Consider the following 72,089-nt stretch of genomic DNA (forward strand, 5'->3'; position numbering starts at 1 on the left):
CCACTTGCATATGCATGATCCCCATATCTCCCCATCATACCTTCAACAGTTTTTTTTTCACTGTCTTTACTGGCCTCACCCACCTTGGCCGCCTACAGGAAGACTGGAAGATTTTGCGGCTAGGGGATTGTCTCTCTGCAGCTAGTAGGAGCTAACAGCAAGTTGCTAACATGGCGGAAAAAATTGTTCCTGTGTTATTTGTGCCAATAACACATCAATGTTGCATGTCTTGCCTTAGAAACAAGAGTTGAGGAAGAAATGGTTCGGATTTATCGTTGGAACACCACCACCGAAGTAGTGCAACATTAGTTCTGTGTTCCAATCATTTCGACCACGCTCACTGCCTAGAGTTAGAAAGTGGTTTTGCATCGATGTTCTGAAAACCTGGTTCTGTACCGTCATGACGATCGACCACCAGCTCACAGGCTGTAAGTACAAACAAACTTTTCCACCTAACGTCTGTTACAAAATAGCATGTTCATATATAAAATCAAGCACCTTGATTATGAATGCAGACTGCATGGTGCTTGATTAATGCACCTGTGTAAATGGACCTGATGAAACCCATGAATTGCATAACAGATAGAATTGATATTACCGAATGTCTTCTTGTGGGTGTGCTACTTAGTACATCATACGCCTTACCACAGTCACTAAAATATTTTTGTTTCCATTGTGCCAGTACAGTTTTGTGTGAGATAGTGAATGTCCTGTGTACTATTAGTATCTTGTCACTTGACAGTAATACACATTTATTTACTTTAGGTACCCAAACAAAATACTTCATGAAAAGTATGAGTATTGATACAAGCACTTTGGATACACCATGGGCATGGGGGCCTGCTACCTCTACTGCCATCAAGCCTGTTCATCCAAGGCCAGCTAGAAGACCTTGGGTTGATCAAGAGGAGGAGGATGAAAGCGACATCTCCACAATAACACCTGATGGCTCCACCTATGGCCCAGCGCAATCAAAGAGCAATGTAATAGAATCATCACAGCCAACGAATGTGTTTTGTGTGTTGTCCCTTCGGATCCCCAGGACAATACAAGCCGAAACAACAACTCTTTGTCCCTAAATAATCCCAGCACCATCTTACAAAGGATCTGTAGGCCAGATGTCTGCATCGTCTGGCAAAAAGAGGACATTGTTAATTCTGTGCATAGTTTGGATGTTCTTGTTTTGTGTTTGCATTATTTTAATAGACTGCAATATTACTATTTGTCAGTGTTTCACAGACCACCTAGCAAAAAAAAAAACAGTAGACCTACTTCAACAGTATATTACACAATAGGCCTTCTGACTGAACCATCTTGCTTATGGTGTCAGAGGATTCATATGATTTAAACTGGCATAGGTTACATCAGTGTTGAAGAACTGTTTGGATTTACATACAAGTTGGTTCAATATTGCAAACAACTCATCTATTATATTTTACCACATCTGCTTGTGGAACACTTGAGATAGCTTGCGGACCACACTTTGAGTACCACTGCTATATGTAAATATAATAAAGTTATTTATTGAAAATTGACCTGTTTTGTATATTTGTTTTAGGGGTTTCATCAGTTTTTGTCCCTTTTAAGCTAAAGGTTTATCTTACCTTTCATATCTTCTGTCTCACAGAGGGCCATAGTCGTCATAGTCGAATGTTTAGTGCATTTTGAAGGGAGTACATTATGCTAAGGCAGACTGGTTCTAATCCAGTCTTGGGGCAGCCGTGGCCCACTGGTTAGCACTCTGGACTTGTAACCGGAGGGTTGCCGGTTTGAGCCCCGACCAGTGGGCTGCAGCTGAAGTGCCCTTGAGCAAGGCACCTAACCCCTCACTGCTCCCCGAGCACCGCCGTTGTAGCAGGCAGCTCACTGCGCTGGGATTAGTGTGTGCTTCACCTCACTGTGTGTTGTTTGTGTTTCACTAATTCACCGATTGGGTTAAATGCAGAGACCAAATTTCTCTCACGGGATCAAAAAAGTATATATACTTATACTTAATCCTGGGTACAGGGTCATACAGACAACAGTGTTGCCCATTTTTCTAACCACATGAGCAATTCCCTTTACAAAAAAGTAGTATAGGAATCTTATAGTATTTGCGAAAAATTTTATAGTAATCTTATAGGAATAATTATTATAGGAATAATTGGGACATACTGTAGAAGTACTACTAATAACTATAATATCCTGTAACCGCTATAGTTTTTCTATAGTAGTCTTATAGTACCTATAGTATGTCCCAAATACTATAGTATTCCACTATTCCTATAAGATTACTTTAATATTTAGTCCCAAAATACTATAAGATTCCTAGTAGGCTACTTTTTCTGTCATACGTGACAGAAAACAACTTGAGTAGGCTAACCTCTGCCAATGTCAGGCTATCAAAGCCTGCTTCTGTAGGCATTCTGGTACAATTCCAGCAAAATATAGCTAGGTAAGTGTGTTTGCATTTAGATCTATATATATATTGGGCTATGACCAAGTGGTCTTTCAATGATAGTATCATGGAATTCAAACCATAACTATCTATTCCGATAGCATTAGCAGGCTAGGTCAGTGGCTGAACTGCATTTAGGGTGCTTACCTGTGTTGTGAAGTAAAATATCTACTAGGAAGATTGCAAAGACTTTTGACTGTGTAAAGAAATAGGTCTTTATTTTAAAACGTTTCCAACTGTTTATTACTTGAAAGCAAGATGACGATTGTCACAAACGTTTACCTCTTTTAAGAGAAATATTAAGCTGACAGCCAATTGTTACCATTCTATTAAACCAACGTTCACCGACAAACGATCAGGAAGCGGTTCTTCTTCCTACTCGGATACTAGGATCAAACACATGAAGTTGCATCTCCGAAGACATTTTGTACAACAGTTTTGACTCGAGTTTTAGCCAGGTTTTAGCACTGTAAAGTTGAATATGGACAGGCAGAATCGGATGAGGACGCACTGGAGGGAGCGTCACAGTACTGTTAGCCAATCAGAGGTGAATTCATTAGCATGTCATTAATATTCATGACTAGAGGCGAAATCCAGTCGTTCTTCCCCGCCCACCTTCCCCACCAAACTAGAACAGCATGAAATAGACGCAGGACAGCATTTTTTTCACCAAAACTGGCTCACAGGGCATTCATCAATACTACAGACCACTGCAAAATTAATGAAAAAACGATGAGATGAGACCTTTAAGCTGTGTCGACAGAATATAATAGCTGAATTATAAAATCAACCCTCTGAATGCTAGTCAGAGACAGTCTTCAAAAACAAATGCACTTTCATCAACAAACTTGACTCAGACAATCTGCAAAAGAAACCACCAAATGAAAAGGTGTCTGTCACACACCACATTTATTCTATCCTGTATATTATAGTTATATGGCATCTGGCGCTTTTATCTAAAGCTTGCAGTACAGAATAGATACACTTCCATTTGTATGAATGTTCCCTGGACATGTGCCTAGCAGACTAACGGCCGGCCGGGCAACAAGTACACAGTTGTGAAGGCACAGCTGAGGCGGAACAATGGCGGAGCACACGCTGCAAGAATGCACTTCCACTATAATCAGTGGAACTGGCTACACCAAATGTGTCGTGGACATTTGAACAGAAAAAATAGGCCAGTCCACAGGCTCTGCTTCACTTGTGCTTTCGGTGGAGCCTGGCAGGGGCGCCTGCAGGAATTAATGCTATGGTACGCACATGCAGCTAATGGGATACTGTCCATAGTTGGGAAGGTATGGTGGGCCAAAATACACACACACACAGGAAATTTTCTCTTGTTGAGTAGCCTGATGGTACGCACAGTGCGTACGGACGTACACCTGCAGGCGCGCCTGGAGCCTGGACCTAACTGTGTCATTTCGACATCACGCTTGTCTTCTCTATCCTGCCTCTCTTCTCCTCTTAATCCCTTGACACAACTTCGCTTGAACTGTCATTCTATGTTATGCAAATAGTACTTATTGCTGCACGGACATGTCTTTGTCGCACTATACCTTGATCGCTCCCTGTCGCTTTGTATAAAAGTGTCAGTAAAATGATTAATTGTAACATAATGTAATAATGCTAAAAATAAAAATCCAGTGTGTGTCTCTCACCAGTCTGTGTGGGGGTCGTCGACGACCAGCAGCACCTTGGGCTTGCGGACGACAGGTTTGGGCAGTGGCGCGGTGGCGGCCGCGTTGTCCGCCGCTTGTGCCGCCTGGGCCTCCGCCTTGGCCTTCACGGCGCTGGCGATCTGCGCCGTCTTCACCACGCTGGAGAAGGAGCTGAGGAAGCCTCCGGCGGCAGCGGCGGACGGCGGGGGGGCGCTGGGGGCGGACGTGGCGGTGGACGAGGAGGAGGAGGAGGAGGAGGCCGGGCCGGAGGCCTGGGGCTGGGGTGAGACGGCGGGCGGCTGGCGCCTCTCTGTGGCCGGGGACGCCGGGGAGCTGGTGGAGCTCTTGGGGCGCGCGGGCGGAGACGGGGTCGGGGAGGGGGTCGGGCGCTGGAGGTCCATCATGTAGCCGTTGGGCAGGTTGGCCACAAAGCTGCTGTCCGAGAGACGCCGGCGCAGGTAGTTCATGGTGACGTGTGGACGGGGCAAGGTGGGCAGAACAGGTAGAATGCTGTAAAAGTCAGAAAGAAAGAGTGGAAGAGTGAGTGACACAGAGGTCAGCTGGCTTCACTCGCAGGGATAGCACTGGGATAGAAGGCTTCACTCAGACTCTGTAGTTTGTAGAGTACAGGACCAAACTTATAACTAGTTAAAAAAGGAGAAAAGACTGAACATGAACATGAGTTACTTCTCAGCGTAGCGCCTTCTTCAATGTGCTTTTAACAGAGGGGTCTGACACCGTCAAAGACAAAGAAAGGGGGGCAATGAAATAAGGAGAGATGATAGATGAAGGGTGAGCAGGAAAGTACGAAAGAAATAAAGAAAGAAAGAAAGAAAGAAAGAACAGATTGTCATGTAATTCAATGTTAAATTCTAGATATATTTCATTTTGTGATGTACCAGTATAGGTAAGAAAAATATTAATTGTCATTAAAGTTTTTCTCAGTCTCTTTGGTGCATTTATGATGTGCACAACTAAAGACATGATTGGAGGCTGAACTAATAGTTGTGAAAGATTCAGATCTAAGAAATGCACAAAAAAGCAACTGAGGAAAGATGTCATTAACACAAGAGAACCAAAATCCACAAATAAACACCAAACTTGAGTCAGAGTCTGCTCAGCTTCAAAGCTCTGAAAAGTAGAGACACATTGAGGTCAGAGATATTCCATGTGTGGGAGAAGGGTACAGAATGTAAAAAATATAGCTTTTGTAGCACTTCAAACAAGTTTTTTTTCCAACCAAGTAACAACTCTGTCCTATTTCTGAATCATCGGAGTAGAAATTGAGGTAGTGCTCCAAGCGGTTTTTGAATGCCTGGGCCAGATGTTGCCACACTGGGCTGTCATAACACAAACATTACACAAACACACACACACACACACACACACACACACACACACACACACACACCACTGTCATTACACATACACACACACACACACACACACTGACACTGCGCTGCCATAACACACACATTACACACGTCACACACACACACACTGGCACTGCACTGTCATAACACACACATTACACACACACACACACACACACACACACACACACACACACACACACATTCAGACACGGTCAGTCATAACACATTACCCACCCATTACACACTCACTGTTTTGTCATAATGATCAAGAGTGAGCATATTCAGTCTTAACGATATGAATATACACATCTGATTTAAATTGAAATGAAATGTTTCAACATAGTGAAGTAAAGAACAGAAGGAGAACATTGTGTTGTGTTTCCTTAAAGATGACATAGAATGGATGAACTGAGCATATCATCTTATTCTCTGATGAAGGTATGCAACTTTGGTCTCCCTATTCCATTAAGGCAAGGTAACAGCTCTGCTCCATTCTATGTCATCTTTAAATTGAAGCCTTCTACTGAGAAAAGCACAAGATTATAACTGCCATCATGATTGCCATTCAGGAACAGCCAGCGAGCCCTAGGACTTCCAGTTCACCAGCTTCTATAGTAATCGCTGTAAACTGTCATGACCCCAGATGGACAACACTCATATCTCAGCTGAGGCCAGGACCATTTGACACAATGTGATTAGGTCTGTAGGAGTGAGGCCAAAGATTATGGAGAGAGAGAGAGAGAGAGAGAGAGAGAGAGAGAGAGAGAGAGAGAGAGAGAGAGAGAGAGAGAGAGAGAGAGAGAGAGAGAGAGAGAGAGAGAGAGAGAGAGAGAGAGAGAGAGAGAGAGAGAGAGAGAGAGAGAGAGAGAGAGAGAGAGAGAGAGAGAGAGAGAGAGAGAGAGAGAGAGAGAGAGAGAGAGAGAGAGAGAGAGAGAGAGAGAGAGAGAGAGAGAGAGAGAGAGAGAGAGAGAGAGAGAGAGAGAGAGAGAGAGAGAGAGAGAGAGAGAGAGAGAGAGAGAGAGAGAGAGAGAGAGAGAGAGAGAGAGAGAGAGAGAGAGAGAGAGAGAGAGAGAGAGAGAGAGAGAGAGAGAGAGAGAGAGAGAGAGAGAGAGAGAGAGAGAGAGAGAGAGAGAGAGAGAGAGAGAGAGAGAGAGAGAGAGAGAGAGAGAGAGAGAGAGAGAGAGAGAGAGAGAGAGAGAGGGGGGGGGGGGGAGGGGGGGGGGGGGGAGAGAGAGAGAGAGAGAGAGAGAGAGAGAGAGAGAGAGAGAGAGAGAGAGAGAGAGAGAGAAAGGAGATAGGGGAGAGTTGGAAAGACATACAGAAAAACAGAGAGGGAATGAGAGAGAGAGGGAGAAAGGGGGGGGTGGGGGGGTAGAGACTTTATATAACACTTCAAAGGGAGAAGGAAGTCCGGGTGTGCAAAGCACAGATTTATGAGGTGGTGCGCGATTCACAAGCTGGTTACGAGTCCCTTCCTATCTCATTACATGAAAGCCTCCAGCCCCCTGAATGGCTTTTCATTTGCAGCATTGAGAAGCCAGCCTTTGATGGCTTAAAGAAATACAGACCGATAAAGAGAGCTTTGAGAAGAGGCCTTTGGTTAGACCACCGTCAGCAAGTATTGTGTATGAGTGAGTGAATGAATGAATGAATTACTAACTGAATGAATACATATATACGTACACATGAATGAATGAATTTGAATGAATGAGTGCAGTATGATGCCTGGGAGAAGGCGATAAGGCACATGCCAGTGAGAGGAGCCTGATGGGAGGACAGGACAGCTGATAAATCACTGGGCCGGTGGGGGATGGGCAGGGAAGGCCCTGACTGTCATACGGAGTTGCTGAGGTAGCTCCACACGCACGCAAGCACACTGCACTGCATCATGGGGGATTTTCTGGGTGGTCTGAAGCATGGAGGGGATTCCATCAGAGACATATGTGTGAGATGCAAGATGCAAAGACTGGGATCCTACAAACACACACACACACACACACACACACACACACACACACACACACACACACACACACACACACACACACACACACACACATCTGAGCAGGTAGATAAAGATGGAATGCATGTTTAAAAGAAAGAACAAAGGCCAGGATATACACATACACACAAACATACACATACAAAGACACACACACACACACACACACACATACAGAGAGAGAGAGAGAGAAATAGAGAGAGAGAAAGTGAACTGAAACAGCTGCAGAGGAATCTGTTCCAGGCAGGCAGAGTTAGCTGACTTGTGTGTGTAAGTATGTGTGTGTGCATATGTGTCTGACTCTCACTACGCTGCAGGAGAAGTGCAGAAGGAAGGATTTCTCTCTGAAGGCAATACAAGAAGAAACAAGAAGATTTCAAACACCAACAATCTACCTTCTCTGCTTGTGAAGGTCCAGAGAAGAACAACACAGAAAAGGAAAAGCTAACTATGTACTATACAACATACTCTATATACTATCTAACAATAACTATATAGAATATAGATGTTATTTTTCATGTTGTAACATAAAGACAAATGTTAGTGCAATGTCAAGAAACCTGGAGAAGAAATATTCAAAACCACCCGCAAAACACGAACCTCACGACATTTGCGTGTTGGTGAATAAAAAACTGCATACACACACACAGATACACGTGGATCACGACACATGGATCACGAGGTTTATGTCAAGTTTTTCCGCATTTTCTTTCCTCAGAGCACAATGGGATTCTCAGCGGCTGCATGGAGTCACGCTTTTTGGATGCAAGAGCCTGATGAGTCAGAGGAAGTGTGTGTGTGAGCATGTGTGTGTGTGTGAGAGAGAGAGAGAGAGAGAGAGTGAGAGAGCACACATCAGCGTCCCCACACCAGGGGGTGGCAGCTGTGAGAGGACACATTAGCGCGGTTTGTTGCCTGATGGGTACCTTTGCTAATTAGCACGCCGAAGAGGAAGCACTCTGTGATGATCTGATCTAATTTAGCAGCTCTGTGCACACCCCTCCGTAGCACCATCAAGCCTCCCAGTGACTTATTTTAAACAAGCAAAGTAGCACTTGGAGTTCAACAAACTGCGCACAAGTAATCTGCTGAGTTTTACATACTTTACAAAAGTAGTGTTCTTCTTAGTTTAACATACTGTAGAAAAGCAGTATGCTGAGTTTAAATGAACATACTGACATGCCAAAACTACAAGCCAGACTGGCTGAAGTAGCACACTGGACTGTTATCGGATCCATGATGTAACTATAAACTTACTAAACTGAAGGTCAGGGCCAAAGTAAGCTCCATTGCCCCCCATAAGAGGCAGATCTGTGGGCTAATAATGTCTCCCTGTGACATAATCTTATGTAACCTCCCATATGGAGCTGTCCACTCTATGTGGTGCTGAACTGCCCAAGGGTACTTTTATAGACCTAGTATATAGTCTATAAAAGAAGCATGGATCTTTTTCTTTCTCTTTCTCTCTCTCTCTTATTTTCTCTCTCTCCTCTTTCTCCCTCAAACCCTTACCCTCCAATTCCTTCTCTCTATCCCTCTTTCTTTTTCTTTCTTCATTTGTCTCTTTTTTTATCTTTTCTTTTCATCAGAACATAAATCCGCACAGACTAACCTTTATCTCCCAATGCAGAGCCCTTTGACAGCTACAATGGGTTCCCCACCTAGGCTGACAAAATGCATGTGTGCGCAAGTGTGTGTGTGTGTGTCGCGTGTGCACGTGTGTGTGTGTGTGTGTGTGTGTGTGTGTGTGTGTGTGTGTGTGTGTGTGTGTGTGTGTATGTGTGTGCGCTCATGAATGTAGTGTGTGCATGTGTGTGTGTGTGTGTGTGGGGGGTCTGAGGGTGTCAATGCAAGAGACCCCTCAGTAATTAGTCTGCCAGAGTGACACAGGGGGTTCAGTCACTGACAGCACTAGAGCAGCTATTAAGCAGTGAGAGCTATTGTTCCATGGCCTGGCCCAACACTGCCAACATGACACATAACCACTCCTTCTGCCTGCTGGCTTTCATGGTCCCCTTCCTTCTCATGTCACATGCATACACTCACACACACACAGACACACCAGACACACACACACACACAAACACACACACACCAACATTGAACACACACACACACACACCAAACATTGAACATACTGTACCCACTCCCTCTGCCTGCTTGGATTTAAGCATACCACCTCCACCCCATGTCACACACACACGCACACGCACACGGACACACACACACATACACACACATCACAGTCTTAAGCCTTAAAACACATCCTTGACTTCCAGTTCAAAGGTCGCTACACCTCATGCACATTCACAGCTGCATGCTCAGTCCTGACTGCATCAGTACCCACGACTAAGATAATATTATGGAAATAGAGCCTCGGCTCCACACAGAACTCAGGTCAGCTTGCATACACTTCTGTTGATGTGGCTGAGGTTATGTGACCTTTGTGTGTGTGTGTGTGTGTGTGTGTGTGTGTCTGGCAGGACACACAATTTATGCACACCTGCAAGAAGACAGATTTCCTCCTTTGACCTGTGTGAAGTGAATATATATTTAAAGATTTGAGAGAGCATCATAATATCACTACAATATGCAACCACTGTATCGTCCTTGGAGAAGGTCTTTCTCCCATTTCAATTCAGATATATACAGGACAGGTGTTAAATTCCTAGTGTTATAGGTTATATATCAACAACTAAGCCTACTTATCATCAAAAACAAAATCACCAACAAGGCAACCATTGTGGGGGAGGGGGGGGGGATCATCAACAGGGCAGCCTTTTAGAGCGTTTCACTGAGGCTCAAAGCAGGATGACATGAACAAGAACATGGTTTCAATTGCAGACTGCAGGTTTAGTTAGATGTGCATCTACGTAGGTGCTGAGAAGCAGTAAGCAGCATGAGTCCTGCTTTACAATGATGAGAAGTGGGTTAGTATGTGAGGGAATATGGCTACACGCACAAACCAGACAGCCAATAAACACGCACAAACCAGACAGCCAATAATGGAATATACATGGAGTTTTCTGCGGTAGGCTAGTCTCATGAGTTTCGAGCCAGGAAGTATTTCCACTTTCTCCCATGGCTGAGCTCTCCAGAAATCAATGATTCATAAAGACATGTTTGGGCGAAGGGTGAGGGGTCAAATCAACACCATCGACTGAGTTATACCCACTGCTGTTTAAGTGGAATACAGAGCTATACGAGACAGCTTAAGGTACGCTGGTTATCTGAAACTGTGCAGTCAGATCTTCTTCTCATACCCACACCATACTGCTTTTGATTCTTTATAACTCAGGCTGAAAGATCTCTGTGACTGTGACAAAAGAAAGAAAGTCGAGACTGCCTAACAGCCAAACACTAGAGCTACAGTAAATGGAGCAAAACATGTTAGTGGCCAAAGCTGTCTATTTATAGCATACTCTGGTGATAAAGACAGACACACAACGCGTGAAAACAGAGTGTGCTTTTCACTCGTTTCTCAGAGTTGCTAGGCAACATTTTGACAGCCATAACTTCCATACAATAATGATATATCATATAATTATATAAAATAATATAACGGTGCATAACAATAATGCTATAGTGCTATAATGACCCTTACATCCAATTTTTTGATAATCGCACACAGTAACCTCGAGTTATTACAGATATATGGCTCTTCAGAATCCTGCAACAAATTCCATTAACAAGAACGTCTGGAGGTCTTATAAAAATGACCACTGTAAAAAAATTATGACCACTGTTAAAAAAATAATGAGCACTGTCTCTGCTTCAAATCAGGGTCTCATTTGCCCTGTCGGAACTTATTTTCCGACAATGACTGGCAGGCAATACATTATCTCTTACAAGGCAGAAATGCTACATTCTGACTCAATATGTTATGAGCACAGCAGTGCATATTAAAGTGATCAAGGAGGCTTTTTACTCACTTCATTGCACCATATTGCAAAGTTTTGTTTTAAAAATGGGGAGTATTTGGGGCATCTGAGAAGTGCTTAAATGCCAAGGTAGTGGGAATTAAAGGAGCAGGGCCCTAATTGGAATGATTAAAGAGCAAGATCAACTCACTCAATTGGCAAAGTGTCTCATGCATTAACTAAAGCTATCGTGTGTATTGAGCTGACCCACCAATGTTTGAGTTTAGGATCTTGCTCATTGTATTTAATTAGCAAATAGATCTGGCCTCATTATTAAATTAGCTTTAGTCAGACCTTTGACTTTTGGCACTGGACACATGCTGACATGCTGTTTAGTTCTAAAACCACACATTGGGTCAGTTATCATACTGCCTGACAAAGAATAAAGCCTTTGGACATACATCATGATAACAGACGTTAAAGATCTGCGTGATCCATGACGATTGAGACCAAAGAACAGCAGTAGCATTAGGATACAAGGATACAAACTGCCATGTCATAATTTCTCTTCTTGCTCCACAGTAATTTCTATGAAGTCCCACAAAGCAACACAGGCATCTCACACATCATCCTTCTGAGTATTTTCTATCCCAGCATTGATGGTTAGATCTGACACACAGCATCAGCACCGATAACAGTGTATCCTCAACACTGTAAGTCCCTGCGGACGGTTGATCTAACATCCACAATCCATCTGCTAAATGTCAACATGGATAGAAATCAAGTGGCTCTGAAACAGCGCTGAAGTTCAGCCGAAGTTCAGTGAAGTATGTGTGTGCTCCTCCTCACCACCTTAGGCTTGCTGTTGACACAGCCCTGGCCCACGTGTGGGTGACCCACTGTGCTCCCTACACACTGTCTGCCATGCCACTGCAGGCATCCTCTATATAGGGCCTCTGCATCATTCCTGCATGGTCAGTGCCAAGTGTGTGTGTGTGTGTTTGTGTGTGTGTGTGTGTGTGTGTGTGTGTGTGTGTGTGTGTGTGTGTGTGTGTGTGTGTGTATGTGTGTGTTTGCGCAGAATAGGCCAGGTGCTCTGACTGGCCCATTGTTCATCACCCCACACCGCATCAGTGCACCTGAGACCTGAGAGATTCTGCCCTGTATCCAAAATGACGACCTCAGGTCACCTCGGTCAGCAGATGGTTTGTGCAGTGTAGAGCCAGGTGGTGCCATCATCATTTTCAAAGAGACAAATGATGTTATATGCACATGCAATAGCCTGGGGAATACGATTGGGGTGCCATGCCAGTGGCATGTAATTCATGCTTAAGAGAGAGAGGGAGAAAAAGAGAGAGAGACATGGAAAGTGACAGAAAAAGAGGGGTACAGTATGTGCACATGGATACAACAAGACAGAGAGAGAGAGAGAGAGGGAGAAAAGAGAAAGAATATTAGGACACAGAGAGACCAAGACAGACAGAAAGACAGGAATGCAAAAGAGAGAAACTGAAAGAGAAAAGAGAGCAATAGTTGAGAGAGAAAACAGAGGAGAGAGAAGTGAAGAGACAGAGCAGCAAGATAAAAGTGAGAGGTATTTATGCTATGTTTACACGTGGCCGGCTATTTTCATAAACGGACATTTCACCCTCTCCGTTTTCAAAAATAACATCGTGCACACCTGTCATTTTTCAGAAAAGTTTTCTTTTACACTCACCCGGGTATATGCCTTCAAGAGCATGCCAAACCTGTACGTGGCAGTGTAACGAAAAGCTCAAGCCCATGTTAGCCAATCAGAATCCCGAAAATATCAACATCAACGAATCACTTCCTCATTCTCTTTTGAACTGACTAAAAATCTCCGCCTCGTCACATAAATCTCAGTTTGTACCTGTTTAGACGCAAATGAACAAACAGAGTTTTCCCAAAAAAAAACAATCAACCTGGAGTTTTTAAAAACTCTGTTTGCGGGGGGATAAAACCTCCGTTTGCGTCTAAATGACAGAGTCAAATGCAGAAAAACATCACCAGTTGCATTGTTTTCGTTGTCACAACCTTAGACATGGAGAGATGAAGATGGAGAGAAAGAGAAGATGTAAAACAGAGATGGAGGGGCAAGAGAGGAGGAAAGAAAAACAGATGGATGATTGTGAAAGATATACAAAATACAGGCAGAGAAAGAGTTTGAAAGAAAGAAAAAAAGAAAGAAAGAAAGAAAGAAAGAAAGAAAGAAAGAAAGAGATACCATCAAGCAAGTCGTAAGATGAATGTTATCTCATTCCACAGATGACTGCAGTATTCAATACTGTAATGAATTTAGCAGATAAGAAAAAAAAACACATTGAAAAATGACTCCAGGAGTTTTAGCGGAGCCAATAACCGCGACACAGACTGCAAATGAAAGAAGTGCAAATGAGGCAACTACAGACGGAAGACAAGGAAATGCCACTGTTCCCCAATGCGCTCAAGCCCCAAGCCTCATTGGCTCAGAAAGTCACCAACACGAACACCTTCAGCGATGGAGTTTCATGTGCATCTCAGCGGGCCTCATCTACGTCTTGTCACCACACTGACACTTTATCCAACAGATCACCTGTGACTCAGTTGTCTGTCAGAGAGTGAGACTGATATGATAATCACTAAGTTACCATTTTACTCTACTGTGTGACTGACTTGTGGAAACAAGAAGTTTAAAAGAATATTTTGAGTGGCACGCAAATATTAATATAAAGGGTTTAAACACAATATGAATATAGAACTAAAGTGAGCAAGACATTTAAAATGTAAAATTAAATACTTTCTATACAAATGGAAGAATGCCACAGTTTTGGGACTACTTTCAGACATTCAGTATACCTTATGTTTGGTATGAGTTTAAATAAATGGAGTAGTTAAACAGTACATCACTTTCAGATACCGTTCCAAGAAAGTGTCACATGGTATTTCTACAACCATTTATTTTATTCCAATAAAATGCTGACGCTAAAAAACACACACACTATCCATTACTGGAATTCAATGGCAAGAGTGAAACATCTGAGCTTCACTTTCATGAACTGACAGCACAGTTTCATACATAACTAGAGGTATGAAAAACAACCTGCCACCCAAAACTTCTAAACAACAAAGTGTGCATCCTTCACATTATAGAAGTCAGCAAAGTGTGCATCCTTCACATTATATAAGTCAGCAAAGTGTGCATCCTCTCCTCCTTAAGTCTGCACAGGATGCACTCATCATAGTTCGCCCCATAGTTAGCCCTAGTTCACACATGAGCAGATCTTTTTTAAAACAGTGATTTCTCTCTTTTGTTCCCGTCCATATGAGAATGCCAAAACAGCACTGTTCAGAGCATGCCAAACAAGCAGGCACCAAACATAATGGTATTGTAAAGCCATGCTGGCCAATCAGAAGCATGAAAGAAGTTTAAACAAAGGAGATTACAGTGCACACTCAAGACAGATCATTTTCCCACTCCACACGTCATCAACACTTGTCTTCTGAAAAAGATTTCTGGAAATCTTCACAAGGCATTTTGCAAAGGTGCATTTTGCAAAGGTGCATTTTCAGTGACCTGAAGTGGAGTTTGTGTGGAGACAAAATGCCAGAAATGTTTTTTCAAACCCGGATTTGTATGGACAAGGCATAAATCCTGTTAACGGGATAAGGTGAGGGTTTATAATGAATAGAGGATACACTTAAGCAATCAGCAGGTCAGAGGTACAGTATCTGGGCTTGTGTTGCTCACTCAAAGTGCACTGTCATTGTCAGTTTCAGCAGAAGATGGTCTTAGGATATGTTGGGAAAACAGTAATATAGCCTACAGTACATTGCAGGAAGTCGAAAACTGGTGGATTATGAAGGAGAATAAGATCCTTCACTTGAGTGCTGACTTCAATGAGTGTGATTAAAAATTGTAAACATGTTTTTTTACGCTGTATAGCCACTGTTCAACAATGAGTTTTGGATGCAACCAATAACAAATCAAATATAAATGGCATATGCAATTTCATTCATGATTTCCTCCTGTAAGCACAGTGTCCTGTAAACTGAGACGTTGAGTGAATGCATGACCTTTCAAGATTATTGAATTAAACGTTCATTCATGGGTTTGGCCTACTGTTTATTTTCAATAACAGCCTTTGATTTGATAAGCTATCAAAACAATGTAATAATCCCCTCCAAGACCTCTGTTGCTAGGTAAATGCACACATCATCCACTCTGTAAAACAAATACAACATGTCAGAGTGTTTCCCAGAGAACTGAATTCCATTTGTGGTGGTTGGTTTGCAGAATTAACTTGAATGCAGTACAAATTTAGTACAACCTGGAAAATCATTGTGTGGTGGTCAGTGTTGATATTGTGGTGGGCCGCCACAAATAAGTCAATGTATGGGAAACACTGTGTCGAATACAAAATCAACAACAAAACATAAATTTGTCCTCTCTATTCATACCTCTATCTAAACTAAATTCCGTATAGTGTCATCCAAAGGGGTTTGAACAAACCAAGACCCAATTAAATACAACTGGTATGAATGGTATATCCCATATACTGGTATGAATGGTATATCCCATATACTGGGATAACACCACTTGACTATAAACACTGCATTAGCTACCTGCAACAGGCACCAAACTCATCAAAAAGTACTTTTAGTGACGAAAAGACACTAACGGTGTATAAGGGTGCACAATTAATTGATTTTTAATCAAAATCGCAATTTGAACCAATGCAAGTACCCCTCACTGCAAAGGCTGCAATGAAACATGCAGCTTGCAACTCTGTCCCAGTGGTTAATCTCATCCCATCTCTGGTGTTTCTATTCATGTCATCCTCCTTGTGTGACGGACAGTGAAGCTCGTCTAACAGGAGTGCTGTGCTTCTCATGCACGCCCACTAATCAGTGGCCCAACTTAAAGAGAAATATTGGAATACTGAACTGAAGCTTGGCTTTCAAAAATGATATCGCAAATCAAATCACAATTACAAAACCTGTCCAAAAAAAATCGCAATCAGATATTTCCTCCATATCGTGCCGCCCTATTGGCACCTCACCTCACCTCACACACACAGTGCACAGCGCAAGTGTTGCAAGGCTGCAGAAGCCACTCAGCCCTCACTCCAGCTCTCCAGACCAGGCAGTCACACGAACTCAATGGTTTGTAAAGACACAAAAGAAACACCTGAAATTGATTCACAACACTAGCCTCATCACCACCAGCTTGTTTTGTTTCTCTTAAAGGATCACAGGACGCATCTCGATCTGAGGAGTTTTTTCGAGACTTTTGTGTTCAACTTAATCCTTTAACCGCCACCACCACAGTGTTGATTACAAGCTCTATCAGTGATACTGAATCCAATTCACTTCACAGAGAGAGAGAAAGACCAAGGCTGAAAATACTGCCATAATCAACACAGCAGGCCCAAAGTCAGGGTCTAAAAATACAGGCAAGCTGTCTAATATCCAAAATGCTTAGGGGATTAGGTGACTCAGGCTTCTGCCTAAGCCCCTTCTCCGCCCGCTAATTCACTGATACTGCACCACTACCCGCAAAAATGGAGCCATCAATGAGAAACCCCCAGGGGTATTCTCAACTGTAGTGCCCAGAATGGGGGAGTTTAGAGTTTAGCAATAAAATATACACTCCTGGAAGAGTCAGTCATGATCAGGGTCTGCCTTGATACGTGCTATTAAAGACTCTGAAAGATCATCTTGGAATCAAACATGATCTTGTGATCTAGACTGCAATGAAACGATAGCAGCATGTTTTGATGTTGTGGTGGATAATGGGTAATGAATAGCTCATGATCCTAAATGATCTGTCTCACACTATGCAAAAGCTTCTTTAACTGCGTCCCGATAATGCGTCCCAAGTCATTTGAGAGCTCCACCGATCACTGTCACTCACAGACTCACCATTTCATTCATGATCTGCTAGTGCTCCGTTTCATTCATAAATATATGAACTGACACACACACACACACACACACACACACACACACTAAAACATGCATATCCATACATCCATTACATGCATGTTATATCTTTCAGTGTTCATTTTGGAAGAGAATGAATTACCCACTTCTAAACATAAAATTCAAATGTCATCAGTCTTTGTTCATGAACTACCTACAGACCTAAGATTACCTATTGATATGAATATTGATATTGATACTTATAACTTCATTATCTGTTGTTTGTAAAAAAAAGAGGCCTTTTCTTATTCAATTACAGATCTAGAATATGCAACTGGACTTAATACAGTCAATACAATTTAATGATGAAGGCATCTTCATTTTTATATTCAATCTTCCTTAATCCCATGCAATGAGTAGGTAATCTGCAGGGCATGGTAGGCCCTATTAGCTGCTCAAATATAACAGCTCAAAAAAGCAAAAATGTCAACAAGTCGACTCCTCCGAGCTTACTGCTTGCACTTCACAATATAAACACTAGCAAAAAAAAAAAAAATATGCAGAGCGATGTCTTGGCGCAACAGCCGAGAAGGGCTGCAAGTAGGCTACCAATCGATTGATTCAATATTAAGAAAACTGAATCGAGGTGCGCAAAGGCAGCTCAGGTTCACAGCTGACTGCAAATGAGGGAGGGAATTCCACGACGGATATCCCCTGCCTCTACCGGTTTCAGATCACGTACAGTAAACTATATTCGGTGCCCCTGCAGCAAAACGACTCTCATGCGGTAACGACAAGCAAACTTATCAAACGACATACATCATCTTAGAAATTCGGTACCCACGGTCAACCATTAACCTGATAAACCATGCGATAACACCATGGATACAGTGATGCATGTTAAACTACATTTATGAGGGAGCGGTTAGGCTGACAGCAGTAGCTACCCGATACATCACTGTATTAAATATGACATTATTTTTTGTATTCAAAATGTCAATATACCGTCAGCAGGGTTTACACTCATACAATTACAAAACTGGCGAGAAAATATTCCACGTTTCAGTAGTATTTGTTTGTTACCTCAGAATGAGTCGGTGCTGATGAGGGGATGCCCTGCGCTCGTGCCACAAAGCCTACTCTCAGCTCGAGCCTCAGTTCTTCGATCTGTCCCCGTGTTTCTCAAAGCATGCCGGGAACATGAGCGGGGGAGCGCCGTCCTGCTGAATCTTGTCAAACCTCGGCTGGGTAGGGAAATGTGAAAAGCGCCTCCCATCGGCTGATGATGCGCGTTTTTTCATTAATATTTCATTTCAATTCTAACCTAATGATGTCATTTATAGGGCTATTAGGAATAGCGTCGCCTTGTCCTCTGCTATGCTTTAATAACGCTGTTTTTGAGAAACGTACACTGCAAAAAATGAATTCTAACCAAGTGTTATTGATCTTATAATAAGATTAAAAAATCTATTTGGTATTGTTTTTAGTATGAAAAGACCTAGCGCCCTCTCAAAATATCATTTTGACTTAATTTAAGAAGACTTTAACTTATTTTAAGGAGTCTTATCAAGACAAATTTGCTCAACGCACTGGCAGACACATTTGCTTGTTTTCAAGATGAGATGTCTTAAAATAAGTCAATTTTTTTTTTTTAATTAAGTCAAATGATTTCACAAGAAAGCGCTAGGTAAGTTTCTTTATACTGAAAACAATACTAGTTTTTTTTTATCTTGATATAAGATTAATAACACTTCCTTAGATTTTGTTAGATAAGCAGTTTTTGCAGTGTAGTGCGGGCCTACTTTCTGAATCTTCTTCATAAAGACATTATAGGCTACTTTGCTCTGGGTTCTTTCCCAATTCTGTAGGCCTGTGTATTTGTTGCCATGGCAAGAGAGAGCTGTATGGCTGAGGTAATTCAATATGATTTAATGTCAATGCAATAGGTCTACAATTAATTTATTTCAACCATATAGGCTAGCCTATACCTATAATAGGCTACACAGTTTTACAGGATTTTAACCTGCAATGATGTGAGAAATTAACAATCTGACCTTAGCTTAACACACATATTTTTCAACAACAAAACTCAGATAAAAAATACAGGTTATTTTGGGGTGAGCAACCTGACTTAAAATTATTCCAAAAAAGCCGCTTCTAAGCCATACTTGTTTCAAGTATGAACCTTCAAAGGCTCCTCAACCCCATGCCTAATGCTGCTGTCTCCTGATGAAGACTAGGGCCTTTGTAAGCGCATAATCACCTAGCTTTGCCGTTATGGAACCATTAATCAACAGGAGCAAACAGAGTGACAGTGAGAGCCTGCCCTAATGAATTTAAAGCAGCTCCGCTGTGTTTAGGTGTCAATCCCAGGATTTGTTTGAATAGGGATTCAGTTCTGAGGAGCTGGTTGTCATCATCTCATTCCCCAAGATGTGACAGGCTGACAAAGATAGTTTGCATTACACATTCTATGATGGGTAAATGACTGTGTGTATATAGCGCTTTACAATTTTACTGTATGTCTCAAATTCACACATGCATGTACACACTTATACACTGACGGCGGAGGTTACTATGCAAGGTGCCAAGCTTCACATCAGAAGTTTGGGGTTCAGTGTCTTGCTCAAAGACTCTGATTTCCCAAAGACTCCTTTACCTTCTGAGCCACTGCTGCTCCCTTGATGAGTGTGTGTGTGTGTGTGCGTGTGTGTGTGTGTGAACTCACTCTGTTAGATTATAGGATGGGTAGTATAGGTAGTAGTTAGTAAAAGGACTTCCGCTGTTGTTTTCAGTAATCAGTTCTGGAATGAAGCTTTACAATTGTGAATAGATTGGCTCAACTAATTAATGATTTTGATATGATAATAATAGCATAAAAGATCTTTGATGACATAATATTATTTTATATAAAATGGTAAGTAGCCTATGCAAACACATACGGTATGAACACATACGAGTCAAAAGTACACATTGTGGTGACTGCTTTCCATAAACTGATATGCATAGCTAATATTTTCTTAATTTTCTGGAACTCATGTGTTAGATATCTGAAGCAGGCACCATTGATATTATCTCTCTGTATTCAGCTTGATATGATTAGTAATTCAGTCTGCTCATATGATTAATTAAAGACCTTTGGAAAGTATTCTTTATCAAACATAAAATGGCCTTGAGTCACTGCTAAAGGCAACCTCACAATCTCAAGTGTTTTGAGATGAGGTGGGGAGATTGACAGGGTCACAAGAGACAAGAACAACGTGCTGATATGCTTTGAATTTCAATGCGACATCCATTTTACATTCAACCAGGCTTGTGCAAAATTCCAAAATTGAATTGAAACTGGCTCTTAAATTCCAATTCAATTCTTGAATTTCACTTGCATTTCAATTGAGGTAGCAAACAGGAAGCAGAATTGCAATTCGAATTGTGCACAATCCTGCATTCAACCCACAGGGCTTCTTACTCTCTACCTTGTTCAAACACACATACACACACAAACACCACACACACACACCACACAAACACACACACAATATAGCATAGCACATAATATGCATATACTTTATTCCATACAAACTGTGGCAAAACTAGTACAGTAGATCAATTCTCTACCGTAAGATGTCCTTTTATATATTGTAACTTACCTTTAATGTATCTTTCTAGCAGCTTTTTTATCTGAACTTTGTACCCTTTGACAATGACATATTGTGCATATATTTTTTCCAGCAACAGTTATTCTGAAAGTCCACTACTCATACTCACAACTTCAATTAACATTACCTGGAACAAACATCACACTAACCAATGTGTGTTCTGGTTTTAAACGCTGTGGTTTGGTGACAGTAATAATGCTAAACCCATTATTGAAACTAGTGGAGGGCTGAGGAGAGAGAAAGAGAGGGAGAGAGAGAGAGTGTGTGTTTGAATGTGTCTGTGTGTGTGTGTGTGTGTGTGTGTGTGTGCATGCGTGTGAGCGTGCGTGCGTCTATGAGTCAGATGTGGCAGTATGAATATTTCAGCAGCATTCTCCACACTGGTCCATCCCCCTCAGGATGCTGGGAGGCTGATGCGGGATGCTGCATTACATTACCGTGGCGATAAGGCTAATTTGAGAATCTTGGCAGCATGGCAGTGATAACAAATTAATAAGCAACACAACCAAGAGCCAGAAGAGACAAATGCAGAGTGTGGGCTTGCTGAGGTATAGTTGAAAATCATATCAGTTAATCCTGAACGAGAACAACCATAGTGGTACACAGTCATGTCACTTACATAATTTAGGACTTTTGGGTCTTGTCTTAACTGAAACAACAGCAATAAAGTGAGCTGTAAAGAGGTTTGTAAACAGTGTGAAGCTGAACCTTTGAGGTAGACACATACACAGCCTGGTATTTGACATTGGCAACAGATATTTCAAATCCATCCTCAACAATTTACATGAATATTTTACAACCAAAGCATACTTCCCATTCCATAACTGACAGCCACTCTGAGCCTTTTTCTGTGACGCACAATGCAGAGAAACAGACAGCCAGGGAAGACATTGCTGGAAATCAGTGGAAAGACATGAGGAATGAATCAAACAGCAAGAATGTATGGAACAGATATAGCCTTCATTTGGCAGATCTACTGCTCATTTGGCACAGGTACACCACAGCAGATCTCAGTGAAGAATTTGGCAAATCCCGAAAAAGATTGTAACTCACAGCGAGTTGTAGGCTGGCGCCAGTCAACAACTGCTTTGACCTTTTGTTGATCCGTCCGGATGGTCCCAGCTGAGACAACATAACCCAAGAATGAAGCTGGAATATGGTCAAACTCACACTTTTCAGCCTTGATTTGAGTTGATTCTCAAAAAGCCACTGAAGGACTTGGCGGACATGGTGGATGTGATCAGTCAGAGACGGATAAAAAATCTAAATATCATCCAAATTAACAAAAACAAATGTATTCATCATATCTCTCAGGACGTCATTGACTAAGGCTTGGAAGACAGCAGAGGCATTGTCCAACTGGCATAACACGGTACTCATAATGACCTGTTGGGGTATTACCGTAAAAGCACTTCCACTCATTCTCCTCTCCGATCCGAAACAGGTTGTAAGCATTGCAGAGGTCTAGTTTGGAAAAGATGGAAGAGCCATGAAGTAACATAAGAGGAAGCGGGAGGAACAGCCCTTGACTGTCATGTCATTGAGGCTGCGATAAGCAGGAGAGCAGGAGAGGAGGACAGACAAATTATGTCTGCAGCTAGTGAATCTTGAATGTACTTTTCCATTGCTTCAGTTTCAGGATGGGAAAGAGAATACAGGTGCCCCCTAGGCGGTGCCTTGCAGGAGAGCAATGCCACAGTCATAAGGACAATGTGGGGGTAGAGCAATATCCCAGGATTTACTGAAAACAGTTTTGAGGTCCATGTACTCTGGAGGGATGGCAGTCAGGTCTGGGAATTCCTCTGGGTGGTCCCCTACTGGTGGCAGAGGCATGTGAGCTTGGCAAATCTTGTTGTTGACCCAGTCAGTTAGCTCTCCACCTGTGGCACTGCTGCAGCCGGGCATCAATTCAGATAGCCTAGTCCACGTGGGCATCTAAGCCCTTGTGTGATTAATTCATCCATAATGCTCTCTGAGAGATCATTGAAGAACACATCAAACAGGGCTTCCGCATTCCATCAACTGGAGGCAGCAAGAGTCCGGAACTCAATGGCGTAGTCAGACACAGAGTGATTTCCGTGATGAACATGTAGCATCTCCTGCGCTGCCTCTCTGCCATGTTTGGAGCGTATAAAAACCTTCTCGTCCGCAAAAGTGGTGAAGAGTTTGCAGAAAGGCTCTCGGGCCTCCCAGATGGCTGTACCCCACTCTCTGACTCCTCCAGACAGCTGGGTAATGATCTGTAGGAAAAGTAGATGGCTGCAACTGAAAGATCAGATCATGTTAAGACAGGAAAGAGCGACAGGTTCCAGGCTCCCCTGAGTAGTGTTCGGGAGGGAGCAGATGGGGTTCTGAGGCTGAAAGAGTAGGCTGTGGTATGACGGGTGCCGGTGGAGGTGATGCAGCTGGGGTCTGGGCCAGTTGGAATGGTTGTACCTGGGCTGTGAGATCTGTGTAACCGGTTGACATGGCTTCCACAGACTTCCCTGGACAGACGTCCAGCTGCTTCTGTAGTCTCCCCGGCATGACTGTCTTCCACTGGCTAGGGTGTGCTGGATCCAAACTAGCCAGATTGTACTATTATGCTTTCTGTTGTAAAGGATCCACTTGCAGACAACACAGCTTAATTCTCTGAGGGTTCTTTTTAATCAGGAATAACTGGCAACAAATCCATAACAGTAGACAGTCTCATAAATCCAACGGGCAGGCAACAGGTCAGAATTCAAGAAGCAAAAACAATCCACAGCAGAGTAATCAAAATCCGAATCCAACAAGGCAGGTCAAGGTAGGGATGTGACACTCAAAACTGACGTCTTGAAACAGTGTAAAGCTTTTGAAGTGCAAGTGTTTCCTAACACTGTTTTGAAACGGCCATGTTGTGTAACCATGGTGAATTTCCTTGACTTACCGTAAGTGAATCTTTAGTGCATTTCACCGGTGACAGCAGCATGTGTCGGTGCGTTTAACTGGTTTAATTGACAGTGTAGACTATATCCCAGCTACAGTATAGACATGATGGTGTAGTGGTTACTATGGGTAAACGCCATAGGCCTATATTTGTGTGACATGATCGGATTTCTGATATTTTAGCCTTTTAGGTTATAAAGGATTTGTGGTATATTTGGCCGATGATGCAAATGATGCAAATATTTGCCATGGTAGATCTTGACTCTGGAGGACCATGACATTAAGGCAAAAGTGACCTACTGTAAATCTAAACAGACATTTTGTGCAAAGCAAGCGTCAATTTCAGAACAGGTGTGTCTATTTCAATAGTTAATCATGATTAATCACATATTTTATCTCATGATTAAAATTCGATTATTTTTCATTTCAGAACTTTCCAAAAGTCCATATTAACAATGCAAAGCAATTATTAGCAGTGTATCTTGATTGGGAAACAAATTAATGCAAAGAAAGTTACTTTATGAATTAACTTTAAGACATATTTGATTATTTCAAATCAAATTTCAAAAGATGTGCAGCGGGCCTGAGACAACACAATGTGTTCTTCAGAAATATAGCTGAATAAACTGAAATAAATGCTACAGCAGAAGTGCACAACATGTAGGACGCATGGTAAAGGGCCTAACAAACTAAAAATACTCTGTATGTTCATTACATGAATACATGACCACAGTACAGGACGAGTTTTGTGAATCATTGTTACTTTATTCTTTTTTTAATCACAAGTAAAATATAAGTAAAATATAACAACATAGTTGTATACTTGGGGTAGGCCTACATAAAAGTAACCCATTCATGTGAAAAATAATTAAAAAAAAACAATGTCAAACATACCGAATGTTCAATTTTGGGCTTAACAATAGCATTGTACACAAACAAAACAAGCTAGGAGCAGGAGATCAACTGCACGTAGAGTACAACATCTATAGTGAAGAGGAGTACTATTTGGCAGGATCTCTGAGATGAGAGGAGACCCTTAAAGGCTATGTGCTCTGAGAAAAGACAAAATAATTTCTGTTTGGAGAATTCTCTGTCCTTAAGATTCAGGTGTTTTTTTCCAGGTTTTTCACCAGAGTAGGGTCGGCCTCCTTTAGAACATTGTAGAACTCAATTTGGGCTGTGGATCCTTTCTTCTGTATCATGGTGAGCAGAACACTGTTCCGTTCCACGCTGATGGATTTGCTCTCCACCAGCTCCCGCTCCAGTTGATTAAGAACCTGCCTCTCCTGGAGCGGAATCAGGATGGAGGCGAGGACAGAGGGAAGACGAGTCTCCAGAGCTGCCTTGTGCTTGGAGAAAAACTCTGCCCTGGAATGGGATGCGTTGATGGTGCAGACACTGAAGGAAGAAACAAAAGTAATCAGAATGTGTGTGATTGTGGCTCTCCAGATGGGCTGTGTGTGCTGAGAGCTGATGACCTCCATATCAAAGCCTCTAACCCACACACAATAAGTACAATAAGCCTGGATTAAATTATACACTGTAGCGGCGTAACTACCGACGGTCACCTGGTGCGGTGCACTGGGGCCCAGGAGCGGAGTGGGGCCCGCTACCACACCCCCGACATCGGTCCCCTATCTGCTCCAAACAGAGGCACAAAGGCACAATATTGAAGCGCTGGGAGAGGGCTATGCACAGAGTAGGCTAGCAGGATCCAGTGCGTTCTGGTGTTCTTTCTCATATTTGTTTAAGCACCCACCCGTGGTCTGATTGGTAAATAGGCTATTTGTAGATCGATATTATAAAATAAAATATTTTAAAAGATCGGACTGCCAGAATAATTTGGCTGAGCCAAATAATTTCGGTGGCGGACCAGCTTTGGTCGCCTGTTGTCGACTCATGTCGTAGATTATAGCTTCAACTTGAGGTGTTTTGGTGATATTTTAATTCTATTTAGACTGAACCGACAGGGAGGTTTAAAAAAAAAAAAGAAGTAAAACACACATTCAGCAGACTGGGAGTTTAGAACTGCGTTGGTGTTTATTATCTTCATAACTACTGGAGAAAGGCAGAAGCCTACTAGGAAGTGTCTTTGGCAGTTTGAGGACAACGCTAGCGGCATGCGATTAAAAAAAACACGTTATGCTTGGTCGGTCTTTAATTGCATCGCGATTAATGCGTTAACGTTGACAGCCCTAATGCTAAGTCAATATACAATATTTGCATACCAGATGTCAAACTGCCATATATGCCTGTAATTACGTGACATGCCATCTTCTGGTCAAGATATGTGCATGTCAAATACAGGTTCAATTGTTTGTTGTAATATTAATTTCTAAACATGCCACAATATTGATTTATTTCTAAAATACTCACATCAAGCCATGCCCGTAAAAATGGAATTTATACAGTAGCCTACATTGTGCTGTACAAAAGAATGCCACATGTTATTGATATTTGTTGTCAAAATAAAGGTGATGCCATACAATGTACTGTGGCAATGACATAAAGAGGGCACTATGCCAAAGCCCAAACTCTCTGTCACAACTGTTTGGACTTTAGCTGGTCTCGGGCTATCAAACTCCCAAATATTTTGTTATTTCCACAAATTCTGTCATGCACTGTAGGCCTATTGTTCTAAACTTCAGAGGTAATATGATAAAAATGTAGGCTACTCATGCAGTCATATAGGGTTGCACTTCAAGAATTTTAAGTAGGCTAAAGTGAATCTCAATTCATTGTATCAATTGTATTGTATTGGCTTCGATTAAATACCCCTGCCCCTAACACTCATGGGCTGTCTGCAGAAGTGTCGGAATGGACATTTATTATGACCGAAGCAAAATTTCGTTTTAGTCCCGGGGCCACTCCCCCGTGCTGGGCCCCCCGAACCGCAAAAAAAAACAGTTTTTCCTAAATAACTACCTGAACCGTGGCACTGAGGATGAAGAATCTTTTTATGGTATGTTGGTCTCAAGGGCCCACATCAACCTGGCCCATAATCACTCATTTGTGATTTGCACCCCCCCGGTAAAAAATGAAAATGCAATATCATTCTGCTTTAATCGCCCCTATCTTCAGTTAAGATGTTCTGCACCAAATTTTATGTGTATGATTGACCTGGCATTCTCTGGGGGTATGCCAAGTTTCGTAAAATTTCATCCATGGGGGGGTCTAAAAAAATTTAGGTTATGTGTACATTTAGTGACTGTACACTCATTGGCCTGTAGATGGCGGTGCACACATATACACATGCACATACACACAGGTACGCACATACTATCGGTATTAGAACGGCCGATACATAATTACAAATTCAGTAGGATTAAAAGAAAGCCAAATATTCATAATCATCATCATGGCTGCATTTCCAGTATTGGCGATAAGTAGTCGTTTGTCCACTAGATGACTAGAATTTTGTTGGAAGTTTAAAGTGGGTTGGAAAAACAATGGACGCTTCCTACAAGGACTGTAGTTTACAGCAGAGAACGTATAATAAGGATAGGACGATGTTCACATGAAATGTAATTCCCATTTCTTCTTGAAGCCGAAATAAATCTGAGAATGTTTATCGGACATGCTTGGTTTTTACTGCAGGTACGTTAATCTTATAATATCAATAAGGACCTAGGTACAATAATGTTACCGTTAGCGTTGGTTGAGTGATGGAGGCCAATTTGATTGCATTTGTAGAAAACTATAAATGCGGTTATACCAAGCAAATTGATAGCAGCACTGTAATTGTATCTTTCGACTGTCATTTGTTGCACGTGCTACAAAAATCATTCTGTGCAATGGAAGATTTACAAACGTTACACTGGTCTGATACAGTTTTGCCTATACATGCGTGAGACTGAGACGCCTGTTTATTTGTTTGAAGTGCGTGCAGGTGTGAGAGGGGAATCGATGTGCTTTTATTCCAGCTTGGTAGTTGTAGTCTGTGAGATTAAAAAGCACGTGTGTGTGAAGTATCCAAACAATGACACCTTCATTTCATTATGGCTGCTTTAGCAACACACCTTAAGCTACTGTGTAGTGGGTCCCATTTAGAAGTGGCTACTTCATTCGCGCTTTCCTTAACTCATGGAGCTGCGTGAATTTTATTACAACTTTTCATCAAGTTTAAGTCCGCTTGATACTGATACTGTAAGGCGTAAGCCATTGGTTTCCAAAGGAGATTTTATTTGTGTCGCCAGCATAGCGTATTGACAATTTTTGTTGTAAATAGGCCTACCTGTAGCTTAGGGAAGCTAACAGCTTTCTATTAGGATCTAGTTTGTTAGTTACAGTTTTGTCATAACTCCCTAATGCATTTTTGCATTTAGAATAGCCAGAGCGTGGATATCTCAATCGGAAAATTAAACAATATCGGGCGCCTATGGACTAGGCATGGGTGAACCCAGCCTGATCTGCCCGCTATTTATTTTTTGATTTCTTAAAAGATTGAGCTTGGTCTGGTGAAAGCCAGACAAGCCATGGACCTCAGTTACACAATGCAAGGGAACGTGAATCAGCCTATATTTGCACGAACAATAACGGACAACAGCTCTTCAACTTTGGCCTGTTAAAATGTGTATGAACAGTCTAGCGACGCATTTCATCAAGGCCCATTTGGACATGTCAGTTATTTGCACCACTGGTTAGATGTAAAACAGCATTTCGTTTCAGACTACTGTTACTTAATTTGTGCATTGACAATAAAGTATCACATGAACTAAAGATGACTAAAATCTTATGCAGAAGAAGAAACATTCACAAAAAATCCATCAATCCAAAAATGACCTTGTTTTTGATAGCTGTTGAAAACGACATGGAACTGACAGAGATGTTTTTGTTTATTTAATTTATTAATAAATAAATAAATACATATATAAATAAATAAAAATATAACATTATGCTGATACCTTTTGCTTTTCCCAAATACAATGTAGCCTACAGGTGTAAGTGACCTTTCATCAATCCAGTTGCAATGGATGAACTGTGATGAACTGCCCTACTTGTGATTGTTTTGAGATTTTAAAGGTTTTATAACAATGCTACAACTTCTTTGGCTATTCTACAATCTATTCACCTTTTCAGCGTCAGTAGGCTACTTTCTGTGCAGCCGCACACACACAGGCATGCCAAACAAGCATACACAAAAGTTTCAAGAGTGGGGGATGGAGTAAAAGATGTGTGTTTTATTTTCGCGGAAAGGATGTACAGGACTGAGCGGCGGTCATATTTTGTACCGCTATGTGGTACATCTAGTTGTAAAGTGTATAAGACAACAGAACTAGAACATGAAAAAAACAATCTCCGGCTAAAGAGAACCAGATTTCAAAGTGAATATGAGCTTGGAAACATAACCAAAACCTCTTTCAATCAGTACCCCTATCTATGAGAATGAGTCAAGCCAAGTGTAAAGCTTGTAGGGAGAGACAGTGCAATGCTGCACAAGTTATAATTCTTTAATGTCAAGGCGGAAAATATAGAACTGTAGATGGTGGTCTTTGGTGCTATTTGACTTCATTAATGTACCAGGTTGTAACACAAATGATATTTGACATATCACTATAGTTATTAATTCCATCCTCATATAACTGCTCTCTCACTTCTTTAGTGTTAGGGGTTAGTAACTAGTTAGTAGTAATAACTATATAATAGTCGTATGGCAAAGGTATGTTTTTCCCCATCCAAGCAGTGACACTCGGGTCACTCTAGTTGTAGAGTGTAAACCAACTGTACTGCTGTCTACACTGCACTATACAGTATATCTTGTCTTGTCTATGCACCACTTGTCTATACTTTGTACATCACATTCACATTTTCTGCTTTTTACACTTCTGGATAGACACAAACTGCATTTCGTTGTCTTTGTACTTGCACTCTACGTAATGACAATAAAGTTGAATCTAATTTAATCTAATCTTAAGGACCTAATTCACCTTTGAAGACCCTTACTACCAAAACTTGGTAGCATAAACTTTCACTAAAAAACATTGTTTCAAGGATGTAAAGCAAGTTACCGTCAAGAGCCTCCAAACAAGTTCAACCAGTCTCACCACCACATTCAGGAATAATACCAAATTCACAGCATGCCACAGGTAGTAGGTGAGCAAGCAGGCAGAAATATTTGAGACAGAGCATGAATGCTCATGTACTGTAAGGTGTTGGAGCATTCAAAGCTTACACCAATAAAAAGATGGCAAAGACAGACATACTCAGGGCGATATGCGGTAAAGGAGGCATGATTTTGTATGAAGATCTTGAGAACATGGGGCTGGAACCCCTGCAGGAGCTCAAAAGGATCATCTCAGAGAACCCTGACACATTTAAAGAGGTCTGTCTTGGCGGGCGAATGTTTGTGACGGCCAGAAGCAACATTTCTCTCTGCGAAACGCCAGACTGCTTGGGTTGTAAACGCTTGCACATGTGTAAAGGCTACATGTTAGGATCCTGTAATGATACTGGGTAAGAATAGATTTCATTTATCTGAGATTTTAAGCAATAGCATTCAACATTGCCAATGCGTTCATGACCCTTTCAGTTGTTTTTTTTATGAATTGGGTACCGTCTTAGTGCTAGTGCTTAGTGCACAGATATCAATTTTTCCATGGTGTTGCTTTTACTCAACTTTAAACAAGAAACTACTGAACGTGGCCAGGAGCTGACTGACTGCCATGTTGGATTAATGCCAGATCAGATATGAGAGAAAGGAAGTCATGCCACTGTCATCTGACTGTGTACACTGTATGTTTATGTTTTATGTTTTATTTATTTCTCACTCTCACTGACACCCATTTTAAAGTTTCAGACTGTAATGTTGCCTTGTATGATGTCTATACTCTGTTAAGATGGTAATTCCAATTTCTTTTTACTACTACCACATTTCTGGAGTAGTTATAGGAGTCATACTCAGGAAGTCTATGGTATTCTCATCCTCATAGTTTCATTATTGCTTTTTAAATTTACAAAATCAAATGAGTCTGTGATGGTGGTCTTTCAGACAGACATTCAGTGTGGCTTTAGTTAGAGCCTGCATTAACAGGGCATACACACTTGCTAAAGAAGCCTACTTGTTGCTCACGAAAGGATGCTTTGTTGTTGATGTTTGCTTCTTTGGTTGGCATGATTCTTTAGTTGGCCATTAAGGCTGCTGTCAGCACGTGTTGCACAGTGAAAGGGGATTTTACAGATCCTGGGTACAACATGTGCCGTATTTGCATCTGCCGTCAGCCAATCATGAATTGCTGTCTAAAAATCTCAAAACATTCCCGGGCTGGTTCCCCACATGGATTAGGCCTAGTCCAAGAATAAAAGAAAACTTCAATGAAAAGCTTTTAGTCTTCAGCTATACAGGCTTAATCAAAATACGACAATGGCTGATAATTACATTTATAATTTATTCACAGATGCCCTTTTTCTCATGATTTACACTCACCACATAATATGTGGGTCCTGAAACAGTTTGGCTTAAAAGGATTGAAGGAAAACGAGATATCTGTACTGCTATTCCAAGATGAGCCACCACCTCAACCACCTCTTAATTTATCACCTAAACCACATCCTCACCAGGACCCTCCTCAACCAGCTCCTCGTCTGGTAAGGCCAGAGAGGCACATACTCTTTTTTAATTGTTTTAAACTTTCTTGCTATTTTTGTACACAGACTTTTCGCCAAACCTCTTGGCATCCCTCGCCCAACATCACTGTCGGAATTAATCCACCTTCTCTCACACACCATTTGTACCAACCTACTATATTGAGTGGTAGATGGTTAAAGAAAGTATAAACCTGCCTGATAAGACCAGGCATAGGGTCACCTTAGCTTTAGTCAGTTAGCATTTGCTATTATGGCATGGTTTGTTTCAGTGATGCAAGAGTGTGTGACCAATCAGTGTACAGTTTTGTCCACTACTATGGTCATCAGTCAGTTACTTCTTATGCAATGATGTGGTTTTGCTTCTGCTACATCTATAATTTTATTTATATAAACTATATGTAGATCCTCAGTGTATATTTGAGCTACTGACCTATGCCATTTGTATTATTATCTTAAATAGCAGATGCCCACACTCAGCAATTCAGCAGCCAATGCTTCTGTTTTTCAGGCGAACCAAAACAGTTCAGGTAAGGGTGTCCAATTAAAATACACTATTAAAAAGATGTGTATTCTCCAAATGCTCTACAAAGAAACATATGCACACTAACTTTTTATGCACATTGTGCTTGTAAAATGTAATACATAGTATTTACAATTCTAGATACCTTTTTGCAATAAGGTTCAGAAATAACAATCTTATCTTCACTTTCGCAATCTTCAGGGAGTGATGGCATTTGTCAAATGCATCTTATTCATCGCTGCAGTGTGGAAGGTATGCTGCTTCTTTGGCGCTACAACTAGGTCACTTTGGCAACCTGTCAGCCTTCTTTACAGTAACTCTGTAAAATATTATGTTATCTTATTCACTTTGCAATATGCCCTCATGTTCTGTACATTACTTAAGCAATATAGCACGAGTGAGAGTGGGGTTGGTCATGGATATTCCCACGGCTGTTGTTGCCTGCGCCACTCGGCCTCCGGCCTCGTGGCTACGGCCTAACAACACCCGTGGGAATATCCATGACCAATCCCACGATCACGAGTGCTATATTGGTTTTATACAACAATTCTACCACAAACTAAATAATCTGAAAACACCCCAATATTGTTTAAAAATGTTAATTTCGACATCGTTCTTACGCATCAAAAAACAGTTTCCTTTTCAATAGACAGCGTCTTGGTTGCTTGGTAACCAACATTCCAGATCCTTCTTTACGGGTCTTTGTAGTTTACGTGTCTTCTTGAAAGAAATGTTGAAGGCTGAAATCACATTCATATCTAGCTTTGCTGCATGCATGTTACAAGGACACTGGGCCATGTTATGTAAGGGACATGGTACTGCAAAAAAGCGGAAACATAGCCTACATTGCAGAACCACTCAACTTTATTAATTTATGGTGAATAAATGTTACACTACTGTGCACAGCCCCATATGTTTTTCTGACACGATGCTAGCACGTTAGCAGCGGTTAGCTAACTATGCTAACGTTAGTTATCTACAAGTCTCCTCCAAGTGACAATCATATTATAGGCCCTACATCATGCTGGCAATGCTGAGCAATCCTCGTTTATCTTACTTACATTGAGTTGACTGTGTAGCTTAATCCACAGATGTGGTGAAGCACTGTTTCGTTATGGTTTGCTAAGGAGTAACCCATTGCTTAAAATAGTGGAGAGCTGGGATGAGAACATTGTGTCAAATCTTCGCATTGTATCGCGGAGTGATTTATTATTAGCTGTGCAAAGTCTGAGTTGAAATGTCCAGGGATATTCCAACTCATGGAACGTCTCTCGGCCAATCAGAAACAAATAAATAGTTCCATAGAACCCAATTGTTGTATAATAAAAGTTAATTACTGGACTTGGGGCAGTCTCTCTCTCTGACAGTCTGTGTGTGTTTGTAAACCCTATAGCTTGATTCATTTTATTGGTTCTGAATGAAAAACTATGTGTGCCTGCGTTTAAACCCAATTGAATTAGGCCAGTGTGATAAGGTCCACAGCAGCATGCCCTACCAGTGGCAGAGAAGGGTGGGTAAACAATGGAGAGCTTTTCCAAACAATGAAGAAATAGAGAAAGACTACTGCAACCCTGTCAAGACAAAGCAGTAAGTCTAAATCTGAACTCCATCAGTATGTTACTGCAGGGGTTGTTCATTTTTACTTCAACTTCCTCCCTCCTACAGAGTGTCTTTTACCAAACCCAGTTGCATGTGACTGATCTCATTACTGCCACTCTTGATTGATAACACTGGAATGTCACCAATCCTAATATGCCTTCATTGAACATGGTGAATGTCTGATGGAGCCAACCAAGGGTATTGTAACTGCATTGAAGTCAATCATGTGATCAGGAGGCAGGGATATATGGAATATACTGTATACAGTATGTCAGGAAGGGGGATTCCAGGGAGAGCCTGTTATTGTAACATCCATGTAACATCCCTGTTGTGTTTTAAAGTGACGGCACCCCACCTGTGGACTTTGACCTGATGCGTTGTGGGTCATCTGAGGTGCGCCGCCTGTCCGTAACATCACCAGAGTTTCACACTGTCTCGCTGCTCGTCACAACGTGGGCCTGGTACTGGGAGTTTGCAGAGGACCAGTGGATAGAGTATGCTTCACCTGTAAGGAGTCAAGTCATAAACTACCCTTAACACTATCATGCTCATTAGATATTAAATGTTGTACTATACTGTATGTAAGAATTGTATAGTTTCATAATATTATAATAATAATCTTTATTTATTGAGCACTTTTCTAAAAAACAAGTTTTAGAGCAAAACAAGCAACAACAAAGGCAAAATAAAACCCTTGAATAAATAGCTACTATCTTGATGGGGTAGGCTACTATTTACTGTGCTCATTAGATCCTGTGTCTTTATACTTTGGCAATGTAATTTCTTTTGCAGGAGGGCAAAGCAGACAATTTGAATATAACAGGTGAGAAGCTGGAACGAAAATATCAAGAAGGAGAGCCATTCGTTCAGTTTGCCCGTGGGGAGAACAGGTACATCCTCAGTTTTAAGGGTGAGTGTTACTGGTGGTATGCTAGTCATCATTATGGTGAACAATATATACTGTATATCTGTATGGTTCATAAAACTTTAAAGTGCTTGTTTTCTTCTTTACCTAATACTCGTGTCAACTTCTTTGTAATGTTCCTCTCACCCCCCACCCCCTTTTCAGATATGATTCAAACCAATCAGATCACAGAAATGAAAAGGCTAGTTAGAAGACGTCCAGTGTTGATCTCACCGGCAGAAGTACAAAAAATCTGGTAAACCATACACTCAACACAACAACTGACTACCTATACAGGGTCTTTTGAGAGAGGATCCTTTTGAATCATTTTGCACAAGCTAATTAGGTGGCCTTAGCACAAATACATGTGTTGTTTAAGTGTAGAAAGTAGGAAAAAAGGAGAAGAAAATTATATGGAGAGATGTTAAATTCCTGGTGATAGAGGATTTCTTTAAGGATTCAATATAAATAGTATTTCTGCGAATGTAGTCAAATTCATCTAAAAGAGAATTCTGGCGATTTTTCAGATAGATCGGTGTTTCTCGAGACTGTCGTTAAGAAAGAAAAAAAAACCCTGAAACAATCGCCCTTACAGAAATTTCAGGATTCTGGTAAACAGTTGCTGCAAATTTGCGGCAAGGTCATATTTTCACATGTAAATTAGGTTTCTGGCAAACAGTTGTGGTTAACTTTTGGCAAAGTTACAGCAAATTTGCAGCAATGGCATATGCAAATTAGGTTTGCCACCAGAAGTTCACTGGAAGTTTGCCATTATTGGCTAAGTTTGCTGGCAAATCACCGGCGAACACATTTGCCACTTCTCATTTGTTGCCAGAACTTTGCTGGAAGTTTGCCTGTAGTGGCCAACATTGGCAAACTTCTGGCAATATTTTCTAGTGAACTCATTTGTTTCTCACAAATCACCCACATGTTTGCTGCAAATCTGCTGCAAACAAATTTAATTTTTGTAAGGGCGGCTCTATACCTATCTAGAGTTGCTACAGCTACAGTGTTACATTCTGGGGGCATATTCATGAGCTCCCATGTTCATGCCCCTAGAGTGAAGCACTGTAACTGCCTGGCAGCTCTAGCCGTTGGTTGCAGCAACTCCAGCTAGATAGGTTGTTTTCATTTGTTTCTGAAACGACAGTATTCGGTGAAATTGAGAAACAGAGATTGAGAAACAGAGATCTGTGTGAAAAAAAAATAAAAAAATTATCTTTTAGTTAAGCTATCATAAAAAAGTTGCATTGTAACAATGCACCGAAATGAGGCACCGAAATCCACGTTGTTATTCGATGCAGTTACTACCGTTTGCGTCGGCACCGGTGCCATATTAGAACCGTGTTTTGGTGCCCAACCCTAATCAGATTACAAAAATCAAGTAACTGTAATCAACCCAGATTAGGCCTACAAAAAAAAAATGTGTAATCAAATTAAAGTTAATCGCGTTTTTGTATTTTGCTCTGATAGCAACACATCCAAATACAGTTAGCTAACATAAACACTGGATGTATTTCAGAGGGGTGCACCACATAGGCGAGTGGACAGTGACAGCTTGCATGAGCCCAAGCAGCTTACTTTAAAGATATCACGAGCTCCTGTCAAAATCTAGCAGACAGTGTTGCCAATTTAGCGACTTTTGGCCGTCTCTGGCGACTGAAAAGTATATCTAGCGACTGACAACAAATCTGGCGACTTTTTCATGTGTCTGGCGACTTTTGTTTTCTCTATGCGTTATCCTTCGGTTTGCCCAGGCTGACTGCAGCAGCAGCTTAAAGCGCGAGAAAAATCTTCTCGCAAAGATGCCAAACTCTAACCTGACCCTAGCCAGATGAATTTCGTTCCGTTTAGCTCTGCCTAGCTTCACTCACATCCATCTGGGACCTCTTCCATTGAGAGTGATTAATGCAACCGACTTTATGGTTCAGCCAATCAGGACACAGGGCGGGAGTTTCATAGATGTGACATAGCGTAGAAGCAACTGTGACACTGTTATTAGCGTCACGGGTTGGCTTCGATGTGAGTGGTTGAAGTAGCACGTCAATAGATGACGGACAAGTGGCTTATTCAATCATATGCAAGCATTTTTTGATTAGGCCCAGCCTTCTGAAGCAACACTTCAATGGATCGGTTCCAGATGGATGAGTGGAGCTAGGCGGAGCGAAATTCATCTGGCTAGGGTCAGGTTCAACAAACTCTGTTTCGTTGTTGAAACGTCAGAAAATCTCCCCTCTCATGCCTGTTTCGTTAGTGAATTACATCGCGAATTTGCCCAAAGCGTTGCCCCATGATTATAAAAGGAATGACTGGCCTATATAGTATCAGCCCATTTTATCACAAGGAAGTAGATGTTCTATAGATCTAAGCTCAGACAATGCTCATTGGAAGGTGCAGCAACTTCGGCTGAAATTACAACAAAAGAGTCAACGAGACGAGAGCAATGACATGATGACAGGGAAACAGGGACACGCTTGCCAGCATCGTTCAACAATTGAACAAAGGAAGTAGGCTAGCCTGCAACTTCATTCACAAGCAAAGCAGTGAATGTTAGTAAAACCTATAGCATTTGTTTAGGCTATGTAGGCCTAGATTCAATGTTGTCAATGCAAGTTGATGCAGGACTGTCGGCTGAATAAAAAAAAAAAAAAATCTATCACTCTGTCCGAGTGACATTTAAGCCTATATTATGTAGCCTAAATATATCCAAATTATAGGCATTGCCGTAAGGGTACATTGCGTGTAGGCTACCCTATGGTCACATTATAATCAGACTTCAAGCAGTGCAAAGCAGATGCAGCAGTGAATAGGTTGGAAATGACTGCTTTTCAGCCACCTGATGCTAGTGTAGTCTAGATGATAGGCTACAGAAAGTAAAGTGTAGCCTATCAATAAATATACAAGTATATTAAATCAAATATATTTAAACTAGGCTCTTATTAAAGCTGCCCATATGAGTATGAGAAACGCAAACAGGAGTAAAAGGGAATTGAAGGGCCATTACCGTTTTTTTTTTTGGGGTCAGGGGTCCGACGTGCTGACGTAATTAATATGCAAATTAGCGCGTGGCGTCATCTAGCGACATTTAGCGACTTTTGGAGCTGGCTTTAGCTACTTCCAGTGAACTTCATTCGAAATAGTTGGCAGTGGGGCATAACTACACGCAACCAAAAGGCTATGAAACAACATCAACAGTATACCTTACACAATATCCTTGCTAATGCGCTAACTGGCATTTATTTGAAATGTTATCAGCAAAGTTGTAAGGTGAATTCTAAACAACGCAATGGCATGATATTAATCTTTAATGTGCATGAGGCCCATATAGCAGCATCACAATGAATATGAAGATCATGTTAAAAGTTAGCTGGCAAAAACATAAATAGGTTACATACCTGATGTCACTGAGCTGTCAAAGAGGCTAAGGAACCATCTCGTAGCCTACGTTATCGCTAATCAAACTCAGCTAATGGGTGTTAGCGCATAGCCATAGTTGCTGTTAAAATGCCTACTACTAGCGCTGGGAATCTAAACACTTCAACACCGACATAATGTAGCCTAATATGTTCAAAACTATTGCGTGTTATGGGGGAAGACATTAAATTTCTTGAAGCATTTGGGAACACACTGAATTAACTGGAAAGTAGAGTCCCTTTTAGATAGCTTGCTTGCAAATGCCGTTGTCCATGACTTGGCAGTTCTATGGCAAGCGGTTTTAACATACCTTATGGTAAACCGCCTACACTGGGTAAACTTGAAAGCAGAGCTTACCATTGTGTGTGCATCCATGGAAAGCTGTTTTAACATTTAAATGTATTATGTGAGCAATGAGATTATTGATAGTAAATTGAATATAACAGTTTAATTTCATGTTCAAATTTGTATTATCAATAAAAAAAAAAAACAATTCATGCTTTAGACCATTTTAATTTAAAAACAAAGTACCGGTTCAGGCACCGTTTCGGCACCGGCACCGTTTTAAAAGTAGGGGAGAGCCGGGAACACTTTTTAATTAAACGCAATTTACAAAGCCATCGTACCACACTGAAATCTAATATTTGGTCACTAGTAACCTACAGTACATCTGTCCTCTGTCAAATACAGATGCATTTTCAGCTTTGAACAAAACCGTTCAGGAATTATTACAACAAAAGTGGGACGTGCGTAATGTTTCATTCGTCCCTCCTGGTCGGGACAGTTGAAACAACATAAGGGGACGAATGAAACATACAGTTTAAGCCATATAAACGTCCAACAACTTAGACATTTTACTACATATCATGAATGGTACTCCCAAAAGGTTTTATTTTAGATAGATTGTTGCAGGGCTATACGTCTTTGTGCATGTCTGTTAACAACTCATTGCCATCATCGTGAAGCGTGTATGAAGTGTTTTTTGAAATATCATGCCCTGTGGATGATTCTGCCATGTTTATCGCTAGAACAGTAAGCTTTCCTATTTATATCATGTTGATATTGTTGAAAATGTCGTTCACTAGGTTTTTACGTGGGTTAGGCCACTGCATATCCAAATAAGTAGGCTAACGACCCACCTGCCGTCAGTCTCCATAGGATAACATGGGAAAACTCGACCCCCTACCTGGTGGGCCCAAATGTATTTTCATCTTCCTAAAACTGTTTTTCCATGTCTCACCTCCATAGATGATTGTTTAAACACAGATATTTGTGCATTTAATTAAAATACATGGAGTTACAGCCTGGTCAGGACGATTGAAACACGTGTTTCAATCGTCCCAACACAGACATATGTCACTATAGCTTGTTTTGCTTTCCATGTAAACAAGCATGCGATATGAAAGTCTGGGATTGTAGAGAACACTAAATGGTCTACTGAATAAGCATTAAGTCAAACCTTTAAATGAAAAACACTCATTGATAATCGAAAAAATGTAACCGCTAATAAAGTTTACTTTTGCACATCAAAACTTGTTTATCGCCAGTAACTCCGTGATAAAATGACAGAGCAGGAAGATATTTGGCTGATAGAAGGAGGTTAACATGCTCTATGTTTTGACCGAAGGACGTCGGTCTATCATCATTACACTCGGAGAAAACTGGATTGTTTCATTCGTCCCGTGTTTCAATCGTCCCGGCTCTCCCCTATTGATTTAGCATCGGTATCGGTTAAAACCCAAACGATACCCAACCCTAAATCTGATATAATCCAGATTACATGTAATCCCTTACTACCCAACCCTGCTAATCATTATCACTTTTTCAGTTTAAAAGATCTATTGAATAGAGCCTTGTTTGGACGTGGTTAGTGAGGTTCCCCCTTCACTGTGAAGCGCTTTGGGTGCCTTGAAATATAAATTCAATGTGTTGTTATTGTTTGTTTTTATTTCAGTGAAAAATATGCCAAAAGGATACATTCAAACTTTCTTAGTTCAGTCCCACAGCACTGGAATTACTCCCTGCTGCCTGGGACAGGATATGAGGTAAGGCCTCTCCAACATGGATGCCAGGAACACCCATTTCTGGAGTATTTCTCTGTTCAATAAGAGCTTTCATATACTCACAGGCCCTGTGTTACACCCAGTGCATAAAGGGGCCTGGTGTGACGCAAGTGTTTTGCTAGTTTGAGCTCAGCACAATAATTATTATTCCGCCAGGTGCCCATGTAACAGAGGCTAACTGAGCTAGCATGCTAGTTGCGCGTGTAAATCCTCACACCCCTAACCTTAAGAATGCTTCTAACCGCTGAGTTGGAAGCCTGGGCTTTTAGCTCAGTGGATAGAGCGTTCGACTCCCATGCCGGTGTGTGTTGAGGTGGTGGGTTCGAGGGCCGTGAGCGGCAGACGAATTACGACCTCTGTTACACCCATGCTATGTGAACCTAGTGCACCCAAGGGCGTATCAATGAAAAAAGCAAGGTGTGGTCAGGTGCATAATCACAAATTCCTATTTTGACGCGACTGACCAAGAAAAAACAGGTCTAAATAGTTAAATGTGGCGTGGTTCAGTGTTATTTAAGGGGCGCACCGTCAGGAAGTCTAACTGCTCCAGTGGCGAAACCTTAGTAACAAATCTCTGGCAACGCAATGCGAAGACTGCTGGTGTGCTTGAATAAATGTCCTTAGGATTTTTATACTGTCATTCAAATATTCAGGCTATATTTTTGATTGTAATCCCTTGTCAGTCAGTAGTGAATGTAAAAAACAAAGTGTAAGACTTTGTTTAGTCATTGCAAGTTCAAATACTAAGCAAGTGCTGACATGTGTATACTCTGCTTGTCACACACACACACGTTTTAGCAAAGGAAGTTTCAGTGGAATTCTGCTGTTGCATACACGCTCACAGGTGCAAGCAGATTCCTTTTGCAGAGATGCGCTCATTCGTCACCTGAACGCGCCGGTTGATTTTGTGTTCCTTGCTCTCAAAGGGAATTGCAAATGTCACTATCATTAATTTAATGGATCCATTTAATGGATTAAAACACACCCATGATTGATTAAGAAACATAACAACAACGCTTTTAAACCATGCACCTGGCATCTCACCACTTATTTTGCCGTCAAACTAGCAAAAGTGGACTGGACGCGCCCTAAATGTCATATTATTATAGTTTGTTTGTGAAGGTCAAGTGTCACAGAAAGATTCCCCTGTAGAGGAAAAAGTTTGTGAGACCAAACAAATTCCATTGTATGCTTGATGAAACAATTTTGACCTATGAAAAGTCTCTATTAAACCACAGAGAATCAAGTTAGAGACTTCATCCCAAGATTACAGGCGCATCGTCAGTCAGTTCAACCAAACCATGATGAGGTGTGACATCCTAAGTATTGAGAGAATACAAAACCTGAAGCTCTGGAGGTTTTTCATGTTGTACGTATACCTTTCATATCAGTGGCACTTGCTCTTGTGGGTTTCCAATGTCATATTTATTTAGTCCAGTTTGCTTTTCAAATGCTTGATATATCCCTTATACGTTGCAACCAACATACAGGTGCTGGTCAAATAATTAGAATATCATGAAAAAGTTGACTTGTATAATGTATATATTCATTCCACACAGACTGATATATTTCAAGTGTTTATTTCTTTTCATTTAGATGATTATAACTGACAACTAATGAAAATTCCAAATTTAGTATCTCAAAAAATTAGAATATTGTCAAAAGGTTCAATATTGAAGACACGACACCTGGTGCCACACTCTAATCAGCTAATTAACTCAAAACACCTGCAAAGGCCTTTAAATGGTCTTTCAGTCTAGAACTTGTCCAAAAGACGACCACTGACACCTTGCACAAGGAGGGCCAGACACAAAAGGTCATTGCTAAAGAGGCTGGCTGCTCACAGAGCTCTGTGTCCAAGCACATTAATAGAGAGGCGAGGGGAAGGAAAAGATGTGGTAGAAAAAAGTGTATAAACAATAGGTATAACTGCACCCTGGAGAGGATTGAGGATGGAGAGGAAACAAAACCCATTTAAAAAGGGGAGGGGAGGGGAGGGGGTTCACAAAGAGTGGACTGCAGTTGGAGTCAGTGCTTCAAGAACCATCACGCACAGACGTCTGCAAGACATGGGTTTCAGCTGTCGCATTCCTTGTGTCAAGCCACTCTTGAACAAGAGACGGCGTCAGAAGCGTCTCACCTGGGCTAAAGACAAAAAGGACTGGACTGCTGCTGAGTGGTCCAAAGTTATGTCCTCTGATGGAAGTAAATTTTGCATTTCCTTTGGAAATCAAGGTCCCAGAGTCTGGAGGAAGAGAGGAGAATCCATGTTGCTTGAAGTCCAGTGTAAAGTTTCCACAGTCAGTGATGGTTTGGGGTGCCATGTCATCTGCTGGTGTTGGTTCACTGTGTTTTCTGAGGTCCAGGGTCAACGCAGCCGTCTACCAGGAAGTTTTAGAGAACTTCATGCTTCCTGCTGCTGACCAACTTTATGGAGATGCAAATTTCATTTTCCAACAGGACTTGGCACCTGCCCACAGTGCCAAAGTTACCAGTACCTTGTTTAAGGACCATGGTATCCCTGTTCTTAATTGGCCAGCAAACTCGCCTGACCTTAACCCCATAGAAAATCTATGGGGTATTGTGAAGAGGAAGATGCGATATGCCATACCCAACAATGCAGAAGAGCTGAAGGCCAAGAGCAACCTGGGCTTTCATAATACCTGAGCAGTGCCACAGACTGATTGACTCCATGCCACATCACATTGCTGCAGTAATTCAGGCAGTAATTCAGTAATTAGTCTTAATATTCTAATTTTCTGAGAATTTGGGATTTTCATTAGTTGTCAGTTATAATCATCAAAATTAAAAGAAATAAACATTTGAAATATATCAGTCTGTGTGTAATGAATGAATATAATATACAAGTTTCACTTTTTGAAACTTTTTTTTTTTGAATGGAATTAAATGAACTTTTTGATATTATTCTAATTATATGACCAGCACCTGTACTGTATTTGTCTTACACATGGGCCTGGGTGTTATCTATGACAGATACAGTACATTAGTACTAGGGACATCCCTTTCCCCATCCCTTTACAAATGAAAGCTACGCCCATGTGTTTGTGATATAGTAATCAGTTATCTGAGGGGTTATTTAAACACATGTAATCGTCGCTAATAACAGTGTGTTTCAGACAGAAGAATCAAATTAAGAATGACACTGGGAAGAACGACCGTGTGGAACGGCTATTTCATGGCACTGAATCAGAGTACATTGATGCCATCTGTCATGGAAACACTGATCGCAGTTTTAACACCTTAACAGACACTCGCTTTGGGAGAGGTGCGTAAGTATCTTCAGTTACCATTAGTATATCTAGATAATTATCTTGAGTGTATTATAAACAACACAATAATTTGTAATAACTTAAAAATATTTGAACTTTTAAAATGATACATGTTCACTTCCAGGATGCTACTTTTCAAAAGATGCCTCATATGCCAATGAGTACACAGACAAACAAGGAGTGAGATTTCTGTTTATGTGCCAAGTGACGGTAGGAAACTATGCCTTGGGACAACCAGATTATTACAGGCCTCCCTTCAAGGATGAAAAGAAAACAGTGTCCTACGACAGCTGTGTGGATGATCTTGCACGGCCAAGTGTTTATGTTGTCTTTGAGAAGAACCAGACTTATCCTGAATTCCTAATTAAGTACAGAACTGAGGATGACCAGACTTATAGAGAGGAACCACATGTTCAGGTAGAATCATTCTATGAAACCATCGATATCCAACCTAATGAACAATCACAATCACAATCATTCTATGAACCCATCGATATCCAACCTCAGCCAGTGGAACATCAGACTCCTCCCCCTAAGCCCAGATGTTGTGAAGATGTCTATTGTAATTGTGAAGTTCTTTTGGACTGCTGCTCCCAGCTGTATAAAATAGTGTTAAGGTTGGAAAGGAAAGATGCATGATGGTCATTATGGTATCCATTTGGGGTGCAATTCATGAAGGTTCAGTGGACTGCACTCTTGAAGTTTAAGACAGGTTATGTGATGAGGATGACTGTAATTGTTAACAGAAGTTACAATTCATGTAATTGTTAACAGAAGTTACAATTCATGTTGTTATTAAGACTAACCAGGCCAGCAAACTAATTTACTAAGATTGTGCAATGTGCAGTCTAAACATAACCTGATAAGGAAAAGTGTATACTCTCCTTGAATACTTACAATACATTCTATATATATAATTCTATAATAACTTGAATGTCTATACATGAATATCTATTCAGGAAAAATGTTTTACTGTATTCATATTTCTATGAGGCTTTAGTATTTTCATTTAATTACAGTATTTATTTTTATTGTTTTCTGACATGATTATTGTTTGTATTTAAAAAAATTGTAATGACATGCCCATACATTATGTTGTATGTTTTATGTACTTTTATCTGCACTATGTTGTCTTGTCTTCATGTTAAAAACTTCTTCGGTATTGTTTATGTGCATCATTTTCTTCACAGTGCAATTATTTTCCACATTGTTCTATCTTTATTTATATCAGTACTAGTAGCAGATCTTTTTTATTAGTGTGCATGCGTGTGTGTGTGTGTACTTTGCACTTTCCCTTTGACTTTTCCAAGACACAGACAACAGACAGGTAACAGACAGTGCAGCATCTTTTAGCAACACAAAAGAGACACGGACCAACAGGTATTTTCCTTGCTGATTAAACTGATTTGAATTTGTATAGTCTGCGTCATGGGCATGTCATTGGACTACGGACTTTCTACAGGAAAGGGTATGGTTTTTACGGGCATTGCAATACTGATAATGATAACAGAGATATTTGTAAGCGTGCAATACCTTTTCTTCCGGGACTGTTGACTGCTTTCCTGTTAGAGAAACAAAAACTAGACAAACCAGTCAGGGTTATACTCAAAGTAACTCAACACTCAGTACAGTAGCTGTGTTCAAATACAAACTGGAAAATACAATGGCAGTGGGTACCGGTAAGTAGGAATTTAACAATTTCCAATATGTTAGTTTACATAAAAGATTAATGAAAATGTAGGAAATAGGCTAGATACTTTTATCTGCCCCTTCACGGGCATTGATTCCGCTGTCTAAGTAGCGATTGCTATCTACCTTAAAATACCATTCATATATCATAGATATTGTTCTCCTACAGTAAATCATTGTTCTTTCATGTGTTTTAATCAGACATTCAGGTTCTGTAAAGTACTTTGTGGTATCAAGCTTTTTGAGAGTTATATAACTACAATTATTACCACATTTTGTGATTTTAGATGGACCTTCTCATCTGATGCTTTTTTTTTAAAGAAATTGTATTTTTGAAATTGATAACAGAAATGTTCCTATGATGTTAGTACACATGTTTAAACTTTCCTCAATGACCTAATATGATAATTGGTCTGTGTGAGGCTAAGCTGATGGACATGAATCTTTCAACAGGTGATGAAATCTGTTGCTTGCATCTTATTGGTCGCTGCAATGAATGTGGTAAGAATGCAGATTAGTGGTTAATAACAATGATATACATGCACTGTTGCCATTATTATTAGTTTATGTATTAAGTGTTGTAAGGCCAGCAATTTGCATACCTAAACCAGTAGAAAGGTATCATATTGACAAATACCTTTGTAATCAACAGCACCCCTGTTTATGCATACATATGCAAACTAGAAAGTCACTATTTTCAGCTGCCATTTGGTCTCGGTTCTTGTCATTCTTTTGTGGGCCTAACTCAGGAAAATACCTGAACTCTAACTATATTTGTCAAAAGAGAAATTATAATCTGCTCGTATCTGACATCATTTTAAAAGTCTCCATGCGAGAAATACAGTATTGTCAGTTGTAGAACAGTAAAGTTAATGCATATGATGTTTCCGTAACCTGGGATATTTGATGCCCTCTCTGATGAGATGCTCCCACAACCCCCCCTCAGATAAGAGTGATGCCCTGGTGATTCCAGGGGAATGCCGTCTACAGTGTATATGTTAATATGTTAAAGGAACCATTTGTAAGATTGTGGTCAAAACTGGTACTGCAATCACTTTCAAATTACTGTAGAGCGGTGTATCCCCTCCCCCTCCCCCCTGACTCGAGGTTGCCAACCCGGATGCCAAAACACTACTGACTTCGTGATTAGTAGATAGGTTGAGGGTGGCGCATCAGGCCAAAACACAACATGACATAACAAAACACAACATCAACATCAGTTGAGGGCTGCAACTTCACTTTTTAAAAGGCAATATCCTGGCCGGACTACTGTTGTCAGTGATATAAGTATTTGAAATGAACATGATTTCTTAATGTCTAGTAAAATATCAGGGCCATTTTATGATTAATTGAAACACATTTCTTACATATGGTTCCTTTAAGTTTTTCTTTCTCTTTTTACTTTCTCTTTTCTCTTCTCTTCTATTCTGCCTGCTCAACTCTTCCGGAGGAGGCCTTGCTCTCTTTGGCCTCTCTCTCTCTTTCTCTTTCTCCTTTTGTTTTACCTGATGTATTTAATATCTAACTTGATTTATAATTTGTTAAGGTTATGTTATTGTTATTTAGTTAAGCTTATTTTGTTCTTTTGTTACTTTGTTACAGTATATTGACTTATCTGAGTTTTACCTTATATTCAATGTTAAGTGATGTTTACAGTTAAGCTTATGGTTTATTTGTTAATAAATCATCATTTTACCACCATTTACATATCTCTCCTTATATGCCATGCCACTACTCTGCTACTACTTGATAATTATTGGTCAAAACTTTAGGGAGTCAGATTAATCGTAGTTTCTCGTAATATTTACCACTGCTTCACCGCTCTGTCCTGTTCAAGACACATTCAACATAAAATTTACAGTGTCCTTATTCCAGGAAACATTTATTGCCAAAGATGGTTTGACAAGAATGATTGGGCCTCTTCCAGAAGTGAAACGATATATTTCATGTGACACCTACAGATGCAGTATGTGATAAAGTTCATAGCCGCACACCTTACCTGTGGCAGATCTGGAATGATGATCAGTGGAGCTCTCTCCCCGATAATGAAGAAATAGAACGAGACTACTGCAACCCTGCCAAAACAAAACAGTAAGGGATGTAATAGACAATTCGTTATACACTTTTCATTATTCTACTTCAAGTTCTTTACTTCTTAAACTTTTTTAAGCTATTGCCATTTTATACTTTACAATTATTCTTTGCTTTTGTTTCATTATAAAGCACATTCAGTTACAGTGTGTATGAAATGCACTATATTAATAAACTTGCCTTGCCTAGATGTTCTCTAACTGCATAATGAAAGTAGATTGCAGACATCATTGCCATTATTGCTTTTGTCTGAAGTGACGGAACCCCACCCCTATACTTCGACACAATGACCTGTGGATCGGCTACAGTTCGACGCCTTTCCATGACTACCTCAGCACTGCTCTCACTTTCCTCACTCATCACAAAGTGGGTTTGGTACTGGGAAGAGTCAGAGGACAGATGGAAAGAGTTTGGGCCACTGGTAAGTTGTAGGTTCTTATATATCATATCCCAGGATAGGTCATTTCATATCCTGATAATAATACAGTACGCCGTGGGGAGGCCGATGCAGTGGTTTTAGAAAAGCTAAGGGGTGTTACAGTAGGTATGATGCAAAGCACAGTGGAGCCTTACTACACATACTGTACCTTCAAAGTCAAGCACACAGCGACAATAATTAAATAATTTATTGATATAAAATTGCCGTTATTTCGCCAAGTGGCTTCAGTGGTAATGACTGCCAAGCACATCTGATGATGATGCAAATGCAGTTGCGTTATTCTCAAATAGTGATCTCACATTGGAGATTAACCTGTGGTTGAGGTCAGAGTCTGTTGACATTGTATCAATGCTAATTAGTTAACAGTTAGAATTGTGTCAGGTATTACAAAATGGACAATTAAAATAGTTTTACCATGTATGATATGCTACTACTATACTATACTGTACATAGACTGGATACTGTATGATACGATCACATCCCTTTTGGCAGGCTGGTGATGAGCAATCTTTATCCATCACAAGTGATGAACTGGAGAGGCGATATCTCAACAGTGAAACAACAGTAACATTTTCAGCTGGATATCATCAATATGAACTAAGTTTTTTGGGTACACCACATTTGTTATGTATATTTGTGGGGGGTTTTGCCTTTATTAAAATAAGACAGTGAAGAAATTGACAGGAAGCTAGTGGGAGAGAGAGATGGAGTGGAATCGGGAAATGACCCAGGTCGGATGTGCCACAGCGCCCCCACATTAATGCTATTTTGAAGATACACAATGAACTAGAGGACTATGAGGGACAATTTGATGAATGTATTACATTAGAATCATAGACTCTTTGATATGCTGTAGCCATAAACCTGACTTAACTTCCATGGAATGTGAAGCTTCTGATCATTGGTTCATAAAGTTGTGTGACCAACACCCCAACAGATATGCTTCAAACAAATACCATTACCCAAACACAGAGGCTCCTGAGAAGACGACCAGTGTTCATCTCAAATGCAGAGATCCAGAAAGCCTGGTGAGTGTGCCAACATTGAATCAATCAATCAAGTCAACTATCTATCTATCTATCTATCTATATCAAATACATATTGATGTGTGTTTTTTGTATCTCCAGTGACATATACTGCAACAAAGCACCACCTATTATCCCAGAGTCTTTGCCAGATTACTGGGACCCTCATCTATTGCCTCCAGTAGGATATGAGGTACTGCAGGTCCTAGCTCTAGCCTACACTTTGGTGGTGGTTAGTGAGATTCCCACTTCACTGTAAAGTGTGTTGGGTGCCTTGATACATAAGTGCAAGTTGTTGTTAAGTCATAAACCCCTGTTCTTGACTTACAATCTAAACTAAAGAGTTTGGTTTCGAAAGGTTTCATTACACTGACAAAAGAGTTTCAACACACTGAATACATAAAGGAAACTTCTAAAAGTATTGTCAAGACCCCTGATTGGTTGGTACTGGTTGAACATGCAGATTCACATTACAACCTCTCTGCACTATACTTTATGGGAATATATCATTTGTATACTCTTTTGTGTGTCTTTAGTATGTGATACACATTTATTTAGTTTCTTTCGCTTACAGAGAATCAAGCTGGACACAGCATCTCCAGAATACTCCAATGTCCTCAATCGCTTCGATAAAACCATGGCAGGTTGTAACATTTTGAGCGTTGAGAGAATACAAAATCTGGCCTTGTGGAAATTTTTCAATTTGTAGGTTACTATTTTTATCTTGTTTGTAAATAAATGAGTAACACTCATTTAAATTCAATTTATTTAAAATGATGCATATCATTTATGTACTGTAGCAACTAGCAAGTCACAATTTTTAAGGTTCAGGCCTCTCAGAGTATTATGTTGTGTATTAGCCTCAATGACCTAGTATCAAGTTGCGATTATTTGGTTTCAATGGATCCGATTGACATAATTACTTGCTCAATGACTTAGTCATGTAACAAGTTTTCCCAAGCAACTAGGCAACAACATCTTTAGTAATGATACAATATTGATACCATTGGCAGAAGGATGATATGGAAACCAAAGCTGGGAGGGATGTCCTGAGATTTCTCTTCCATGGGACTAAATCAGAGTATGTGGATGCTATCTGCCGTGAAAACATAGACTGGAGGGTGTGTGGCGAGAATGGAACTAGTTATGGCAGAGGTGAGTTTATGATGTTAAAATGAATAATCCTCTCTTCTAATACAGTATAACAAAGCAGTATGCAGTAGTACAGTATACTATGTAGTAGCAATCACTGAGTGATTGGTGGATTGAGATCAGATTAAGATATCTGCTCACATAAAATAGGAGCGTACTGTGTGGGATTATTGTTGTTTAAAGATATTGCTGTCTTTTTCAGGATCTTATTTTGCCCGAGATGCAGAGTACTCTAACCAATACACCGATTTGACTGGAACACAATCCATGTTCGTTTGCCGGATTTTGGTGGGAGACTTTACATTAGGACATCCAGATTACAACAAGCCTCCTTTCAAAGATGAAGACAAAACTGCAGCATTTGATAGCTGTGTGAATAAGATACAGAACCCGAGTACATTTGTTGTTTTTGAGAAGAATCAGATTTACCCAGAGTATCTTATTCAGTATGAAGAACCTGATAATCAGGTAGCACCCCCAGCTCAAGTCCCACAACCTGTTCAAATAGTGCCCCCTGTTCAAGTAGCTGTTGTGGCACAACCCCCTGCAGTTCCCACTCAGGGGTCACCACCTAAGTCAGACAGATGTGGCTGTTGCTGTGATTGTTGCCTGAGTTTTATCTATATTTTGTTTTGCTGCTGCTGCTGCTGTGAATAATAATGTATGTACAAAACCTGCTACATCGCTTCCTTAAAGCAGAAGGAAGGAAGCTGGCTGAGAGCCTTCTGCTGTTTATAGCCCATTGCTAGTGTTTCAGCCGCTTACTGTGCAGTTGAGAGCAGGGGTAAGACATGTACTGTTTTCTGGCACTAGATGGCGTCAGAGAAACATTAATTTCACAATTCAACCCCTGTCATACCATTCAGTCGTACTGTCAATGGTTAAGTTCTTAATTGTACAAAATAACACCAGGAAACTATGTGTTGATCATGATTTGCATAGTTAATATATATATGTATTTACTCTGTTGACATTTTAATGTTTATTTTATTCATTGGCAGAGAATCAAGCTAGAGACCTCATCTCAGGAATACTGTGACATTGTGAGCATCAGTGGTGGAGGAAGTATTGAAACTCAGTACTTAAGTAAAAGTACAAATACACAGAGAAATATTTACTTTAGTAAAAGTAAAAGTACCACAATGACAACCCTACTTAAGTAAAAGTAAAAAGTACCTGCTTTTAAATGTACTTTAAGTATTAAAAGTAAAAGTATTTGCATAATGATTTATTCTCTTAATATCTATGTTCTAAAAGGAAAAATCAGTATGGGCTGTGGCATTTTAATCTAGTTAGTTTCTAAGCTAGTTTTAGGTTATACTCGACTAGATAGTTTTAAGTTAATGCAATTGTGCTTACCATCTGTGGCCCATTACATTCTGACCTACAATTCTAGAGACTGTAATTCTGGTTATCTACTAGGGTGATCTGCTGAGTAATATCATTCAGCAAAACACGAGAGCCTGAAGTTTAACGGGGTAGACAGGGGAAACGTCGGGTGGATCGTAATGCCAATTATGCTGATTGAACAGAAAAGTTGCTGAGAAAGGTGTCTTTATGATTAAATTCAGTTTCACTTGCGCAGACGCATAGACATTGAATGAGCGCTGACGTTACGCCACAATTGTAGGCTATGCATCTTTATTTAATCACACACAATTAAGGAATATTTCCTAATCTGGAAAACGTTACGTCTTTTCCGCCACCGGTTCATTAATAGTCTACCATTCATTTGTGCCGCAAATGATCAGACGTGTGACAGAAGCATGGGCATAGCTTGTAACTTCGCTGATCCGCGGATAGCAATCTCATCGGAGAGGAGGCCCTAACGCTGCAGATAACAGACAGAGAAAGGCACAGAACACAGTTGCATGTACAGTGTAGCCATGGGTCTGGTGAATATAGCCTACCGAATGCAGATGGCTACAAGCTCACGCTTTGCCTGGTCTAGACTAGAAGCTTATGTTTCTAAGAATGCACGTAGCGCTCCAGAATCTTTGGTAGCAACCCCCGGTAAAACAAACGTGTTTGTCAGAGAGAGAAAAAAAAACTGATCATAAAATGTATCGTAAAAAGTAACGATGGTGTTGTAGAAATGTAGCGGAGTAAAAGTACAGATAATTGCTGTAAAATGTAACGAAGTAAAAGTCAAAAGTATGCACTATAAATTTTACTTAAGTAAAGTACAAATACATGGAAAATTTACTTAAGTACAGTAACGAAGTATTTGTACTTCGTTACATTCCACCATTGGTGAGCATAGAATTAATACAGCATGAAGGCCTGTGGATTGTTTTCCAAAATATAGGTACCATTACAACTCTAGACAAAGCTGTAACATAAGCATGGCTTATTTGTACTATTGTAAAATTAATTACATCTCTGTAAAGCTTTTGGGTAACACTTTATTTGAAGGGGTCTACATAAGGGTGACATGTAACCATCATAAGAATGACATGACACCCATGTCATGTACATTAATGACACATTATTGATGCTTATGACTGTTGTCATAATGTGTCATTCAGTTTTTAGAATGTCAAGTTAACATTGTTTGGGTATTATGTAACCGTTTTATGACAGTTACATGTCACCCTTGTGTAGACCCCTTCAAATAAAGTGTTACCAGCTTTTGTTAAACTTTGTCCTTTTTTATTGCTACTCCAGAGTGAAAATAACCATATCATATACTTTTTTTACCTGAAACAACAATGTGAGATCATTTGTTTTGTAGGCGGTGGGAAGTAATACAAATAAAAGTAATAAATAAATAAATAAATAAATAAATAAATACATTTACTTTCCTTCAAGGTTGGATTTTTCCTATTTTTATTTCATTGTGAGATTACAATAAATCACCAACAGATTATTTTTTATACCGGTTTTAGTCAACTTTAGCAGAGGTGCCAATAATTCTGGAGGGTACTGTATATATTTTATTTTATTTTTATAAAACCGTTGCCTGTAGGCATAATTGTACCATAATGGAAAACATTAAACTATGTATGTAAAAAAAAAAAATAATAAGGCATATTTGTTTAGAACATATTTTTATTTAACCAAAGACATACAAAACAGAATTATGTAGTTTTTACCCCATAATAAATCATTTTGCAAAAAAGCATCATATTCAACATCACAGGCAACATTGTACTATTGTGGAACACTATCATAACCAAATCATAATATCTTCATGTAGATGATTCATCGTGATTTAAATGTTTATTAAAATCAGCAGTAGTAAAGCAGTAGCCTGACATAGCCATACTCAGAATATGAGTCTGATAATGCTCCATTGGGACGTAATTATGGGGCGTATTTCAACCGATACAGGGGGTGGGAATGCCTCTGCACTCAATTGGATAGACCTAACCAATAGCAACGAAATAGCTTACCGTGAGCTGTAGGAAGAACACACAAACCATTCTTCTTCTCCACAAATGCCTTAACATTGTTTTCTGGTCTTTTGTAAAAGTTATTGTGCCGTCAATATCTCCTGCCCTCATTAGCGAAATCTAAGAGATACGTAGTAGGCACGAGTGTAGCACAAGATCCTGGACCCCTGCATAGGCAGTCCTGATGGGCCCCCATGTTCCTCAACCTAGGTTAAATAAAATATATTCCAGACTTTTCAGTATAAGTATATATACTTTTTTGATCCCGTGAGGGAAATTTGGTCTCTGCATTTAACCCAATCGGTGAATTAGTGAAACACAAACAGCACACAGTGAACACACAGTGAGGTGAAGCACACACTAATCCCGGGCGCAGTGAGCTGCCTGCTTCAACGGGCGGGCGCCGGGGAGCAGTGAGGGGTTAGGTGCCTTGCTCAAGGGCACTTCAGCACTGGTCGGGGCTCGAACCGGCAACCCTCCGGTTACAAGTCCAGAGTGCTAACCAGTAGGCCACGGCTGCCCACCGGTCAAGGGCCCTCTCTCCCCTTGGGGCCCCACCCTTTCAACAATAAAAACAAAAACAATGCTTGAACGTTCTATTTGGGCCCCAATCTACTTCCTCTGCATTAAGATAACATATGGAATGTTAAAAAGGAAGTCTTGTGGGGCCAACTATGATGCTGATAATGGAACTCTCTTGAAAGGGTCCATAATCAGTAGTGGTTTTACCCCCAGTCCGACGCCCCTGGTAGTAGGGTAGGCTATTAGGAAAAAACTGATAGCCTATATCCCCTCCGTTTTTAAAAATAATTCAGTTGAACACTGATATGCTACAAACATGTTATAAACAGCTGGGAAAGGCTGTTGAAAATCCCTGGAACAGGTGGTCAATCAGAGATTTCAAACGAACGAGGGAACAACATGTCACAATGCAACAGCGCTGTTTTCCCTTGATGAAAGTGAAACCACGAGTTTTCCCACATCTCAACTTTGGCCAAAACGCTGTTGCTCACCTGTCCATCATCGTAAAGCCCGATTTGATTGGTCCGCCAGATTTGGGGCGAGCATACAGTGGTGAAATTTACACTTTTCTAGGGAGAAAATATGATACCCATCCAAACGTTTGCATGTGCTGAAAGAAGGGTCAAAATAGCCGCCTGTGGGGCATGTGACCACTATTTAGCATTTTCATTGGTATTGAGTTTATCCAATTCTAAAGCAACAAATAACTTTTCCTCTGTCCCACGCATGCTATTTGTTTATCCAGCACCGGCTTAGCAAATAACAATGTCCACAGACAAGGTAGAGAAAGTTGCATGATTTTCTAAAGGTATGATGTATTGCGACATCAGATTCAAGAGTCAAATTTGTATTTTCTTATGTCTCAATCCATTGAACTACAGATCTGCCCGATATGGCAAACTTACATAGTGCGGTTATAGCCGATAGAGGGCCGCGAAGCGAATGCAGAAGTGTCGTTCACCCTGTTACAAGTTGATGAACCACTGAAACGATTTTGGAAACATTATTTTAAGGTACAAAAAACACTTTGGTGTTGCTTTAAGGGATGACTCATTTTATTTCAACAAGGCAAAATAGGATTACCATAGAGGGTTAAGAGAAAATAATTATACAACGTCTAAATCACACTTTTGAATGTATATTTTTCAGGATGCTATTTGCCCAGGATCAGACTACTCCAATGAGTTGTGTCGAGTTTTGGTGGGAGACTACACCTTGGGACGTAGAGGATATAGGCCTACTACGGTGGCCTGGAAGTGCAAAAAAAAATAACAATGGTAAATGTATTATTTACAAGATTAAAAACAAATGTACAAGTTTAAAAACAAATGTACAATGTTTTAAGTAAATTTACATTTTTTAAAACAAATTTACAAGTTTTAAACAAATTTACAATGAGTGAACAAATTTACAAGTTTTTAAACAAATGTACGTTTTTTATGGAAAGGGTAGGTACAATAGACTGAAGTAGTGGCAGGTAGTAGGAAGTGAGGTCTTTTCGAACAGTAGTGTGAGCCTGGTAAGCTGCGTGAGCTTTCTTTCAGTCAGACAGCACAGAGCAACAGCCAACGTACATTCTCTGGTATCACCATGTTCTGCCCTGTTGAGGGTAGATGTGAGAGAGAAGTCGTGAGCAGGTGTAAACACTCAGGAGAAGTCGGAGATGATGTTGAAAAGATGGGAATTTTATTTTTTCTCCCAATTAAGGCCAAAAAGGCAATAAAAATTAACAAAATTAAAGAAAACAAAATACTGCTAGAAAAATAAAGAAAATTGACATGAGAGTCAAAAAAGATATCAAAATACAATTACGCAGCTGCTACAAGTCACCTTTTTTCACTAGAGCATATAACAGACTATGACACTCAACAACCTGAACCGCTTCTTTGCTCGCTTTGAAGCACAAAACAGCACCTGCCCACAGAAGACCCATCCCCCTCTACATGAGCAGCCCCTGTGCCTCTCTGCCGACAGCGTGAAGAGGACACTTGCTGCTATCAACACCCGTAAGGCAACAGGTCCAGACAACATCCCAGGTCGCGGCTGAAGGACTGCGCCCAGGGGAGCTTAAGGATGTCTTCACAGACATCTTTAACACTTCCCTGAAGCAAGCCATCGTCCCATCATGTTTCAAAGCTGCCACCATCATACCTGTGCCGAAGAAAACTGCTCCATCCTGCTTCAATGACTACCGCCCTGTGGCACTGACACCCATCATCATGAAGTGCTTTGAGCGGCTTGTCATGTCACATATCAAAGCCATTCTCCCCGCCACCCTGGACCCCTTCCAGTTTGCATACCGAGCCAAGCGGTCTACAGAGGATGCAATCTGCTCTGCCCTCCACCCAGCCCTCACCCACCTGGAAAAAAGAGACTCATATGTGAGATTGCTGTTTATAGACTTCAGTTCTGCATTCAACACCATAATACCACAACAACTCATCTGCAAACTCGACAAACTGGGACTCAGTACCTACCTCTGCAACTGGCTACTGGACTTCCTCTGTCAGAGGCCCCAAGTAGTAATGCGTGTTGGCAACAATACCTCAAAGCAGCATCACACTGAGCACAGGGGCCCCAAGGCCTGCGTGCTCAGTCCGCTGCTCTTCACCCTGCTGACGATGACTGCGCTGCAACCTACAGCAACAATCACATAGTGAAATTTGCTGACGACACAACTCTGGTGGGTCTCATCACCAAGGGCGGCGAGACTCAATACAGGTTGGAGGTCGACCATCTGACCACGTGGTGCAGGGACAACAACCTCCTGCTGAACGTCCAGCAAGACCAAAGAGATTGTTGTTGACTTCCGGAGAGGTCACACCCAACACCTGCCACTGACCATCGACGGTGCTGTGGTGGAGAGAGCGAGCAGCACCAAATTCCTGGGGGTGCACATCAGCGAAGACCTCTCCTGGACCACCAACACTGCATCACTGGCGAAGAGAGCTCAGCGCCGCCTGTACTTCCTCGCGGAAACTCAGGCGAAGCAAATGCTCCACCAGCCATCATGACCACATTCTACCGAGGCACCATTGAGAGCATCCTCTCCAGCTGTATCGCTGTGTGGGGCGGAAGCTGCACTGAATACAACAGGAAAGCCCTGCAGCGCATAGTGAACACAGCTGGAAGGATCATTGGTGCTTCACTCCCCTCCCTGAAGGACATTTACACCACCCACCTCACCCGCAAGGCGACCAAAATTGTGAGTGATGCAAGTCACCCCGCTCACAATCTGTTTGATCTACTGCCCTCTGGGAAGAGGTACAGAAGCCTGCGGCCCCAAGACTACCAGACTCACCAACAGCTTCATACACCAAGCTGTAAGGATGCTGAACTCTCTCCCTCCTCTCCCCCCTCCACCCTCAGCTACATAACATCCTGGACATTGGACCCACAATGGCCAGCCTGCACTACTCCACTTGCACACTTGAACACTTGCACACTTGTACACTTTACAACTTGGTGTTGTTGTCCTGAAAACACAACACTTCTGCTGCTCTTACATAACTTGCACCACTATGCCACTTTCTTCATTACTCAGGTCAAACAGAACTACCCAAGCCTCTTATTGGCCTGACTTTGCACTAGTTTTTTTATTGACTGTCTATGCACAATTTCAACAAAATTTTGCTGCTCTTATTTTTTCATTATTATATGTGCCCTCTTATTTACTTATTTACTTACTTTTTTGTTTACTTGAATGTTATGTTTGTCTGTGGACTTAAAATTGGTAAAATATGTCTTGTCTTCACCGTGGGATAGTGAGAAACGTAATTTCGATCTCTTTGTATGTCTGGAACATGTGAAGAAATTGACAATAAAGCTGACTTTGACTTTGACTTTGACTTTGACAGACTGAAGCGGCAAGTCTATATAGGCCTGAAGCACACCCCTGAAATTGGCACATACCAACTCAACAGTACAATACAGGGGTGGCTCAGGTGAGTAAACAATAAGAGCTTAAAAACAGCAAAAATGCACACATCTACAAAACTTTTATTCAAAAAAGAAATTGAATAATATTATCTATATTATTCTAGCTAATATTTGGCAAAACCACAATATACCTTGACAGCTAATAAATTAATAAACTAAACTTCGGGTCACTTCCTATTGACCCGGAAGTCATAGCGTCATTTCAGGCAAATTAAACCTGATAATCGCGGCAAACATTAAACGAACAAACAGGAGACGCCGGTAAGACAGAGATGGTATGTGAAACTGTTACGTTTTAAGTTAAATAAACAGACAGGTAACGAACAAAGCATGTGTTGCGTGATTTTTGTAACCGGGCATAATTATGAAGTAAATGTTATGGTTTTAAACAGTAAGAGATGTATTGATGATTGTAGCTATAGCATATTAATCACCGTAGTATTGGATGTTAAAAGTGCACAAGAAAGCTACGGGATGGCTGTGGGGTTTTGATGGATGGCTGGGTTAACAGATGATATGAAAACAGCATGAGGACAAACGGAACACATCGACACACTAGACAAACATATAAAGGCAACATTTGCTTTTTTCAAGTCTTTGAGACATGGAATAGGTAGCGCATCACTACCGTGACAGTAGCTATCGCCCGTCACCCCTTTAGGAGAGAGCGTCCAGGTCCAGCTCATGATGCGAAAGAAAGTCAGCAATGACATTGTCCTTTCCAGCCCTATACCTCACAGTAAATCTGTATGGCTGTAGGGACAGATGCCATCGGGTGATTCTGGAATTAAAATCACGCATGCGGTGTAGCCCCTGCAAGGGCCTGTGGTCTGTCTCCAAGACAAACTCTTTTCCGACAAGGTAATATTTTAAAGTGTCTAGAGCCCACTTGATGGCAAGACACTCCTTTTCAATGGTGGAGTACCGCGTCTCGCGAGGGAACAGTTTGCGGCTAACAAACTGTATGGGTCTTTGGTCCTCCCCCTCACCCTGCAACAGCACTGCTCCCAGGCCAATGCCTGAAGCATCGGTTTGCACAGTGAAGGGCAAGGAAAAGTCAGGACTCTGCAACACTGGTTCGTGGCACATGCTCTCCTTGAGGTCGTGGAAAGCCGCCTCACACTCAGCCGTCCAGAGCACCTTGTTGGGGCTGGTCTTGCGAATGAGGTCGGACAGGGGAGCTGCTCGGCTTGAAAAGTTGGGGATAAAACGCCGGGACCATCCGACCAACCCCAGAAAAGATCTCACCCCCTTCTTGGTTGAAGGCGGCTGGGAGCTGCAGATGGCATCCACCTTGCTGACCTGAGGACGTATTGTGCCACCACCCAGGACATATCCCAGGTAGCACACTTCAGACATTTACTGGCATTCCCAACCAGCCCAGCCTGACGAATACTACGGAAGACATCACTCAGGTGTTGAAGGTGTTCTTTCCATGACGAACTGTGGATTATGATGTCATCGATATAAGCAGCAGTGTAGTCCTCAGTGCCCCTGAGGACCTCGTCCATGAGATGCTGGAATGTTGCACTGCGCCATGTAGGCCGAAGGGCATGACCCTAAACTGGAACAGGCCAGATGGAGCTTTGAAGGTGGTCAGTTCCTGTGCTTGAGGGGTTCCAGTTCCTGTGCTTGCCAGTACCCCTTACACAAGTCTAAGGTACTGAGAAACTCAGCCTTCCCCAGGCGCTCCACTAGCATGCCCAGGAACTGCTCCAGCACGATTTGGTCGCACACTTGGTTCTTGGTTCGCGTCTCTGGAACTAGCCACTTCTCCATCAGGTCCTTCAGCCGGGCTTGCAGTTCTTTCGCCGTCTCACCCTCCTTGATGGACTTGGAGCGGAAACGCTGGTGGTAAGTCTCGGCGCTGATGTTGAACTTGTTGAGAATGGCTTGCTTCACTTTCACGTAATCCTGGCTGTCTTCAAAACACATGGCTACGTAGGCAGATCTGGCCTTACCATTTAACAAGGGCACGAGGTCTCATGAGGCCACTGACTTTTTGAAGGTAGTTAAATAGTGCTCAATTTCTTCGTCCTCTTCATATGGGGACATCTTAGGGGGTTTCCACCCCAGCTGGAGGTTTAGAGGTGTGGCAAGGCCGAGAGTGGTGGAGTTGAGGGAGCTCTGCATCCTGGCTGCTGGGTGCTGACTAGAGATGCGCGGTTCGCGGATACAGCCGCGGAACTATGCGGTTAAACCGCGGATTGGGTGGATGACGTGAAGAAATATAATATTTTAATTAAATTCGGGCGGGTGGCGGTTGAACCAATCAAACGCATCACCCATATACATTAAAACAACCAGCGGATAGCGGGCGGGTGCGGTTTTGAAAATTGGTCAAAAAACGTTGGTGCGGATGGATGGCGGATGGATGATAAGTTTTACTATGCGGTTACGGTTGAAACTAGATGTACCGCATAGCGGTACAAAATATGACCGCCCGCTCAGTCCTGTATATCCTTTCTGCGAAAATAAATCACACTAATCAATTTGTCTCCATCTTTTACGCCATCCCCCACTCTTGAAACTTTTGTGTGTGCTTGTTTGGCATGCCTGTGTGTGTGTGTGTGCGGCTGCACAGAAAGTAGCCTACTGGCGCTGAAAAGGTGAATAGATTGTAGAATAGCCAAAGAAGTTGTAGCATTGTTATAAAACCTATAAAAAATTTCTAAACAATCACAAGTAGGGCAGTTCATCACAGTTAATCCATTGCAACTGGATTGATGAAAGGTCACTTACACCTGTAGGCTACATTGTATTTGGGAAAAAAAAAAAAACGTTGACAATCCCTATATGACCTTAGCGGCGGTCATAATAATAGCCCATCCGCGCATCTCTAGTGCTGACCTGGATGTGGCTGAGGCGTTGGTAAGTCCAGAAAAGGCATGTCTGCTAACCACCAGATGTCACTGTTTTGTATTCGATGCTTTGACACTTCGAAACACTTACGATACAATCAGGAAGAACCTTCTAAAGCCTCGTGGGGCTTCATTCGCCCAACTCTAATAGCTGTGGGGTTTTGATGGATGGATGGGTTAACAGATGATATGAAAACAGCATGAGGACAAACGGAACACATTGACACACTAGACAAACATATAAGTCTTTGAGACATGGAATATGTAGCGCATCGCTACCGTGACGGTAGCTATGCGCCCCGTCACATGCCCCTACTGCGGCACCCCCACCAACCCTGGCCATTTCTGCCAGAAATGTGGCAAAAGCCTAACATTTCTGCCCTACGGAGACAATAAGGTGTCAAGTTCCGTAAAAAAACGTACATTTGTTTAAAAACTTGTACATTTGTTCACTCATTGTAAATTTGTTTAAAACTTGTACATTTGTTTAAAAAACCATACTTCCATTCAAAGATGAAGAGAAGGTGTTAGCCTTTGACAGCTGTGTGGACTCTCTCAAACAGCCAGAGTGTTTGTCATTTTTTGATAAGAATCAGGTATATCCAGAGTACCTCATTCAAGATTTAAGCATGGCACAGACCATTCAAACAAAACCAGCTAATGTGCCAGCAACATACTCTGGGAATCCAGAGTTCTCGCAGAAGCATCTGCTCAGCAAGAGACTCTGGCAACGAGTAGGCTAATGATGCACGTAAGTTTTGCCCCTTGCATCGCAGGGAACCAATCTTATCTGTGTATCTGATATAGGCGGACCAGAGGCGAGCTAAACAGATGACAGACGTAGTGTTACCAATTGCGTCGAAGTCCGGAATCATGGTGCATTCAAGGCACTTCGGAAAGACAAGGACCGCCCCGTGGCTACTTTGTTTTTCCCACAGCAAGTGTTCATGTGCGTTGCCATCGGAATGTGTGACAAACACGGACGCCACAACAAAGGTTAAAACATACACTCACTAATCCTAAATAAACAACTGTATTTGCTTAAAATATAGTGTAAGACGCTTGTGAAAGAAAGATATGCAGCTTTCAAGTGACAAAAATGGCAAATTCCCAAGTTCACATTAAAACTGTTGGACATGAAAGGCCACATGGACTACAAATGAACTACAACGTGACAACAAAAGTGATGACGAGCCTCTAACTGGGCAACTCTGTTAGCAAAATCTAGCCCCAGTTTCCGACCTCTGACTCACACATTACGTGACGTGAATGACGCGGAATGATGATGTTTTGCCTCGGAAAAAGGTTTTTCCGAAGCCCATGAACGCTAGGTTAGTCAGTTAACATTGATTGTATAGTGTTATCCAATTGCATGCAGTGAGATTTTCAAATGCATGCTTGGTGCCGCCCCTCGAGTTGGGCCAGGGATGGATTACTGCACGGGCCTACCGAGACCAAGCCTTTGCATGGAATCATTGCCTCAATATCAACAAATCAGGATGTAGGCTATGAATCTGATTGAATTTAGTATTGGCCATCCCCAAAATGCACCAGCATACAGGAACCCCCCCCCCCCGACATATACGACAATTAGTGGGGGGCCCTTAATACATCTGGGCCCAGGGGCCCGAAAGTTCATAATCCGCCCATGAGTTGGGCCATTACGTTATTTGTGGCCTGACCCTTAATCTTTCAGATTGGGTCTGGTCCTCCAGTCTATAAGCCACACCGGCTTGGTATACAAGCCACCAAGGCAGCAGCCAATCAAATGCAAGCCACCGAGGCACTGGCTAATGACACACAAGTCACTAAGGTACCACCCAATCAGGCTACAAGCAATTCAACACAGGCCATTAGTTCACCACCACCCTATTAGACACAAGTAACTAAAGCCAAATCCAGTCCCTTACATGCTAGTAGTATAACACTGAATCAAATACAAACCAACAATTTAACACCACAACTGGGCCACAACTCCATCATTCACCAGCCAATCAGACACAAGCCACTTGCACTACCAGCAGTTCATTTTTGTCCTCTCTAGAGGACCTTTCTGAACTGGAATATCTCCAAAGCCATACATACTACTGAGCTAATTCCTTTATGTTGTGTAAAGAGGACATTTAGGACTTTTAAATGGTATCAAATTTATGGGGGTGGGGTTTTGGGAACTTCCTCTTTTTCTTCCTGGAAAATGGCATCCTTCTCCATAGACATTAGAAAGCTAGATACCACATTGTCCGTCAAGTTCTATTAGGTGGCATCGTAAACGCGGCCGCCATATTGCTGGGGGCAAACACCTTTACTGTCTATATGCAACACTTGCCGGCAATCAGAGACACCTGTCTGATTTTCAGAGTCACATGCTCCTCCATTGACCTCCAGGGATGGTTGCCCCCACCAAGATGGCGTCGCTATTTACGGACGTTCTGGAGCTCAATGGGTATCTAGCTTTCTAACATCTACGTGTATGTCCTTCTCCACATGGACATTTTCTGGACATTTTCTAGACATTTTAAGAATGAAAGAGGAAGTTCCCAAAACCCCACCCCCATACATTTGTCATCAAATAAAAGTCCTGAATGTCCTCTCTAGAGAACAAAAGGATTTAGCTCAGTAGTATGCATGGTCTGGGAGATACAAATGTTTACAAATGTCCTCTAGAGAGGACAAAATGTACCTCTGGTAGTAGTGACCAATCGAAATACAAGCCAGTGGTTTACCACCTATTCAGGCACAAGTGACTCACATACCAGGTACTGTATGCAGGCACAAACCACCACTTCACTTTCCCATCAGATAGAACCCAATACACCTCTGCCAGATCCTTATATTGAGCCTGTTATTCATAGTAAGAAATGTTGTACTTGTGTTTGCTGTGGACTTGCATGTGACTGGTGGAGATGCCTGCAGTGGTAATTTTGATGGGTGTGTCTGCATCCGCACCGTCATATCACATCAGGCACTGACAAGCACCTACCGCAGAGTATGTTAAAGAGAGATTATGGTGACTGGCTATAATGCAGACCTTTTTTGCCATCAATAAAAATGTTTTTGTTTATTTTTTTTAAATACAATAAATAAATACTTAAAAAATGTCATACATTTTCTAACTCAAGTCAATATAATTTCATTAGTCTCACAAAGACCACAATGATGTATGATCAATAATAGACTTCCATTTGTTTTAAATTTAAGAATACATTTTTGCATATTAAACAGCATACATTATTCTTTTTTTAATTAAAAAAAACAGTCCATCAGTCCTATTTACAGTTAGTGCCCACCCGAGTATTGCCACTAGATGGCACTGAGGGAGGTTGTCATTTTGTTTTTTATGGGCATATTACAACCCGTTTTTAGACTTAGACACACAACTGAATATGTAATAACGTGCCAATATTCTGAGTGCAACATGAGTTTGTTTCATAGAAGGTTTTGAGCAGTGGGACATGTCCTACGTGTGAAACAGGGAGGAGGAGTGACAGCAGTTAAGCATTCCAGTGCAGCCTGTTGAAACTCTCAACCCCCTCCCTCACTCTTTCTCTCTCTCTCTCTTTCTCTCTCTCTCACCTCCCTCACTTCCTCTCCCCTCTGCCTAGCAGTGTGTCTGTTCCTTCTGCAACATACTCCTGTGCTGCATTACACTCTCTACACCCTTCAGGCAGTAAAACAGGTAGGATTGTTTTAATGATTTCACTGAGCTTGTTGAAACAGAACTATTGCACAGAAAATGCTACCAGGCTGTGCTCTCCACATCTGTCTTAAGAAAGCTCAGGGACTGAACAGACTGCCTGTGTGTGTGTTTGTGTGTATGTGACTGTGTGGGTGTATGTGTGTTTATGGACATAAGCTCTAGTTATGCTGTCCTAGAAACTAAGATTAAGTGTTCCTCTGAAGGAAGTCTGTCTGAAGGAAGAATGATAGGCCCTCTCTTGTGTCTTTGTCCTCTGTCAGTGGGGAAGCTGTAAATAAGTATTGACAAAATATGGAGTAATATAATGTAACAAAACATGTAAAATCCTACTTGTGCTTCAATAGCAAACATCCAGCCACTGCCTTGTTTTCTGTTTTTGATGGTACAGTTAATGCCGTTAATCAATGAAAGGATTAGGGCCTAGATTACAAAGTAGGGTTAATTTGGCAGCATTGCCTGAAGACCTGTGCCGTAAGCCGGTCTGCCAGTCCGGAGCACTCGGCGTGTTGACTCAGAGGCCGTAAAACTCTCCCATTACTCAGTCTCTCCAGTTTAACATTCAGACTGACCTCTAGCTGCCGTCAGTCTGAGCATGGCAATGAAAACCATGCATGACTCTGCCAAAATACGTAGGCCCTTGCTGACCAGCCTCGTTTACTTTGATCAGATTAATGACATGACGTGGTAATTGTCAATCCTGTTACTCAGAGAAACAGACTGTTGAGTGTGTAGATAATTAGATTAGATTTAAGGGTCTGATTGAGAACAGGTAACAGTCTGGATCAGGGTAATTTGTATTTAATACATAACCGTTTGTGTAATTCCACTCCCACTTTCTGCAGAAGTATGGACCCTTTCAAGAGAGTTCCATTATCAGCATCATAGTTGGCCCCACAAGACTTCCGTTTTAACATTCCATATGTTATCTTAATGCAGATGAAGTAGATTGGGGCCCAAATAGAACGTTCAAGCATTGTTTTTGTTTTAATTGTTGAAAGGGTCTATATGAGAGCCTATTCATTGCGTTTGTGCAGAATGAGAACTCGTCTGGATACCACTCAACTCAACAAGGCACATGTTTTTGTAGTGACCCAACTCCTCATTCACAAAGCCTTGGTCATGTGCCAGTTTGGCCCACTCCCCTAGCCGTGTGATTGTGACAGCAGAATAGGACAGTGACTGTGCTGTCCTGTGAACTGCTTCCATGTTTTTTTCCCAGCTGAAATCAAAGCTCCAACAAAGCCTTATGATCCTAACATGGTGCTCCAAAAAAAAGCCCCTACGATCCTACTGTAACAGTGTGCTCAGAATCACACTTAACACTTGTAACTTTCACAGATTTTCTGCAGAGTAACAGGACACCTTTTTGGATCTGACCTACTATTACTCAATGCAGGCGAGATGCACCCCTCAAACTTAACCTTTGATTGTTTACCATCTAAAATTAGATTATGTGGCTTAACAGAATCGGCAGATACCTCCTCCCTGTGCCATTAGCATGAGTGGAACTGTGCTATAAAGCGACAGAGGAGCGACCAAACTGAGGTGCTCAGTGAGTCTATATATTTCACAGCCACATGTACAGTATTAGTAGCATTGTAAGCACTGCTACTACAACAAGCAACTGTGAAATATATAGATTCATGGGACTACCGAAGCAGAGGAAGTGCTAATGAAATGCATGGTGGTGGTGGTGGGGGGGCAGAGCCTAATATTCCACTTACAGCTGTGTAACCTCTGATCTACAAGTGTCATCTTACGTGCTTGTTAGAAAGTTCTTATCTTTCACTTTTACTTGGTTTCACTGTAACCGTCACAGGAGAGAGAGAGAGAGAAAGAAAGAGAGAGAGAGAGAGAGAGAGAGAGACATAAAGCTGAGATGTCTTCTCTCTGCCTTCCTTAGTGTGTATGTGGAACATGCCATTTTAAATTCATGTGGAGTGTCGATGACAAGAGGAAAGATTTTAGTGCCTCACTGTTAAGTGTTTTCGGCCCTATGGCGGCTATAAGGGAGAGACGCCGGCCACGCTAATCTGTCCAGACCACGTCAAGGTGCGTCATGTCGTGAAATTTCCAAAATAGCTTCCCCTGCAGGGGGACAGATGGATATGTATATATAGCACTTGTGCATGACCAGCTATGTGGACACATGTCTATAGATAGAAGTGAATGTTTAAACTGGATAACAGTGAAGATGTTGACTGAGGTGACATTCAAGAATATTGTTTAAATGACTATCGCAAGCTAATGGGAAAGGACAATGCATGATAATACCAAAGCTTGAAGGTAGACCAGTCAAATAGACTTGTTGAAGTCTATGTTTTGTTCTGCTGTGTGTCTACAGGGCTTTTTGCTGAGTTTGGAAGGAGAGGCCCAAGGGGCATCAATGGAGGGTCCAAGCGCTGCCACCCCGTCTGGGGAGGGTCAGCAGGAGCAGCTCAGCAAGCCCACAGTCGCCCAGAGCCTTGAAGAGGCCAGCGGCCCCAGCTCCTGGCAAACAGACAGCCTGGCTTCGTCATGGGCCACGGTGGGCACGCTGGATCCGGATGAGGCCAAAAGCCTTGAGGCCAGCGAGTCTCTGCTTCTGTCTGAGGAGCGCAGCGAGAACCACTCCTCCATCTCGGACATTGTCCACCTGGAGCGGGAGGAGGCAGAGCTCCTGGAGGAGGCCGAGCGGCAGGAGGAGGCCCGCTCTTTGAGGGACGTGGAGGAGGAGGAGGAGGTGGCGGCCGAGGGGGTGGAGGAGCTCCAGAGTAGCATGATGAGCGTGCTTGGCACCGAGAAGGAGCTGGCTGAGCTGAGGGTGGAACAGGAGGTCCAGGCGCTGCGTGGGGATGCCCCCGAGCTGAAGGCACCAAAGACTATGGAGCTGCTCATGTCCGTGGAGGAGCCTGAGCTCCAGGAGGAGCCGGAGGAAGTCGTCTGGCCTCTTCTCTGTACGACGCCCCCACCCGCGATCCCAAAACCACCAACGTCCGTTCCTTTCCCTGTCCCCACCGTGTCACCACCGGTCCTTGTAGATCCAGAATTCCAACCACTCAAAGAGGTACCTCCATTACAGCCTAGGCTAGAGCAACAGCCACCAAGAAAAGCACACAAGGTGCCCCTGGTGGAGACACAGAAAGAGCCCCTGGCAAAGCCTGCTGCCGCTCCTCTGGCTGTGGAGGAGTCCTTTGACATCGCGACCAAGGAGGTTCCTGTGACACAAGAACCTGAGCCAGCTGTACCTCCCTCTTCTACCTTTGAGCTCTCCTCACTCCTCTACGGCAGCGCCGCCCTGGTGGCTGTAATGGGAATGGTGGCTTATGGTGCCCTAGCACTCAGTCGGAAGTAGTCGATATTTCCCCACCCCACACTCCTTCAACTTAAAAATGGACATCAATAGTTTTTTTTGTGAGACTGTAGATTTTCAACAAGATATGTGAAATGGTATTACACTTAAAAGTAAAACAAAAAATGATCTGTGTGTTTAATTTTTCATCTGAATTTCAATGAAATGTGGTGAAAAAAGATAAACAGTTATAAATTCATTTTCAAATGTATCAAATGTGTCCTTACTGCAGACAGTAGCCATCCACAGATTATTCAAAAAGAAAACAGAAACAATAGGCCCATGATGATGTAGGCAGAATTCTATTTTGCCGAGCAGAGATGACATTTCCTTTTGTTGTGTAGGCTAGTTAGAAAAAAAACTAGACCTCATTTTTGGACAAACTCAAAATGTGTTAACTTTTTGGATTTTTCCCCTCGCGTTTTACCGGGCTTTGGAATAATGAGCCTCTACAGAGCGGAAGTAATACTCAGCTGACCTGATGTCAACATGCCATTTCGAATTAGCGCACTTTCCCTAGTGAAATATGGGAGCAGCGGTGACTGGCAAACTGTTGAAATAGGCTTAGCATAGCAAATTCAAGGTTTTGGTTGCGTTATGCACATTAGTCGAACTCGGTATCGATTCGTAATTAAACACAATAATAATGGGAGAGCAGTCTGATCGATCAGCACTTCTCGACTGGGAGGAGGTTGCAGATGTGGAGGAGCCCTCCTTGACAACCGAAGTTAACGAAAATTCCCCCCGAGCAACCACAGTAAGTAGCAGAGCTCTTGGTAGCACGGTGCCCGGTACAGGATGGAGCTCAAGTCCTAAAGAGGCTGTGTCCAGCGAACTGACCAGCTTATACGCAGGTGTCCTAACGGAAAAGGCTGTAAGTTCGTGGGTCTGGCAAAATGAATGTGATCAACAAAAAGGAAGGCAGTATGTGACAAAACGAAACCAAGACGTAGAATGGAGGAGGCAGCAGGACCAAGTTCTTGCCGTATTTGTGGTGACATTTCATACAAGATCGGGTGAGTCACCTTTTTGCGCACGAAATAAACAGAAAATGTCAGGCAATTTTTAAATAATATTTTGTGTCTAAAGCCACAATTCTCGAGTGAACACAGACTCGCTTGTAATTAAACAAACATACTGTATCTACTGGTCTAAACAATCCTTGAAACATAATCGATATGGAACAAGGAAAAGGTTGGGGTTAGGCATCACGAGAGTGAATGCGCCTGGTAGACAAGTGGACATTTCCCGAGGGGAACTGTGTTGGAATCTGTTGGACTATTCCTCACGGTCTATTCCTCTGTGATATTTCTAACTTGAGCCATGATGTTTTTGGTGTACGTGGGAATTATTAGGTAGCCTATACTTGAGAAAAGACGCATGTGTGCATCTGAGAGTCTGGGCATTCCAAAAACACCAATTGTTTTTTCCCCCTGCAAAGTTTGGCGCTCCCTATTGCGTTTCCATTGCAAGAGGTTTTGCCTCCCCATGCAAAACGATTTGAGAACTCCAAAATAAAACTACGAGGGAATAAAAACGATTCCGGATGCAAGTATCAGAATAATAACCTTCTGCTGTCGGAATCTGAATATGGAGCAATAGCCTAAGAGATGTGGGAGAGATCTCGAGATTTGCTTCCAGGGACCCTAGTGACGATCACGAGTTGCAGTCTGCACTACAGGCCATCAAACACGTCATGCATTATTAATATGATGAGGGTAGCCTACGCTCATCACTCAACACTTTTAATTAAATTAAATTATTGGAAAATACGGCTGACTGATCTAAAGGACGCTAACTGTGTCTCAGCAGTTCAGTAAAGGTATTTTGTGGCTCAGAATTGGATTATATTATCTGAAGTTCTTTCCTTGTTAAACACGGATGGAACAGTAACTCCATGCGACTGTTGAGATGTTTGCTCAGCTGAGCATGTTGGAGGAGTTGCTTTTTTTGTTTATCTTTAATGCTATTCCAAATTAGCCTACCAGTTTGTTCAAGATGAGGGGAAAACAGGTTGTGAGCAAACACGAGTAAGAACAACCTCCCTATATTGTTTACCCTTTGACAGGATAACTCCTCTTTATCTGAACAGGTGTACCCATCTAGATTGACTTCCAGTTCTAGTTTAATCCTTTGAAAAGTAACACACTTAATATCACACTGACCTCTTTTGCAATTTTACTGTAGGTAATATGTTGGAATGGTGCCTCCCACAAGATTTGAACCTTGATGGAGTTGAGTTCAAGTCCATGTCGAGTGGTTCCCACAGAATTGCCAGTGACTTTGTGTGAGTTATAAAAGGCTTGTTTTACAACTCACATCTATAACATGGTCCTCAACTGTGAGCACATTGTTGTTTTTTTCCTTTTCTTGTTCTCATCAGATATTTCCGGAAGGACTCTTACTTTGGCCTGGCATGTTTTGCCAATTTGCCTGTGGAGAGTGAACTGGAGAGGGGGGTGCGGATGAAGTCTGTGGGCATCCTGTCTCCCTCCTACACCACACTCTACCACCACATGGCATTCTTGGAGAACCAGGTCAGGTGAGAAGGCTCTCTGTTGACTTTTATTGAACTTTATCTCAACTCAACTTTTGAACCACTCACATTTTATGTTTTACATACCACTGATACACTAATCTTTATTCAAGATTTCCCCCCTATTTGTGCCCAACACTTGTGGGCGTCAGGATCTTGCTGTAGCTCAGATGCATAGGGTACTTTCAATTTACAATGCCAAAGATTTCGGTGTCCTCAGAGCATGGATCTGCATGAGCAATGTAAACAACAGCTCCTATACCTCAGTTCTTTTGTGGAAATGGGACATGAAGTATTGATTTAGTCTTGAAGGAGGCATTGCTAAATAAGACTACGGTATTCATTCACATTACTAGTAGTTATTTTGGATATGTATACTGTAAATGTGTCAGCTAATTGTCAAAGTTTTTAATTTAGTAAATGAAGAAGTAAATGGCCTCTCTTGCAGAGCTGGGGCCTGTTTGTTTTTTCCCCCACATCTCACGTGGTCCAGCCTCCGTCACCATGGCTTTGTTTACTGTTTTCAGAGGAGATATGCTGTGCTGAGTGACTCGTGTTTGTCCTTGGCCACAGCGAGGTCACTGTCACAAGAGCCCATTACTGTCATTCCCCAGTGCCTGTAGTCCCAGGCTTATGTGTGCTTCGATCTTTTGCGCAAAGTTCAACCTCTCAAGGAAAACCCATACAAATTCATTCAAGGAAATGCTTTTAGCATGTGATTGACAAATTGCTCAGATTACAGTAATTCCAGATTAGTTGCATGGGTGGTTAGCCAGAATGGAGGATTTACTTGCCCCTTTTTGCATATTCTGGATGCTGTATTGTTTAACAACTGGGATTTGTTTGTGGGACGGAGTCTGTAAATTATTGGCTTTGTGGTTACAGGGACCAGTTGAGGTGTCCTGGCCAGTACTCTGCTTTGGAGTCTTTCTTTGACCAGAAGAAGGGTTTGCTTCCTGCCAGAACAGCAAGGAACAATGTGGCTGCCCTGTCAACTCCCAAACACTTCATGACCCCTGAAATGAAGGTAGCAATCTGAGGTAGCTCTGTGGGATACTTGCAGATGTACAATGGCTCACAACGTAGAGATATCTTGATCAAGTATTCATCAAAAGGTGTATGATTGATTGATTGATGGATGGATGGATGGATGAATGAATGTCTTTGAAGGTCACTCACCCGGATGGATGCATGTCTCAGTTCGTGCAGTTCTTTGGAGAGCAGATCATGGTACTGTGGAAGTTTTCTCTGCTGAGGAGACGCATATTGATCTTCTCCCCACCTCCTGTAGGAGAAGTGTGCTACAGAGGTGAGCAGATACAGCTAGCATTGCGCATAGCCGCACTGTTATCACCACAGTTATTATTGTGTGTTACATGTTACAAATGTTAAGTACTTTGAGCTGCATTTTGTGTATGAAAGGTGCAATACAAATAAAGCTTATTATTATTATTATTATTATTATTATTAAGTCTATATAATAATAGTAATAATAATAATAATAATACTAATAATAATAGTTTTTGAGGATGTTGCAAAAGCTCCTTAACATTATGGACAACACCTCACATCCACTGAACGAACTACTGGTCAGACAACAGAGTGTTTTCAGCTGGAGGTTGCTCCAACTTCGCTGTAACAAGGACCGTTATAGAAAATCATTCCTGCCCACTGCCATAACTATTTACATCTCCCCGTGAGAGAAAAATCTTATGCTGAGAGACAATGCCGTTTACAACCTCTTTAACAGAGACTATATCCAATTGTATTTATTTATTTATTTTATTTATTTATGTATGTATATGTGTGATATATGTTTATATTATTAATTGCCGCTGTAACATCATAATTTCCCTTTGGGGATGAATAAAGTACTCTATCTATCTATCTATATCACACTGTAACAGGTATGATTCCAAAGACGAATGAAATGAAATATAATATATTCTCTTAGGATCTTCTTTGTTTTCCCTGTAGTCTACAGTTGCTGTGCCTTAGCCAATGTGCCTTTACCTGGTGTCAGCAGAAGACTGCCTCCGTTTTGCCCTTTCTTTTATGTGAATGTGAATGATATACACACCCTGGAGACAGAGCTGTCATATGTGGCTTGTAAGCTAGTTTGTTCATTTATTCAACCTTTATTTCATTCTTGGAAAATCATTGAGATAGCTTTCATTTTCAATGATGCCAAGATTACAATCCCCACCCCAAAATAGCACA

The 72,089-nt window shown here is 41.5% G+C and overlaps 4 protein-coding genes and 1 long non-coding RNA gene across 11 annotated transcripts in view; 3 read left to right on the forward strand and 2 right to left on the reverse strand.

Moving 5' to 3' along the window:
- LOC125310210 (synapsin-3-like) overlaps positions 1–18,489 on the reverse strand; it is a 131,469-nt gene extending 112,980 nt beyond the window's left edge. Inside the window, exons 1-2 of the mRNA XM_048267398.1 lie at positions 18,339–18,489; positions 4,096–4,605 (exon numbers count right to left, since the gene is read on the reverse strand). Of these exons, the coding sequence (XP_048123355.1) occupies positions 4,096–4,562 (467 nt within the window). The 5' untranslated portion in view covers positions 4,563–4,605; positions 18,339–18,489. The remainder of the gene's footprint in view (positions 1–4,095; positions 4,606–18,338) is intronic.
- A 6,113-nt stretch (positions 18,490–24,602) lies between these two features.
- LOC125311058 lies at positions 24,603–38,009 on the reverse strand. The gene is made up of 3 exons (XR_007196402.1): positions 37,821–38,009; positions 33,877–34,026; positions 24,603–25,216 (listed from the first exon to the last, which is right to left on the reverse strand). It is a non-coding gene; the product is annotated as an uncharacterized LOC125311058 (long non-coding RNA).
- On the forward strand, positions 29,914–55,438 carry LOC125311056 (protein mono-ADP-ribosyltransferase PARP12-like). Of its 4 annotated transcripts, XM_048268869.1 has the most exons (24): positions 29,914–30,271; positions 31,213–31,402; positions 31,863–31,929; positions 32,124–32,174; positions 33,383–33,509; positions 33,863–34,028; positions 34,314–34,431; positions 34,591–34,681; positions 39,794–39,884; positions 41,141–41,271; positions 43,040–43,188; positions 43,317–43,609; positions 45,335–45,382; positions 46,843–46,972; positions 47,228–47,393; positions 47,904–48,021; positions 48,349–48,439; positions 48,539–48,629; positions 49,011–49,145; positions 49,450–49,591; positions 49,791–50,056; positions 50,590–50,631; positions 54,655–54,782; positions 55,407–55,438. In XM_048268869.1, the coding sequence occupies exons 1-14, from the start codon at positions 30,003–30,005 to the stop codon at positions 46,936–46,938; spliced, it is 1,887 nt and encodes a 628-aa protein (XP_048124826.1). In that variant the 5' UTR covers positions 29,914–30,002; the 3' UTR covers positions 46,939–46,972; positions 47,228–47,393; positions 47,904–48,021; positions 48,349–48,439; positions 48,539–48,629; positions 49,011–49,145; positions 49,450–49,591; positions 49,791–50,056; positions 50,590–50,631; positions 54,655–54,782; positions 55,407–55,438. The 4 variants fall into 4 exon arrangements, with proteins under 4 accessions (XP_048124826.1, XP_048124823.1, XP_048124824.1 ...); XM_048268866.1 differs by lacking the exons at positions 45,335–45,382; positions 46,843–46,972; positions 47,228–47,393; ... (7 more) ...; positions 54,655–54,782; positions 55,407–55,438 and having other exon boundaries at positions 43,317–44,181; XM_048268867.1 differs by lacking the exons at positions 45,335–45,382; positions 46,843–46,972; positions 47,228–47,393; ... (7 more) ...; positions 54,655–54,782; positions 55,407–55,438 and having other exon boundaries at positions 31,866–31,929; positions 43,317–44,181.
- Positions 55,439–63,848: 8,410 nt separating this feature from the next.
- si:ch211-214j24.14 (uncharacterized protein LOC559160 homolog) lies at positions 63,849–67,544 on the forward strand. 2 transcript variants are annotated; one of them, XM_048267549.1, is made up of 2 exons: positions 63,849–63,981; positions 66,347–67,544. In XM_048267549.1, the coding sequence occupies exon 2, from the start codon at positions 66,389–66,391 to the stop codon at positions 67,334–67,336; it is 948 nt and encodes a 315-aa protein (XP_048123506.1). In that variant the 5' UTR covers positions 63,849–63,981; positions 66,347–66,388; the 3' UTR covers positions 67,337–67,544. The 2 variants fall into 2 exon arrangements, with proteins under 2 accessions (XP_048123506.1, XP_048123507.1); XM_048267550.1 differs by lacking the exon at positions 63,849–63,981 and adding an exon at positions 65,854–66,054.
- Positions 67,545–67,665: 121 nt separating this feature from the next.
- LOC125310277 (DENN domain-containing protein 11-like) overlaps positions 67,666–72,089 on the forward strand; it is a 5,887-nt gene continuing 1,463 nt past the window's right edge. Inside the window, exons 1-6 of one of the 3 annotated variants that reach the window (XM_048267545.1) lie at positions 67,666–68,349; positions 69,521–69,620; positions 69,717–69,875; positions 70,755–70,896; positions 71,040–71,178; positions 71,847–71,978. In XM_048267545.1, the coding sequence (XP_048123502.1) occupies positions 67,980–68,349; positions 69,521–69,620; positions 69,717–69,875; positions 70,755–70,896; positions 71,040–71,178; positions 71,847–71,978 (1,042 nt within the window). In that variant the 5' untranslated portion in view covers positions 67,666–67,979. The remainder of the gene's footprint in view (positions 68,350–69,520; positions 69,621–69,716; positions 69,876–70,754; positions 70,897–71,039; positions 71,179–71,846; positions 71,979–72,089) is intronic. The other 2 variants (XM_048267547.1, XM_048267546.1) reach the window with 2 other exon arrangements.

The sequence above is a fragment of the Alosa alosa genome, chromosome 17 (assembly GCF_017589495.1).
Source record: "Alosa alosa isolate M-15738 ecotype Scorff River chromosome 17, AALO_Geno_1.1, whole genome shotgun sequence".
In the NCBI taxonomy this organism is placed as follows: Eukaryota; Metazoa; Chordata; class Actinopteri; order Clupeiformes; family Clupeidae; genus Alosa; species Alosa alosa.

Bases quoted from the DNA above. Each gene is read 5' to 3' on its own strand.
- LOC125311056 (XM_048268866.1), top strand. From the start codon at position 30,003: ATGGCAAAGACAGACATACTCAGGGCGATATGCGGTAAAGGAGGCATG. The intron at 31,930-32,123 runs GTAAGGGTGTCC...CGCAATCTTCAG, and splicing joins GGCGAACCAAAACAGTTCAG to GGAGTGATGGCATTTGTCAA. The intron at 41,272-43,039 runs GTACGTATACCT...AGTGTGTTTCAG, and splicing joins CTCTGGAGGTTTTTCATGTT to ACAGAAGAATCAAATTAAGA.
- si:ch211-214j24.14 (XM_048267549.1), top strand. From the start codon at position 66,389: ATGGAGGGTCCAAGCGCTGCCACCCCGTCTGGGGAGGGTCAGCAGGAG.